Source organism: Apium graveolens, chromosome 7, assembly GCF_009905375.1.
Source record: "Apium graveolens cultivar Ventura chromosome 7, ASM990537v1, whole genome shotgun sequence".
Taxonomy (NCBI): Eukaryota; Viridiplantae; Streptophyta; class Magnoliopsida; order Apiales; family Apiaceae; genus Apium; species Apium graveolens.
This window is the reverse complement of record NC_133653.1, coordinates 263,170,060-263,240,461: the sequence shown is the minus strand read 5'-3', so window position 1 is coordinate 263,240,461 and position 70,402 is coordinate 263,170,060. Positions and strand designations below refer to the sequence as shown.

The 70,402-nt window shown below is 34.8% G+C and overlaps 10 protein-coding genes across 11 annotated transcripts; 4 read left to right on the top strand and 6 right to left on the bottom strand.

Moving 5' to 3' along the window:
• Positions 1-13,237: 13,237 nt before the first annotated feature.
• LOC141675089 (citrate-binding protein-like) lies at positions 13,238-14,401 on the bottom strand. The gene is made up of 2 exons (XM_074481812.1): positions 14,121-14,401; positions 13,238-13,775 (listed from the first exon to the last, which is right to left on the bottom strand). Exons 1-2 carry the CDS (start codon positions 14,385-14,387, stop codon positions 13,386-13,388), a joined length of 657 nt encoding a protein of 218 aa, XP_074337913.1. The 5' UTR covers positions 14,388-14,401; the 3' UTR covers positions 13,238-13,385.
• Positions 14,402-15,243: 842 nt separating this feature from the next.
• LOC141672216 (citrate-binding protein-like) lies at positions 15,244-21,031 on the bottom strand. Of its 2 annotated transcripts, none has more exons than XM_074478756.1 (3): positions 20,541-21,031; positions 16,154-17,236; positions 15,244-15,830 (listed from the first exon to the last, which is right to left on the bottom strand). In XM_074478756.1, exons 2-3 carry the CDS (start codon positions 16,412-16,414, stop codon positions 15,444-15,446), a joined length of 648 nt encoding a protein of 215 aa, XP_074334857.1. In that variant the 5' UTR covers positions 16,415-17,236; positions 20,541-21,031; the 3' UTR covers positions 15,244-15,443. The 2 variants fall into 2 exon arrangements, with proteins under 2 accessions (XP_074334857.1, XP_074334858.1); XM_074478757.1 differs by lacking the exon at positions 20,541-21,031 and adding an exon at positions 17,953-18,028.
• Positions 21,032-22,064: 1,033 nt separating this feature from the next.
• On the bottom strand, positions 22,065-24,025 carry LOC141674851 (monooxygenase 2-like). Its single transcript, XM_074481555.1, has 6 exons — positions 23,738-24,025; positions 23,391-23,453; positions 23,086-23,128; positions 23,002-23,018; positions 22,763-22,940; positions 22,065-22,646 (listed from the first exon to the last, which is right to left on the bottom strand). The coding sequence occupies exons 1-6, from the start codon at positions 23,956-23,958 to the stop codon at positions 22,275-22,277; spliced, it is 894 nt and encodes a 297-aa protein (XP_074337656.1). The 5' UTR covers positions 23,959-24,025; the 3' UTR covers positions 22,065-22,274.
• Positions 24,026-24,233: 208 nt separating this feature from the next.
• LOC141674850 (monooxygenase 2-like) lies at positions 24,234-27,486 on the bottom strand. The gene is made up of 5 exons (XM_074481554.1): positions 27,457-27,486; positions 26,163-26,353; positions 25,937-25,999; positions 25,624-25,804; positions 24,234-25,202 (listed from the first exon to the last, which is right to left on the bottom strand). The coding sequence occupies exons 1-5, from the start codon at positions 27,484-27,486 to the stop codon at positions 24,402-24,404; spliced, it is 1,266 nt and encodes a 421-aa protein (XP_074337655.1). The 3' UTR covers positions 24,234-24,401.
• Positions 27,487-31,371: 3,885 nt separating this feature from the next.
• LOC141671202 (putative mediator of RNA polymerase II transcription subunit 26c) lies at positions 31,372-34,664 on the top strand. The gene is made up of 9 exons (XM_074477364.1): positions 31,372-32,335; positions 32,721-32,789; positions 32,929-33,011; positions 33,088-33,158; positions 33,252-33,307; positions 33,391-33,424; positions 33,511-33,641; positions 34,118-34,208; positions 34,307-34,664. The coding sequence occupies exons 1-9, from the start codon at positions 31,940-31,942 to the stop codon at positions 34,414-34,416; spliced, it is 1,041 nt and encodes a 346-aa protein (XP_074333465.1). The 5' UTR covers positions 31,372-31,939; the 3' UTR covers positions 34,417-34,664.
• A 1,245-nt stretch (positions 34,665-35,909) lies between these two features.
• Positions 35,910-41,091, bottom strand: LOC141672770 (uncharacterized). Its single transcript, XM_074479433.1, has 3 exons — positions 40,616-41,091; positions 38,429-39,941; positions 35,910-37,291 (listed from the first exon to the last, which is right to left on the bottom strand). The coding sequence occupies exons 1-3, from the start codon at positions 41,016-41,018 to the stop codon at positions 36,190-36,192; spliced, it is 3,018 nt and encodes a 1,005-aa protein (XP_074335534.1). The 5' UTR covers positions 41,019-41,091; the 3' UTR covers positions 35,910-36,189.
• A 942-nt stretch (positions 41,092-42,033) lies between these two features.
• On the top strand, positions 42,034-44,375 carry LOC141674849 (uncharacterized). Its single transcript, XM_074481552.1, has 2 exons — positions 42,034-42,157; positions 42,319-44,375. Exons 1-2 carry the CDS (start codon positions 42,034-42,036, stop codon positions 44,373-44,375), a joined length of 2,181 nt encoding a protein of 726 aa, XP_074337653.1.
• A 2-nt stretch (positions 44,376-44,377) lies between these two features.
• On the top strand, positions 44,378-44,815 carry LOC141674848 (putative mitochondrial protein AtMg00860). The gene has a single exon (XM_074481551.1). The coding sequence runs from the start codon at positions 44,378-44,380 to the stop codon at positions 44,813-44,815; it is 438 nt and encodes a 145-aa protein (XP_074337652.1).
• Positions 44,816-46,255: 1,440 nt separating this feature from the next.
• LOC141674846 (uncharacterized) lies at positions 46,256-46,735 on the top strand. The gene has a single exon (XM_074481549.1). It carries the CDS (start codon positions 46,256-46,258, stop codon positions 46,733-46,735), a length of 480 nt encoding a protein of 159 aa, XP_074337650.1.
• A 1,037-nt stretch (positions 46,736-47,772) lies between these two features.
• Positions 47,773-55,734, bottom strand: LOC141672034 (7-dehydrocholesterol reductase). The gene is made up of 13 exons (XM_074478517.1): positions 55,518-55,734; positions 54,430-54,652; positions 54,168-54,223; positions 52,995-53,097; positions 52,831-52,896; positions 52,011-52,124; positions 51,343-51,469; positions 50,866-50,966; positions 49,905-50,030; positions 49,699-49,763; positions 48,577-48,658; positions 48,401-48,483; positions 47,773-48,035 (listed from the first exon to the last, which is right to left on the bottom strand). The coding sequence occupies exons 1-13, from the start codon at positions 55,637-55,639 to the stop codon at positions 47,969-47,971; spliced, it is 1,335 nt and encodes a 444-aa protein (XP_074334618.1). The 5' UTR covers positions 55,640-55,734; the 3' UTR covers positions 47,773-47,968.
• Positions 55,735-70,402: the final 14,668 nt, after the last annotated feature.

Here is a 70,402-nt window from a genome sequence, read left to right as displayed (position 1 = left end):
TAAAGTGCTTTATCAAGCCTATAGACATGATTGGGAAATTTGGGATCTACAAAGCCTTTAGGTTGTTCAACATATACCTCTTCTTCCAATTCTCCATTAAAAAAAGCACTTTTCACATCCATTTGAAAGACTTTAAACTTCTTGTGAGCAGCATAATCCAAAAATACCCTTATGGCTTCCAATCTAGCAACTGGTGCAAATGTTTCATCATAATCAATTCCCTCATGTTGAGAGTATCATTTTACAACCAGCCTTGCTTTATTCCTTGTAATTATGCCATCACTGTCAGTTTTTTTCTGAACACCCACTTTGTACCAACAACAGACCTGTTCTTTGGTCTTGGCACTAGGGTCCAGACTTTATTTCTTTCAAATTCATTTAACTCTTCCTGCATTGCTTGCACCCAATCAGCATCTTGAAGAGCTTCTTCCACTTTCTTTGGTTCAGTCTGAGAAAGAAAAGAATAATAGAGACATTCATTTGATGTAGATGTTCTAGTTCTGACACCTGCATCAGGATTTCCAATAATTAAGTCGGGTGTATGTGATTTTGTCCACTTCCTTGCAGATGGAAGGTTATCTCTAGAACTGGATGCTCCCCCATGATCCATGCTGTCTCCATCAACATTTTCTGATGCTCCCCCTGAAATTATGCTCTCTGAATTGGATCCTTCAGAATTTGAGTTTCCAGAAATATCAGAACATGAGTTTCCAGAATTATCAGAACTTGACCCATCAGAACTTGAAGAGCCTGTTGTAGGTTCTGATGCTTCTTGAGATGTGGTTGTATCTTCAATATGCTCCCCCTGCACAGGTGTATTTTCCTTTGGCGTAGTCATCACAGTTTCAATAACATCAGAGTTTAATCCATCAGAGTTTGCAGTATCAGGAAATAGACTGTCAGGATTTAAAACTTCATTTTCGAATCTCAGTTGATCATGATCATTGAAATCTTCAAGTCCAGTAATCTTCTTATCATCAAAAGAGACATTGATAGATTCCATGACAATCCTTGTTCTTAAATTGTAGACTCTGAAGGCTTTTGTGGAAAGTGGATATCCAACAAAAATTTCTTCATCGGCTTTTAGATCAAATTTGGATAGTTGTTCAGGATGAGTCTTAAGAACAAAACACTTGCATCCAAATACATGAAAATACTTCATATTTGGCTTCTTTTTCTTCACCATCTCATATGGTGTTTTTCCATGCTTGTTGATAAGTGTTGCATTCTGAGTAAAACAAGCAGTCTGCACAGCTTCAGCCCAAAAGTAGGTCGGTAACTTTGCTTCATCAAGCACAGTTCGTGCAGCTTCAATAAGAGTTCTATTCTTTCTTTCAACAACTCCATTTTGCTGTGGAGTTCCAGGAGCAGAAAATTCCTGTTTTATTCCATGGTTTTTGCAGAACTCTTCCATAATCAAATTCTTGAACTCAATGTCATTATCACTCCTTATGATCTTCACAGAATCTTTGACCAATTTATCCAGTTTCTTGACATGATCAATCAAGATAGATGCAGTTTCACTTTTGTGTGCAAGAAATACACCCATGTGTATCTGGTGAACTCATCCACTATGACCATAGCATATTTCTTCTTTATAATAGACATGACATTCACTGGACCAAATAGATCAACATGTAGTAGGTGATAAGGCTCAAGAATTGATGATTCAGTCTTGCTCTTGAATGAAGATTTTCTTTGTTTTGCCTTCTGACGTGAATCACAAAGGCCATCAGGAGCAAATACTGATTTTGGCAGTCTTCTCAGTCCAAGTCCTGATAATCTCTCTTTCCTTTTCTAACTCAGTTTTTAGAGATTCATTCATTTTTAGCACTTCATCCCTAACATAAAAGGCATCATCTCTATCTTTCTGAGTTTGATGGAACATGACTAACTCTTTTTCTAAATAACCATTCCTTTTTTTATAAGCAAGATTTTTAGAAGTTAATCTTTCACACGTTAAAGTTTGATCTTTATAACTAATGAACATGATTTTAAGATATCTTCTTAACTTAGTAATATCATCAGTATGAAAGGCATAAGTAGTTTGAGGTACCTTTATGTCAGCAGTATCAGAACTGCTATCAGCATTTGCCATCAAGGTATAGTTTTCCTCATCCTCAGAATCTGAAGCATCTGACCAGCTTTTCTTCTTTGTGACAAGAGCCTTGCCTTTGTCACTTTTTCCTTTTCTGTAATCAGGAGATATGTGGCCTTTCTCACCACAGTTGTAGCATTTAACATTTGAGTAAACTCCTCTGTCAGACTTTCCTTCTTTGCCTTCAGATTTTCTGAAACCTTTCTTATCAGAACTTGCACCTTTCCTGGAAAACTTCTTTCCTCTCCTGAATTTCCTGTATGCAATCTTTGTGATTCCTTTCACCATAAGAGCACACAGCTTCATCATCTCCTCATCAGGGTCCATCTCAGGTAAACTTTCAGTTTCTTAGTCATCATCACTATCAGAACTTGATGACTCAGTATCAGACTTTGTGATTGAGCTTTTCCCTTTCCTTTCTTTGAGGCAGCAACTTTGGGACTTTCCTCCTCAGCCACAAAAGCAACTGTCCTTGACTTTCTTCCATTCCTTTTGCTTCTTTGTTCCATCTCAAGTTCATGAGTCTTGAGCATCCCATAAATTTCATCAAGAGTTGTTTCTTCCAGATTATAGTTGTCTCTTATTATTGTGGCCTTCAAATCCCATCTTTCAGGAAGAGCTAATAGGAATTTAAGATTTGAATCTTCAATATCATACTCTTTGTCAACTAGTGACAAATCATTCAAGAGTTTGACAAATCTGTCATATAAATCAGTTAATGACTCATCAGGCTTTGAGTCAAAGTGCTCATACTCTTGAGTGAGTATAGTCTTCCTGTTCTTCTTGATTGAATCAGTTCCCTGACACCTTGTTTCCAAAGCATCCCATATCTCTTTCGCAGTCTTGCATTGAATTACCATATTTGACATGACATTATCAATGGCACTATGCAGCAGCAAGTGTCTTACCTTTGCATCCTTTGCAATCGATGAGATATCTTCAGCAGTGTAATCACTTTTCTCCTTTGGTACAGACTTTGCTGGCTGACCTGCAACTTCCATAAAGAGTTTGGTTGGCATATGTGGTCCTTCATTAATCATGTCGAGATATTTTGGATCTGTAGCTTCTAGAAACATAGCCATCTTCACTTTCCATATGGAATACTCATAAGGTTTCAACATGAGAACTCTTATAGTCTCATATCGACTATGGGTTATGGTTTTTGGACGTTCTTCAGTTTTGGTGGGCTTGGTTGGAGTTTCTTCTTCAGACATGATTGTTTTTGGATCTTAAACTGTATGTGTGTTAACAGATTGCTCTGATACCACTTGTTAGGTCACACACACTGTAGAAGAGGGTTGAATACAGTATTTACTACAATCAAATCGAATATAAGAACTCAAGTAACAGAAAACAAATTTTATTTAACACAATAAACTTTGTTACAATATGGAACTGTCCTCTCTCAGTGATGAACAAATTATCACGAGAGCTGCTAGGGTTACAAAGAATAATAACTTCGATTACGATAACACATATAGTGTAAACCCTATGCCTGTGTTTATATACTACACAGTTACAAGATAAGTTCTAATTTATATGGAATATAATTCTGCTTTCTAAAATATATCAACTAGTTATCTTTTCTTCCAAGTATTCTATTCTTCATAGAATTCTTTCTTCATGCATATTTCTTCCTGTCTTAGTCTCGATCTTCTTTCCTTTAAATCAGCCGCCTGCCTTATCTGAAAGTCATCTTAAGTCCTAATATTATCTCCTGATAAATATCTTCTGATAACTTAAGTTCTGATAACTTAAATATCTTAAGTTATGTCTTCAGTATAAGTGCTGATTTCCAGTTAAGTACTGATTTGTCCTGTTAGTTAAGATCTGAAAACTAAACACAAATCATATTACACATGACATTATCAATATATCTAACAAATTCTGATCTCTTTTCAGCATAATTCTTTAAAAATCTTCTTTCTTCCTTTAACTGATGCCTGAAATGCACAAACACAAAAACACATCAAAAATACCAACAACTTGAGTCAAAAACACCAACTTAATCTTGTAATGAAGCGTTCCAAGTAGATATAAAATCCAATTATCAAACACCGTGGTAAGTTACTACTAAACTTATAAAAATGTTTGTTTACCATTGCATTTTAAATTGAAACCTTAAATTTAGACTGTTTAACCTTTAAAATAGTGAAGCAGTTCACATTCCCATTTCTAGTGCTTAACCTTGTAACCTGTTTATTTCCTATTGCATCTTTGACTGAAACCTTAAATTTAGATAGTTCTGTCAAACCTTTAACTAGAGAAGCACTTCAAATTTTAAGCTACTGATATATATTGAGGCCCATAACTGTTGTTGATATACAAGCTGAAATAAGGTTTAAACGTCACGCAGCCACCTCATTACAATCATTTAAGTTTACATGGACACGCCTAAATTCTTTCCGTTATGCTAATACTATATAAACCCTTGAGATCGATATGTTCTGAGTTCTGACAATCTTTTTCTATTTGCAAATGTTTGAGAGTCTTTCTGTATTGAATTTAAGTAGCACCACAGTTTATAAAGCTTTTATATGTTTCTAGTATATATATATATATATATATATATATATATATTTCCTGATGAAGTAAACAAGATCAATCATGCACCCCCTTTTATATTTTTTGAGCAGCCATGAGAGGCTTGTGGTAGAAGCTGGTGTAGATTTGTTTGTTGTGAACGATGAAAAATTTATGGACATGTTTGTTTTACCAGGATCTATCGACATTCTACATGATGTCAAATAATGTGTAGGTTTATAAAGAGTATATAAAACCTGAAATGTTACAAACTTTATGTAAAAAGACACCTTTGCTCATCCGATATATAACGTTTTTATGATAATATCATGTTAGGGGCTAAAAGGTATGAAAATACATACCTTGGGAGTCAATGGGTATGCTCGCAGAGTTCAGGGGTTTATGGGTATAAACACATATACTTCAGGGGTCAAAAGGGTTAATAAGCCTTACATATTTTATGTTATGGCATTTGGTTAATCTACTTGTTATATATTTTTGAGTAAATTGCACTTTGTGTATGTGTACTATGTGTGTCTAACCACTTATGGTACCATACTTTAAAAACTAACATTTTGTGTACATGAACTTTGAACGTTTTTGTTGTTAATGTACCTCCGTCAAATAAAGCTAACACCGTTACTTTTGCTGGGGTAGTTCTGTCATTGGCCATTTGTAACGGCTCTATTTAACCCCATTTCACACTGTCCTTACCCCAAACCTATGAAACCCTAATTGTCTAATTGAGCATCCACCCTATATAAAAATGGCAGAAAACATGGATATGTACGATGACATTCTCGATCTAGAATGTGATTGTAACCGAATAAGCGTGGTGAAGACCCGTTGGTATGTCGAAAATGCTAGAAGGAGGTTCAGAGAATGTGACTAACACAAGTGGGTAGACCCACCACTTGGAGCTTGAGTTGTAGCAGTGATTGAGAAGTTGTAAGAATGTATTGTTGAGCAGGTGCATAGGTCCGGGCGCAGGATGGACATGATTATCGAAAAGCATCAAGCTGAGATGAATAATGTGAAGAAGAAGAAAGAGTTCATTATCATTGTGGTGTTTGTGGTGTTTTAATGATGAACATGTTTCTTGATGCAGTTAGACAGGAAATCGTGGTTGAGGATGAAGGTTACTCTTCTGAATCTGATTAAGCATTGATTGGTTGTTGCTTGCAGATGGTTCTTGTTTGCAGATGAAGTTATGCCAAGTATGCGTTATTTAGTTGTATTTCATTGGTGTTCTTGTTTAGTCGTGTTTCACTAGTTGGTTTCTTTGAACAATGTAATGTTGCTTTTGTTTATGTAATATCATACTTTGATTGGAAATTATGCTTCGTAACTCTTTTTGTATCGTTAAGTTTTAAGCACTTATAATATTGTTTATAATCGTGTACGATTATACATAACTTGAATCATGTATATATCAAAAAAAAAGATGAAGCCCGCAAGGGCTGACTCAGCTAGTTAAAGAGGGGATAACTATCATCTTGGTCACAGGTTCGAATCCCACGGGAGGAGAATTTATGATTATGCCTCCTGAGTCAGAGCATGTCGCTTAAATGCGGTTTACCTTGGTTCACGTGATTTGCAGGCTATTGCGTGAGCCCGTAGGGTTTACCTAGTTCGCACTCAAAGGGTAGCGGCTGCGGGTTACCTACGATAAAAAAAACAAAGATGAATCGACAAAAACATAAACAACATAAGCAAAAGACTATATGATATTAAGCATTACCCAAATGGTGACAATACATTGTAACAATCGTACCAAAAGATTAACATTCTAATGTTAGTGACCTCCAAAATATAATTATCACCAGTACAAGTCATAAATTGGCCAAAACGGGTCATACAATATTTCACCAAACAACATACATCAAGTGGATAAAAGGTTATACAAACCACCATAATACCAAGTTCAAATAAACTATGATAATAATCAAATTTTCCAGACAAGGTGCTTGTTTAAATTAGCTTCCATTTGCCTCCTTCTTGCCTCAATATGTGCCCTAGTAGTTGTGGTTCCCTGACCTTGAATATTTATCTGATGTGCCTCTATATTAAGTGGAGTTCTTTGAATCTTTGCCCTTGTAGTCATGTTATGTAACACCCCAGCCTGAGTGCTTTCAACAATGGTATTCTCACTCACCCCACTAGGTGCACCATTTGTTGTCCCACCACTTATATTAACATTAGCTACAACACTTGTTGTCCCACCTCCACCAGTTTGATTGGAAGCATTCTGGCCTTCAGTATTCATTTGTGACTTCTTAAGGGTTTTAGTCCTAACTTTGACCACCTTTTTACATCCATTTGCTCTATCATGTTCCTGTGTAAGTGCATTGCTCCAAGTATTAATGTCTTAACAAATTAATCAGCAACAATATACAACATAATTAAGCTTACCCTGGCAGGACAAGTCCTTATATTATGATTGGCCTCGGTACAGTAGGTACACCTAATTTTGATATTATGTCTTTTAAGCTTTGTTCCAGATGGATCAACTATATCATTGACCTTGCTCCTCTTCTTCTTTGGCCTCCCAGGTTGAACCTTTTTTTCTGGGGGCAAGGGCCTTGGATATGGTGTTTCAGTCCATTCTGACTCTCCTACTATTGGCTCAACAATGTTTGAATAACATTCTAAAAACATGTTTTTGATGTATGACATGTGAATGAAGGGCTCATATGGTTTCTTACTCAATGCTATGCATGCACAAGCATGGTAACAAGGAATACCAAATAGGTCCCACTTCTTACAGGCATAAGTATGAGCCTCCAAATCTACTACCATCTCATAACCACCAGCAGACATTATCACCAAATACCTAGCACATCCACTCCATATCACATGACAACCTTTACTCTGATCTATTGCCCTACAATTAAGAATAAATCCTAGTTATCAACATCTCAGGTATGAATCCAAGGGTTAACAGTAGGAAGGTATTTCACTTACTTGTTTAGCCTCCTCATAGCATTAGGACACACTGGATTGAGGGCATAGCAGTTCAACTTCTTGTCTCTTCTCTTCTGAATCCTCACCATAACATCAGTGTGAATGGCCTTTAGCATAAAAATAATAGGTAGATCCATGTATTTCCTAATTGTGTTGTTAAAAACCTCACAGTGGTTATTAACAAACATGTCACTCCTGCAAAGATTCCTGAATGCACTTCTAGACCATTGACTTCTAGGTTTTTCACTGTCATTTAAAGCACTTCCTTGATAACTAAATGACATAAATTATAATATCAAGGTATATTAATGTGAAATCTAATTGCACTTTATAAGAAAAAGTATAAGATTTTAATAAACCTTTTTTATCTCTTTCATATATTTATTAAATGTATAGTCAGTGGTGGCCCTAGCAGCCAACCACAAGTACATCCTCACACCAATGCCTTTATGTTCCTCCCACATGTTCATGTATAGATGCATGACACAGAACCTGTGTTCAGCAATAGGGAATACAGCTTCCAAAGCATTTATGAGGCCCTGCCAAAATACCAACCAATCATTAAATAAAGTACATCTACTATTATATATAGAAGCATTATTATTCAACAATTGAGGGAATACAATTCTTTTACCTTTTGTCTGTCACTTATAAAAGTGAATGCACCATCATTCTCTATCCTCATGTCAGCCTTGAGGTTCTCTAGAAACCATTTCCAACTGTCATTATTCTCAGCTTCCACAACTGCCCGGGCAAGGGGATACATGAAAGGAATATGTCCTAAGTCCAATCATGTATGAGGATTTAGGAATAACTTTTTATATAATCTGTTTTGATTTCATTGATTTTAATAAAAGACTTGTTTTATTTTTATTACGGGCTCTATCTATTTAAGTGTTTAAATAAGATATACCATAGTTTAGAGTAAAGCTTGTTATGGATTATGATGAGATCATAATAGTGAGTCCTAAAAAGATGATAACTCTAAACTTAAATAGTTCTTGGTCGTAGGATTACTAACTGGTAATTAATAATCCGCAAAGATCGGTACATACTATGTTTGCTTCATTATGAAGGATGTCTGTTCTCATAGACATTTGTGTGGTGACACTATAGCTAGTATGTAGGTGCTTATTATAGAATAAGTTCACTGAACATGACTCGCCCAGCTGAACAACTGATGGAGTTCACTCACGTGTCAGCAGTTGTTCACATAGTGATAGTTGTACAAGTATCCTTAGACTTGAGGTCATCATAGTCATCTTGTGTACACTGAACTATGCTTTGGTTTAGTTTTTAGTCTCTAGGGACAATTATTAGGGCTCTTCTGGGTATAAGAATTTGTACACGAAGATAGTGTATGATCAATAAAGGATCTACCCCTTCCAGTGAAGGAAGCGAATGTTCAAGGCTGATCCACTTATGCTAGTTCAGGAATCTCTGGCCAGAGTGAATGAAATTAGAAAGGAGTTTCTAATTTGCATAGAACTACGCATAGTAAATGGTAAGCAAGTGATTAAATTAGATAGGCTTGACATGAGATCCATGCCTTGTATTTAATCGGGACATTGTAGGGTAGAAGGAGTTTATTGTACGGTAACTATTCACTGAATAGGTTCTTGATATTCTAAGCAGTAAATTCATATTATCCGGATAGTCGCGATATGCTGAGAAGTATCCCTCACGTGTAGAATAAATGTGATTAATTAATTAATCATATTTAATAAATTAGAGAATTTATATAAATAATGATAAAATAGTTTTATTATTATTTATTTCTACTACCGGCTTAATATTGAACCTACAGGGTCACACCATAAAAAGAGAATGATTTAATGGTGGAGGAATTAATTAATAATGGTTAATAATTATTTATTTGTGAAATAAATAATTAATTGGCAAATTTAATAATTTATTAAATGAGATTTAATTGATTATAAATTAATTAAGAAAAGTTCTTAATATTATTAATTAAGGATTTAATTTTTGGAAATTAAATCAAGAGAGAAAATTATTTCTAAAGTGTTTAGAAAAAGGATTAATAATTAAAAGGTGTTTTAATTATTAATGAGAGTAATAAATGGGATAATAATAATATTATTTATGGGAAAATTTCAGCTGAAAATTTTGCCTATAAATACACTATTATAGACCCTATTTTATTCTAACCAACAACCAACCCGAAAATCCAAAAAGTTTGGAAAACCCAATTCTCTCCACCTCCTTCCTCCTCCTTAACATCGTTTTCTTGGTGGATACCGGTGGAGTGCTTCACACTTGAGGAGCAACTGCTAAGGATCTCTGATCGTTGTCTCCGAATTATTTTAAAAGGTTAGATTCGATCCCTCGAATTTTTATTCACGATTTATATGCTTTTATTTGGATTTTGTATGTGTAAAAGTGTTTTACCATGACCCCGCTGCGTTAAAAATCCTTCAATACATTCCATCATTTGTATATGTTACCACAGTTGCAAGCAAGTGGCCACCATATGGGCCCTTCAGATGACATCCATCAAGTCCAAGCAACGGCCTACAACCATTTCTGAGTCCCATTTTTAGTGGACCAAGGAATATGTACATTCTTTTAAATCTCTTCCTACCACCTGCTATTACTTGATTTTTTGTCATAATTTGAACTGTTGACTGAGGCATCATCTTCAAAATCTGCTCTCTATAATCCCATATTCTCCCATATTGATCCACATGTTTACCATTTATGTTGTCCAAAGCTTTCTTCTTTGCCCTTAAAATTACATAGACACTAACATGATAATGACATTCATTAACAATCTGTTTCAAAAAAAGCAGCTAGTGGCCATGTTGGATTCATTCTGATGTCATCTTCATAATGCTCAGCAATTCACCTTAAGTTAATTTGTTTCTGATAAAAAGTAGTTGTGGAGGTATGTTTAGGGTTGTAGACCTTGATCTGATAGGTATCAGTTGAGTTCATCTTTGAAGCATAAATCTTCCATTCACATGGCTTCTCACATATAAACCTCACCCTGATGCCATAGTTTCTGCATATCTTAATAGGTCTTCTGTGCATAATTGTTTGCTTTCTCACTGCAGCTCTGAAGATTTTAGTAGTTGGAAACAACATACCAAGCTGGAATTGTGGGTCTTTCATGTCAGTGATGGGATTGAAGACTGGAAATGTAATTTCCTCTTCATCAGTTGAATTACATGTCATCGTCTCTTTATCACTTGATGCATAATTAGTGGAGGCATCATTGACATTTCCTCCTTCATCTTCACTATAACTTTTGTTATCTTCCAATTTGTCCTTCTTAGGAACTATTTCCTTATCTGCAGACTGCTCAGATATGTTCACGCTATCCTTTGCTTTCTTTTTCCCATTTCCCTTGGCCTTTTCTTGCCTTTTGTTATCCCTCAAATTCTTGTGATTACAAATCTCATCATTAGTAGAATCCATGTTCGAAGCATCAGAGTAAAAACTGCAATCACTTAGAACATCTCTATCTTCTACTAGGTTGTAGTCTTCATCAGATTCACCATCATTGAAAAATTCACCCATTACATTGTCTTCAACATCTCCTTCATGATCTTCCATCATCTCATCAATGTTTGCTTCCCCCTGCTCTGTGGTAAGATCAACATACTCAATATTTTTAACTTGTGAGGGGGCAAACTCCTGAGTAGGCACCCCATCACCATCAACCACAACAATAGGATCAGTTGTGATGACATACACATATATAACCTTTGATGGTGGAAGCAACTCACACATTTCTAAAATATCACAGTTTATGTCTAAGGTATGCAACCCTCTTATCATATCAGTCTTTGGCCACTTATAGAATAATGTGTATATACCTATTTCCCCTACACTTTTGAACATGTTAATCAACTCAAGTAAGCTCATTGTATTTGTCTCACACAAATCGAAATAGTCAAATGACCCTCCAACATATTGAATGCCTACATATGTCTCACTAAACTTACACCCATAATATAATTTAATAGTAAACATGTCTTCATAAGCTGCCACAAATAAATTGACCTTGTAAAACAACTTTATATCACACTGCAGAGCAATATAATACTTTATACATGCTATACTAAACAACGCATTTCAAGCAAACATAAAAAAATATTCCTTTTTTATCTCTATTTGAAATGAATATAAAATAAAGGACCACACCAATAATGCACATGGATCGACAACAACATACATTTATAAATATTCAATTTAACAAATACACTTTACAACCGTGCATATCAAAAAATCCTATTTACCAACAAACCCTATGAATAGATCATAAAAACTTAATTATAAACAAACCCTAAGTACAAAACCCAAATAAAAGCTCTAACCATTATAATCAGGACCTTCGTCTGGCTTGTAGATATTTTTATCACTAGGGTTTCTCCGAATCCACACCATTCTTGATCGATTGAGCAGCAACAACGGGGTATTGGGCAACAAGGAAAATTGGCGGGATTGTTTTCGCGAGATAAAATGAGGGGTATAGAAGATGAAGAGATTAAATGACAAGCGTAAAGTAATTTGGGGGTTTTAACTGTGTATGAAAATTGACAAAACTGCCCCAGCAAAACTAACGGTGTTAGTTTTACTTGACGGAAATACACTAATCACAAATATATTCAGAGTTCATGTACACAACATGTTAGTTTTTAAAATATAGTGTCTAAAATGATCTGAGACACATCATGCACATACACAAAATGCACTTTACTGTATATTGTTTGCCTTCCACGTATTATATGAACTTAAATTTGGTTTCCGCAGGAGATTGAGCTAAATAATAAAGTCTTTTTTTACTACTAACATGGCTTATATAGCCTCGATGAGGTAAAGAGAAAAAAGTCGAATACGAGAGGATACTCGTGACCATTTAAAATATTCATACTTGAGAAGACGCAGTTAGAAAAGTGCAATGATCGACTTCATACATTTCCGATTTATTTTAAACAGAAATCAATGATTCAATTTTTAATATCTGATTTATCACTATAAATTATTTTGAATAAATAAGATAAAAATGTTAAATATTACTCCCCCGTCTCATTCAATTCACTACATATTTTTTTAACACTCGACACACATTTTACGGTGAATATAAAGTAAATTTTCGTATTTTATTTTAAATTTTTGGTTATATTAAATTTTGAACATTAAATTTTATTTAAAAAAAATCAAAATAATTTATATAACTATATCTTAGAAAAATATTATAATGCTTACCAAACTCCTGGTTCCCCAATAGGGTGAACCTAATGGGACAAAGGGAAGGGAGTAGTAAACTACTAGTATTAAACTTTTATAAGACTTTTGTTTTGATTTATCATCCCTACGATACGGATTTGTTGATTGTTAATCGGTACGTAGATCAATTGGTCTCGATTTTTGAAATCTAATGTTTTAACATTAGATTTCATGCTTTAACAATCCTTGGAAAAAATCATTTCATGCTTTAACATATTCCTTTAGTTAAGTAGAGCCTCTCAATTAAACCGTAATTTTCTGGAAGAAGGGAGAACTAACAGTTAAGTGAAGACTTGCAGTTGACATACTCTTATTATGTTGATTTTGTTAGCAGAACTTTAAACTAACTGTGATGCATGAGGTTGTCATTGCATGCTCAGACACAATTGTTTAGCTCAACATACTTGCGAGTTGCGCCTATAACTTTTCTTACAATATTACAATGTGGTCGCTGACTAATTTGCCGGAAATTTATTGTATCGGAAAACATTAGTAAAAGTATTTCAGTGTAGGGTGGCTAGCTACAATTGTGTCAAAATGATCTAAACTAAGTAGATTGTCTTAAAACTTTGATATTCTTCCAACGTGACTCCATGCGAACTGAATCACGATCTTGAGCATAAACGCCACACTTGAATGCGTGAGAGGCTCCACCGCGGCCCTTCACCTTCAACTTGAGTTCTCCATCTATGTACACCATCACTTTATTGGCATCCACATCGTGTATAACATTTAGCCGAAACCATCTGTCGTAAATATCCGGAACCAAGACACTGAACTTGTAGTTCATGAGCGCACCATTGTAAACTCTAAGCATAAGAGTGGTAGCATAAGGTGCATTCGCTCCAAACACCTGCATTATGCACACTCCTGATGTCCCTTTCGGAACATACGCATCTCCTTGAAATTGCCACATTCCTGACGAGTACCCGTATCCCTGTAAAAATTCACATACACGTGTTTTTTAGTTAAATCAGAAGTCGAACCCTTGACCTCTTTTGCAGAAACCAAGACTTCGGCCAATTAATGCACCAGTACTTTGTTGGTGTTCACACATAGTTATTTTGTCGAATTTAAAAACATACGACCTATTGAGTACAATATACGAAAAAACTTACCCTGCTCCTACTTAACATACTTATTTTGTCAAAATCGAATCAAAAACATAATATAACCTACGCACGGTCTAATAATTAAGCAAATATTAGTACAATGTACGAAAAAAACTTGCCCTGCTCTGTAGCAGAGTGGAATAAACGCTACGAGTTTAGGAATTACGTACCTGTATAGCGATTTCAGTACGAGGCTTTGTTTTGCTGGTTCTGGTATGAGGTTTATCATTGGCAAAAACCCATAATTTGTGCACTCCATTCTTGAAGCTGTACCTTTGATCTACTCGCTTGTCGTATGGTTTCTGAATGTGGTAGAATGATGTGTTAAATGGCAAAGAAATGAATCCTTTTGTGGGATGAACATCATTAGCATTGGCTAAAAGCAGAAGAAGCTGAGATAGAGCAATGCAGATGATAGCTGAAGAAGTCATGTTCATATCTCGTTTGAATGGATAATTAGTGATTTACCAATAGCCCTATTTATAGAGAAACAAATAATGTATTTTTATCCACTTATGGCTAATGATCATTGAATTATAAAATCATTAGCTGGTGGTTAGAGCACCATCACAACAAACCTAATTTTTCTCGTGAAGAGTATTCTGTTCTTCATAGCCGTTTTAGATCGAATCTTTTGTCCTATTACTTGACTTTTAAGTGGAGGACCACAACAGTCGATTGTTGTTTTAGCCAGAATTAGTCGAGGTGTGCAAGATAGCATAAATATTTCTTTAGGAATGATATAACGGTGAGTTGTTGTTCTAGTCCACAATTAGTCGAGGTGCGTGCAAGCTGCCTGAAATATTTTATTATGAACGATAAACCATCACAAGACTCATTTACACTTGAACCAAACAACTTTGTGTATAATTTGTGTGGGTTGGCTCAAATGAAAATTATGATAATACTTTTAGCTTATAATATTGCATTTCCATTTATGCTAGTGAAGAAAATGTGAGTACTCCACACTGCAAAACTAAAGAGTAGACAGTGCCTAATCTGGAGTTGAAAGGGTTGTATGCATTCTTTAAGATTTGAAGACGGCATAATTTAGATGTAAACCAGCCTTAATATACATGATTCTGTAATTTTGAATGTCAAAACAGAGAATCTGATTCGATTATGCATATGACAACAATATGTGACAAGAAGAGAAGGAAACTTCATTTTGTCCCAGGCTGTCTTTTCTTGTAATTCTATCTTAAGATTATATTATTATTAAAAAAGTATTACTCAGTCCAAACAAAACTAGCAGGCTGCTCAAAATGGTAATTGGTGTTTCGTGATCAGGAATTGAAGTCCACTTTTAAGTTCTGAGTCATTATAGGGCATGTTGGCGGCCAACTTATATGCTACTTATGGTTTATAAGTCCGTAGAAGCTAGATGAAATTTAAGGTACAACATTTAAAGACAACAAAATCCATTACATAGTTGGCTATATACAAGTGAAGCATAACATCTTCAGTAATAATATGGTGTGATCAACAATCTCTCAAGCGTGCTTTAAAACTTTGATATTCTTCCACCGGGATTCCATGCGAGGTGAATCACCCGTTTGTGCATAAACACCGCATTTGAAGAAATGAGAAGCGCCACCACGACCATCTGCTGTCATCTTGAGCTGTCCATTTATGTACACCATTACTTTAGCAGCATCGACGTTGTGAATAACATTGACGTGGAACCATTGATTGTAGATGTTAGGAAGTAGGACAGTGTCGCGATAGTACATGAGATTGCCATTGTAAACTCTAAGCATTAGAGTTGAGGCATGAGGTGGAGTTGCCCCGAATACTTGCATAATGGTCACACCTGTTGTCCCTTTCGGAACATATGCATCTCCTGCAAATTCCCATATTCCTGATGAGTAACCGTATCCCTGTGATCAAATTTATTACAAACACGAAATTGTAATTAGCATATCGTCCTCTGAGTAGTATTACTAAAGATCACTTGCTAGTTACTAAATTAACGGTTAGAATATTAATATAAGATCCTAAAAAGGGTCTGTCTTTAGAGTGATTGGTTCTTTAACATTGTATCAGAGCTCAAACTGGCGATAGGACTCAGGTTCGACTGGGGAGTATTGAATATTAATATAAGATCTTGAAAAGGATATTTCTCTGACATCTTGAGGTTTTAGAGTGATTGATTCCTTGACAGTAACCACAACAAGATAGTATAAAATATAAAATCACTTACTAGGATAGCAATCTCAGTTCTTGGCTTTGTGTTGCTAGTTGTGGTATGAGGTTTATCATTGGCAAAAACCCATAATTTGTGAACTCCATTCTTGAAGCTGTACCGCTGATTTTCTTGCTTGTCGTATGGCTTTTGAATTTCATAAACAGATGCATTGAAGGGCAAAGAAATGAATCCTTTTGTGGGATCATATGCTTCCATGACATGAAACATCAAGAAAAGAGATAGTCCAAAGCAGAACATAGCTGTAAAAGAAGTCATTTCTTGTTTTTCTATAATGAGAAACAAGTCGAGCTCTGAACTGCACCCTACAAATCAGCTCATGCAGATTGCAGAATTTATAGAGATCAAGATCTGTTGTTAACAGATTTTCAGAAACAATTTACAGAAGAGTTCCATTTACCAGTACAACCATTCAACTTTTGTAGACGGAAGATAACTTCCGTATTTTCTTACTGATCATTCAGAATTGTAGTAATAAATTTACATTGCAATAGCAGTCAATGTGAAAAATTTTAAAAGTACTTTAGTCCGCCTGGAAGACGGCTCATATTAAGCAACAGATTCATATTCAATCTATCATAAGGTGTACACATTTTCATCCAAGAACAGAATTTTGTATTTTAAAACAGGTCATTATGTCGAAATATTAAAATAGAGATTCTAATTCTATATATAATCCAGAGATGCTATGCGACAAGAAAAAGGATCTATGTTGTTAAGAAGAAGAACATTATTCAACAGTGAGTTAAGTATTTATTCACAAAGTTTATACCAGAATCTAATTTTGTTTTTAAAACAGGTCATCAAATCCAAATTATAAAGTAGAGATTTTGATTCTATAATCCTAAGGATACTATGCGACTAGAAAAGAGCTCTGTGTTTTTCAGAAGAGCGCATTACAATAGTTTGCTGCATCAACAACAAACAGGTACCTCAAATCAGACTTGGTAAGCCTTTTTACAGCTCAATTGATGTCGTTCATGTCTATCAGCTCAATCTCTGAAGTTCTTTTCTGCTTTGCACAAAAGTCTAGCATCCCTTGTGTCCCGCCTAAATCACTTTCTCCAACAAGGGTTGGCCCTGAAAATACACAAAATTAGACATAGGAGATAAATATTACAAATAAAGCATAAGGAAAATAAAAGTTTTTATTGATCTCCGACAAATCTCTTATATAAGAACAGTTCTTGAGACTTAACATTTTTTTAACTGTGCTAAAACTTCTTCGTGCTACTTCTAATAAACGGCTGATAACCAGGGAGGAGGAGCTCTAGATTAAATCATGTTGATTCCTTTTGGGACAGGTCCAGTCCAGAATAGACTTGGACTTCGGAGAAAGATTGAAGTACCAAGAGAAGAGATTGAAATTCCCAATGGTAGCACAGGCACAAGCTGAGCGAAGAGAAAATGGGATGCCGGATGAAGCTTCTGTGGCATAGGCAGGGGACAACAGTTTTGATTACAATGGCATGATTTGATTTTTGAAGCGCATTTTGGTGCTGCACAAGTAGTTTTCAATTGTGCCATGTTTCAATTCAATTCTTTATCGGTAACAATCTATTGAGCCACTTCATTCATGTTAACTAGCTGCTTTCAAAGGTCTGTGATGTTTGTTTGTTAATTGTAAGCTCTCTGACTCTATGTAAAGCTTAAGTGGATCAAAAAACCTGTAACCTCTGAATTTAGAATTTTACTTGTAACAATGCATATGTAATTTAGAATTTTACTTGTTACACAGATTTTAACACATCATCCGACCATAAGGCCTTGCTTCCACAGTAGAATGGCAACTCTACCTATTAGGTTAACTTGCAAGCTTTGCAAAGACACTTCAAGGTGAAACTGGGACATTACACATCTGCAACATGAATTTCCCCGGAACTCGACATGAGATCTTTATGCTCTGGCTAAACATTTGCAATGACCATGGAATACTTACCACAACATAATCATTATCTTCAGGTACAAACCCAAAAGTTAAAGCGTCGCCAGGAATACGTGTAGGGCGAAGAGTTTTAATATTATATTTTCGAACAAGAGGATTCCACAAAATAATGGCGGGCTCAAACGCCGAAGACATGCAAATCAAACCATGCGATGATTGTGTATGCGGGTATGAATAATGGGGAGGATATTTAAATTTTCCGTATTTTTCACAGTGCACATCATCAACACATCCTGTCACTTCCGAGTTACAATAATCACCAAACCAAAGATATTTGAGATTGGGATTATAGGGGGTTGTTGGTTATAGGACCAATAAGGCCCATCGAACGAAGGCCCATTAAGCGGTTGTGCTACTGGGCCGAAGGACCTCCAGGCCTGCGTAACGAAGGCCCACGGAAGCTCAGGCCGAGACCCACTATTCGCGGACCGTTGGATAGAACAAGGGACATAATGCCCCCTTTTCCCTCTCTCCTTAATGATTTGTAACGGATCAGCATTCACTGCAGGATTGGGTATAAAAACCCTTGTGAAGTAAGACAAGACATACACATTCTCAACACTCTGCTTCTCTTGTATTACTACCATATTTTTCCAGCCAGATTCTGATTCTCACACCGGAGGTGAATCGGGGGTACAAACCCTCGCATTCTTTTCACTTTCAGGTACGGCCGAAATCATCTTCAATACAGCCGAAACTTGTTCACGCGACCGAAGGATCTGGGCGTAACATTTGGCGCCGTCTGTGGGAAATACGAGAGTTACCAGTTGGGAAGACTATGACAGAAATTCATGAGCATTCACCGCCACCTGGTTTCACCGAAAAGGGACAACCATCCTCCCTAGTTGACGAGGACGGGGTTATCACGCTAACCCCTGAAGAAGAGGCCTTACTCCTAAAGATTCGGGCAGAAAAGGCCGCGGAAAAGGGAAAAACCAAAGTTGATCAGATTGACAAAGAAGCAGAAGCGCGAGCCAAGAAAAGAGAAGCCGATGCGCTCCGGCTGAAAGCCCTGCAACTGCAGAGGGAGGAAATTGAATTGCAAGAACAAGTCTTGAGAGAAGCGATGCGGGCTGAAGAACCCGACGGAGCACATAAAGATAGAAGGGAACGTAAGGCGTATGACGAAGAAGATAAGTTTGACTCTGATTCGCATCCCCGAAGGAAGAGGGCTAAGCAACCCTACTCTTCCGATTCAGATGAAGAGCCTGATGGATCCCGCCTCAGGCTCAATCGCTTGGAGAAGGCCCTCTTCGGTGATAGGAGGCCCGATCGAGAACCTGTTGTAACACAAGAGATTGAACTGTACCGACCCCCTCCGGGCGAAAAGAGACAATTCCCCAAGATGAGCGAGTTCAATGGGAAAGGGGACCCCGAGGACCACTGTGAAAAGCATGAACTCCTGATGGTTGGGATGGGCCACAACGATATCATGCTGTGCAAAATGTTCAAGACTTATCTCAAAGGGTCTGCCTCGATGTGGTACAAATCCCTGAAGTCTCGATCCATCGGGTCTTACGAGCAGTTAAAGAGGAAATTTTTAAAGTACTACTCGCACCTGTGCCGAAAGGCGAAGGATACCGAAGCCTTGGTCCATTGTCGGCAGAGGGCGAATGAAGAGCTGGGGGATTATCTCGCTAGGTTCAAGGAAGAAGCGGGGATGGTCACCAATCTGGACAAAATTAAAGCAATGGGCTTCCTTAGGCTTGATACTGTTTTAGGAAAAAGACTCTAGTCTGTTCCTTTGCATTTTTACAGACTTTAACTGTTACAAGTACAAAATGCAGATTAAGATAACAATACAACTTACTTAGGGTTACCCCAAACTTAAGTAGATTACTGAAAATAACTGTTCATTAATCTTCTACTCAGATCAGATGTCCATTTGATTTAATTCATATTATGATCAGAGATGCTAATGATATTATTAACTTCAGTAATCTTTGACATCATCTATTATATATTACAAGAAACACCAGAACTGACAACAACACTATCTCGTTGATTCTCCTCTTGAAGTATCATTGCATAAGCATGACTTAAGTTAGGTTAAGGACTCATAAGTAAGATCTGACCTCTAGTAGCTGTAAAATGATCATTCAATCCCATTAAGAAATGACTCAATTTGATACGTTGCTCATAACTGTCCAGTTTTGCCTTATTATGACGCGCACAGTTATTGTTTTGACAGATACATCGCGGAATTTGATCTAGATTATCCAATTCATCGATCAATCCACGAAATTTGGTAAAGTATGCAGTGACCGATTTTGATCCTTGAGTAAGTGATGACAATTCTTTACGTAAATTGAACAATCGAGGTACATTGTTTTGAGAGTATCTACTAGCAAGATCTTCCCAAATCTGTTTCGCAGTTTGCATATATACAATACTTTTACGAATATCAGCAGAAACAGAGTTCAATAGCCAGGACATTACCAGATCATTGCTTCGCATCCACAGAGAAAGCAGCGGTGATGTTGCAGCAGGTTGCAATTGAGTTCCATCGATAAACCCTAGCTTGAGCTTTGCAGACAACGCAATTTTCACAGATCGACTCCAATGATTGTAGTTCTGATCATTCAGTACTTCACTGACAAGAGATAGACCTGGATGATCGGATGAGCTAAGATAGTACGGATGGTTGATATCGATTACAGGATTGGACGCCATTGATGTACTTCCAACAGTAGCTGCGTATGATCGCATTACATTGAATCTGTATTTGTATATGTATCTATATTGTATCTATTTTATCTAATGTGTATATAGATTTTAGTGTGATGGCTTTGATACCATGACAATTTCAGAGAAACATATTGCAGAGCGGAAGAAGATAATGAAATGAGAAATGTAATTGTATTAACTAACTTGATTGATACAGAGATAAGTTCTTATATATATACTACATCAATGACAGCATATTCTAGATCTAATTATGTTACACAATGACACCTGTTATACAGCTGTAGTATCTGTATTCATAACAGTTGGTAATGTTCAAACTGAAATTGCTAAAACTATTGGGATTAAGGAGACGTTAAGCTGGATCGATAGACACTCTTGGTCTAATGTAGTCATGAAAACTGATAGTCTGGTTTGTGTTCAAGCTATCAACAGCAATGTGTTCATGCCGTCACTGTGTGGTTTGCTAATCCAGGACTGTCAAAATAGCTTAATTTCTAGACATGCTAAGTAGTACATCTTAATCTTCGCAACTAATTTATAGTACACATTTTAAGGTCTCTCATCTTACATCTTACTTCTCCTAGATACACTTACATAAGTAGTACTAGTAGTTAGTAAGATTGTGTGACAATCTAAAAATTAGGATTAACATGGTCAAATGTCCAACTGAAGAAACCATTTCTGTAACAAAGAAAGTACAACCTTTTACACTAAACTGAGACAATACAAAACTACATGCAACTCAGAAAAGCTATGTTCAAAACTACAGGCAACTCAGAAAAAACTCTGCTCAACCTTTTAACTATCCAAACCAATAATTTCAAAAATGAAAAAGGCAGAATATAATGAACCATAATATTTGACTATGAAATGATTGCCCTGATCAATCTTCAATCTTGTTTTGAGTTTGATTGAGCTGAAGAAGATATCCTTGGTAAGCTTCCACAATCATAATTTATGACCTTGGAAACATATTGAGGAAAAAACCTGTAAAATATAGCATATCTAACGAATCTCTTCAACCAAGAAGAACCATCTTGTACCCAACCTGATATAAATGAGGCTGTTACCACTCCAGCCACACGCCATCTTCGAGCCTTGACATAATCATTGATGGCATCAGATACCTCAGACAACACAAGTTGTTGTCCGTTTTTTAGATATGTGTTGCCAATACATCGGCCTAGGATGACAGCGTCTTCAAGGGCACAGCAACCACCTTGGCCTAAGTCAGGTGTCATTGGGTGCATGGCATCACCTGCCACAGTGATTGTTCCCTGGCATAATTTCCCAAATATAACGTTCCATGGCAGTCTTAACTTGAGTGGCGCCCATGTCAATGTAGACTCATCTACGTGATTAACTATGTCTAAGTACACGGGTGGAAAGTCTTTGGAATAATGTTCAATGACATCTTAGCATCAATTCTGGAGGTGTTGCAGCTGTAATGTCTTGGTCCTCTGAAAAAAGTCAACTAATTCATCTTTAACGTTTGGATTTCAAGAGATCATTGTGTATGGTGCATATGCAGAGAATCAAAATTAAGCGTGTTGAATAATGTAAAAAAATTACAAATTTAGTATGATTAATTGCCCCTGGACATAGTATATGTGTTCTGTTATCATTTACCTGGATCTGTTCCAGTGACCAGAAACCAATATATACCTCTGAGTAACTGATAGGAACAAAACCACCATTGAAGCTGGTATGAACAACTCGGGTGGCATGATGATCCAAACCATGGCCTTGAGGAAAAACCGATAAACCTCTTAGGCCAAATCGTCCTGAGTTCACGGGTTCTCCAAGTCCTAGCCAACGAGCTACACGTGAGTTCACCCCATCGCACCCTATCAATACCTGCAGTCTCCGTTTATTGAATATGTTATCTACTTAAAATGCATTATATTTCAGTGCACGTATGGGAAAGGTAATAAGAAAGATATATGAGAAAGTGTTACTTCCAAAGTACATACTTTCGTTTTGATGACAGTTCCATCTTCAGTTTGGAGAACTGCAATGGAGGAACCTTCAATTACTTCGGTTGATATAGAAGTTATTTTGCAAGAGAAATGGATATTTTTCTTGGGTAGTTCTTCAGCAAGAACCTCCAGTAAGGCCTTACGGTGCACTGTTTTAGGTCCAACTGGTCCCCTGCATCAGGCTCGGCAAGATACTAATAGGTAGTGTAGATCTAAAAACCCGAGTTAAAGACAGAAAGTGTATCCAGTCCTATGATGGTAAGTTTTCCATACACCTGATTCCCCAACCCCAGTTCTGCTTCTGAGCCAGACTATACCTCCGGAGAGTCTCTGACTTTAGACCGTGTTTTCAAGTGAGAACTGATAGAGTGTTTAGATGTTAATATGGATTAAGGAATGAGCTACCTAGTTAACATGAACCAGATTCTTGTTCCAACCAGTTAAAGTCTTCATCCCAACTCTAACCAAAAACTAAATACATGAGATTCAGATTATCTCATGAATAATACAGCCTCAGATTATGTTAATTTCCTCTTCTATATATGTAAAGAGTACAGAGTTTGATGATTAATTGTTTAAGAGAAATAAGAGCAACAGAGAGTTTGTTTAAACATATACTCACCTTTCATTTTGTGGTAAAGAGATCTGTTGGACTGTACCATTGCTAAGATTGGTTATGACATACCTGTAGTAAAGTTAAGATTGTTAATTTACCAATTCATAATTCCAAGTTATTGTAAGGAGACTTTATTTAATATTCTCTCTAACTCGCACTTGAATGTATATGAGACCCTTCCTTAGAATGAGCTCTGATACCATATTAAGTAAACAACTCTTTCAAAACGTTAAGGTTGTTATAAGTAGAACTTAATTGGATCATACACTATATTCATGAAGAGAAGAAAGGTCATAGAACGATCAATTCAAACGAGTTGATTAGAGTACATGACAGAAAGAACGAAGTATTACTTGGTCAAAGGAGAATAAAGAGGGTGGAGCTTCTGAGAAACACCAAGAGCATCAAGAGCAATCCATGCATTAGAAGCTAGAGTTAAAGCAGCACCAGTGGCTCGAAGACTCTCAGCTCTCTCCAGCACCACTGCCTCTATTCCATATCTCTTAAGCGCCACTGCTGTAGCCATTCCACATATCCCTCTCCCTACTATCACTACTTCCTCCACTCCTTCCATATATTACTCGTAGATTTCGTGGACTCACTCTCTACCTGCTTAGTCTCTTCAATGATTAAGAGCTAAACATATGAACTGCATAATGAAGTGAAATTACTAAGATTCAGAAATAATTACTACACTTAAATTTTAAATTGGAGTTTGAACAAAATTATAGTAGTTTATCATAATCTATAGTTAAAATTTAAGACTAGTCCCCCTTATTATGCAGGAAACTTACCTGCAGAGTTGCTATCATAAGTGCAAAAAAAAAAATTGAACAAGAAATTCTCAAGTTACTTATAAAACTTGCTAGCTCCAATTATTATAGCAAAATAGAGTACAAACAGTCAAGTCAATGAACACAAATTTAATTATCTGTACAGAAAATAGCAATAAAGTACATTTATCTATTGAAACATTATACAAATGCAACTCAGAAGACTATGACATGAATGCCCTGATTAATCTTGTTTTGAGTTTGATTCAGCTGAGGATGATCTCCTTGGTAAGCTTCCACAATCATAATTTATGACACTGGATGCATATTGAGCGAAAAACCTATAAAATATAGCATCTCTAACAAATCTCTTCAACCATGTAGAACCATCTTGCACCCAACCTGATATAAACGAGGCTGTTATCACTCCTGCCACGCGCCATCTTCGTTCCTTGACATAATCATCTATGGCTTTAGATACCTCCGACGACATAAGTTTTTGTCCGTTGTTGAGATACGTGTTGCCAATGCAGCGGCCTAGGACGACAGCATCTTCAAGGGCACAACAGCCACCTTGGCCTAAGTCAGGTGTCATGGGGTGCATGGCATCACCGGCCACAGTGATTGTTCCTTGGCTTAATTTACCAAATGTAACATTCCAGGGGGGTCGTAACTTGAGTGCTGCCCATGTCAATGTCGACAAATCCAAGTGATTGACTACGTCCAAGTACTCGGGTGGAAAGTCTTTGCAATAATGTTCAATGACATATTTTTGTATCAATTCTGGAGGTGTTTCAGCTGTAATGTCATTACCTGCATCTGCAGAATTGACAATAACAAAATACCAGTAAAGCTCTGTCTTAGTGATAGGAACAAAACCACCATTGAAGCCCGCGTGAGTGAATCGGAATACATGATGATCAAATCCATGGCCTTGAGGAAAGACTGATAAACCTCTTAGGCCAGATCGTCCTGAGTTCACTGGTTCCCCAAGTCCTAGAAAGCGAGCTACACGTGAGTGCACCCCGTCACACCCTATCAATACCTGCAGTATAATATAGTAACTGATTGTGTTATATATTTTCAATGCACAAGATTTTAAGTATGAGAGAAGAAAAGTGAGGATTCAAACTCATGACTTTTGGTCATTATAGAAGGGGGAATGAGTCTTGTCACTAGGCTATCAACGAATCATGAGTATATACCTTCTTGTCACTAGGCTATCAACGAATCCTGAGTATATAACCTCAACACCACTAAATAAGCTAGATATTTAAGGTCCCTTCTTTTCGAACATTACAAAAAGGCAGAATATAACTTAATTTACACACATCAGGGTAGGGGGTGTTGAATCTTCACAAAATTGTTCATTGACAGGCTGAATTTCGTGAACTAGTATTGGTGCATACTAGTCGAAATAATAAGAAACAAATTTGAGAAAAATTACACCCCCAAAGTACACACACCTTAGTTTTGATGGTACTTCCATCTTCCATTTGGAGAACTGCAATGGAGGAACCTTGAGTATCCAACTCAGTTGATATAGAAGTTATTTTACAAGAGAAACAGATATTTTTCTCAGGTAGTTCTTCAGCAAGAGCCTCCAGTAAGGCCTTACGGTGCACCGTTTTAGGTCCAACTTGTCCCCTACATTAAGCACAACATATAAATCAGTACTACATCAAGTGCTAAACCAGAAGTAAATTGTATTACAAATTAGTCTTGCTGGATGATAAATTTCCAAAGGGCGAGGTAGCTAGGTGTTTACCATATACTCACCTTTGAGTTGGGGGAAAAGGGACATGTTGGACAGCACCAGTGCCTAAATTAGTTACAACACTCCTGCAAAATCAAAAGAAAGGTCAAATCACTGAACATATTCAAATGTACATCCTGTAACGAGGTTACGAGAGGAGATACCGCTACACCAGTAGGTGTTGGGTGACATATTCAGATGTTAACAAAATGAAACTTAATTTGAGCAAGACAAAGTGCAAATGAATACTTGGTTAAAGCAGAATAAAGAGGATTGAGCTTGTGAGAAACACCAAGAGCATCAAGAGCTAGCCATGCATTAGAAGCTAGAGTCAAAGCAGCACCAGTGGTTCTAAGACTCTCTGCTCTCTCCAGCACCACTGCCTCTATTCCATATCTCTTAAGCGCCACCGCTGTTGCCACTCCGCATATTCCCCCCCCCTACTATCACCACTTCTTCCACTACTTCCATTCTCATCGCAATATTTACGAGAACTGGTAACTTAACACGTGTACGTACTCTCTAATTCTAATCAGTCTGATCTATAATTTCGAAGCTTTGTTCAAGTGTGCGTGTGTAATAAATTAGTTGCATGCGTAATTGCATTATTTATAGCAATACGTCAACTGGAAAGTTCGTAAGATACTGGTGAGACTTTCGTAGTCAACTTGGCCACCAATTAGCCGAGTTCAATTTATACAAGTAAATTGACCAGAACAAAAAAAATCACAAATCGAAATACAAGTTTGACTGAAATTTTGAAAATTCTCCTCAAAAAAGTTGAGTTGTGGTTGTAAACGAAAACTATTTAGCACGCGTCCTCATTAAACATTTTCAATGTTTTATCGTGATAATAACATTAAGCTTGTAACGAAGTACCCATGAACTTTCAAATTTGAATTAATTTTTTATTGAAATTTTTTGAAGAAATACGATTTTTAAAAATAATTTTTGTAAAAATATGTTTGAAGCAACCAGATGAAAATTAAAATTTAACCCCATGTAACCTCGAATGCAACCAAAAAAAATTATTCTCTCTGTCCCACTCATTGTGTCCCAGTTCGATTCATTGTGTCCCCGTTCGATTTATAAAAGTAAAATTCATTATAGTTTGACCATAAATTAGAAATTCTCTATTTAAATTTTGACAAAATGAAAAATTAATTTTGATGCTATATCTCATAAATTTTTTTATGATATTTTAAATGCTTAATAATATATATTAAATATTAGTGAAAGTTCGATCTGTTTGATTTTGAAAATTCAAAATAAAAACAGAATGAGTGGGACAGAGGAAATAGTTATTTTAAGAAAATATAGAATAAGTTCCTTGTCTGGTTATTTTTAGTTGTTTTTGCAAATATTTTCAAAAAATAGTAAAACCACAGGTAAGCTTAAAAAGATTTTTTTGTTAATTTTCCTATTTTAGTTCCAATTTTAATATTTTGAAATAACGCCTTATTATTGATCGGATTTGGAAAAGAAAACATCTACTTGGTGATGATTAAAGCCCAAAACCAATTCTGGATTGCCGGAGCCATACAGGGCCCAATCCATAACTATGCAAGCCCATTTCTCCAAACTTTCTTTCTGAAATTATTGTTTTTCTTGACCATTGATTTTTCTAATGACGTCTATGTCTTTTGTAAGTTGACATAATTTTCAAATTATATTGACACATTTTCGGAATGTAGTTAATTATATTTTTTTTATCACTAACTAAAAGTTATTGTTGTTTATTAGCAACAAACATTTCATAATTTATCTCATGGCATACTTCACATGTTTGGCCTTATATCACAATGAGATCATTGAATGAATAATCAAATGAACTGCAACTCTCAAATATTACCAAAAAAAGTATCTTTAAATTTCATTTCATTCTCATTATTATAATGAATTCATATTTATTTTGGGTCCCCATTAATCTTCAATAATCAATAAATAAACGAGTATAAAACGATCATATTAAATTTTAACGTGGTTGTGGAGTCATGAACGAAATCTAGTAAAAAGTACGGGCAGATCAGTATTTTCCCGAAAGTAAAACTTGTTTTGATGCAGGGTCATTTTCACTTGCAGTCAAAATTGGAGACATACTTTTAATTCACTTGGCTAAAAATAAAACAAACCATGCTGCGATGCTCTTGGTTGTTTTGTGGTCTCCAAAACCAATTTAAATACATTTAACCAAACAAAACAAAGCATCAAAAGATGCCTACTTTTCCTTTAAAAACGACACATTCTATATTCATGTCTTTTTTTAATTGTAACTGTATTTTACATTACTAGCTTTGACTTTATCTCAATTGTCACACTTTAATTCTGTCCCGAATATACCATTTCTTATCTCTTTATTAAAATTTACTGTTTCACTTTTTTCTACATAAATAGAATTTTTAACTAGCTACTAGCCTCTAATCCATTACAAAATGAACTGAAAGATAGACACCATTTAATGTGTCCCCCCACCCATGTCACTGTCCCTTGTATTGTGCTAGATTTTGATGAGGTTATTCTTTAATTTGAAAACATTCACATAATTCTCATTAATTCTTTAATTTTCACATTCATTTTCACATTCACTGTTTTCATAATTTTTATTATAACAATTTTTACACTATGCAAATTGTTTTTGTCTTGTCTTTACTTCTCATTAATTTTTTTTATTCCATCCCCAATACAACGTTTAGGTTTTTAGATTAACTAGTACTCCCTTCGTGTTATTGTAAGTTTCCTATTTAACTTCTGACACTGTTTATGTTAAGCGATTGACTATTAATTTACGTATAATTTATAAAATCAAATATAGTTATGAGTGATCTTGTTAAATTTGTATTTATGAGTATTTTAATATAATAAAATTTTTATATTTAATACTAATATGAAATTAAAGATATTAACAATAAAAAATGTGTATCAGCAAACGTGTCTAATACTAATAGGAAACGTTTTTATGGACGAAGGGAGTAAGGTGAAAAATATAGAATTATAAGTAGATTCACTCAACTAACATTACGTTCGAATTTAACTTAAAACTAAATAAATAGCGAAAATCAAATTTAATATCCAACAAGTACAATTATAATATGAAAATTTGAATAAATATTTGTATAAATGAAAAATCCTTTTCGAAAAAACAACTAGACTGTATATCTATCCTCTAGTAATGTGGGGCCAAATGGACCCATCACTGTGGCGGAATTAAAAACACAGTCATCTTACTTCTTTCCCCAGTTGAACGTGAAAGATAAAGACGCTTGGATTTCTCTCTGTATTTACGAATGTAGATGTTGCCACGTCAGACGCACCCGCGTTGTTGTGGGTGGTCTATATTGGCGTGTTCGGGTCAAAACGTTGAAATCTTGTCAATTATTGGTACTTTGTACCCTTATTACCATGAGTTACTATTCCAAATTTTTATGAAATTTCTTTATTTGGTACTAACTCAAATCTATGAATATTTAGTTTAGATTTTAAATATTCACTAAGTTTGTCAATATTTAATAATATTAATAAAAAATCCATTAAAATTCATATGTATCCAATCTTGATGTAAAAATATTATAATTTTGTGATTAAAACCACAACTTCGTATACAATAAGAAAATGATACGGAAATTACTGGTTTTTTTGCTTTTTTCACTACACAAACATGAAAATTTATGAATACATATTATACATTAATTTAGTATCGATTTTGGTTTACCATCGAATACATAATACGAAACGAAATTAAATAGAATAAATAAATATATAAATTTTAAAAAGAGATATACAAAATAAATTCTCATTTAAATTTAAAAACCACATTGATATTAATTGACTTACTGACCTAAAACTCGACTAGTAAAAATATAACATTTAAATATGTATTTATTTACTTATTTACTTAATTTTAATTTTAATTTAAAATTACATAAAGTACGACATGAAAGGATACACAAAACGAAGTGTATCTTTAACGGGTCAGATTTGGGCTACCATTTATTACGCGAAACATGATAATACACGGAAGTATATAAAACTTTCGAAGTGTCATCTCAATTTATGATATTTAATTTGAATTGAAAAATATTTATTAACATCTCATGTTATTATTCAATAGTTCATGATTTTTTTAATAATTTGGTGTTTTTTTAAATTGTCTATCTAAAATACACGAGACTTTGAACCATATATAAAAAACTACGTGAAATTAACAAAATTCTGCAAAAAAATTATAATCTCTATTAATATTCGTGTAAAATTAAAATTAACAACAAATTCATAAATTAATATCAATCTTTTCAAGTATCAGTTAATACACCTCGCAGCCAGATTTTACTTCTCGAGTCGAGTCTTATTTTTTAACGGCGAAAATTTAACAAGAGTTGACGGTTATTATTTTTTTGAAACACAAGAAAAAAAATGTCATTATTTTGAAATTTTGATTTCTATTTCAAAAATTATTTTAAAATAGGATCATCATTATATAATTTACTCTTTCATCTAGTTCACCACATTTCATTTTATTTTAATTTTTGTAAATGCCTTAGAACTCTTTATTAATAAAATAAATATCACTGAAAAAATAACTTTAATAATCAAACAAATAAAATAACCTAACACTTGATACATACATCATGCATGTGTACTTTTTTTAATTCAAAACCAAATATCACATGTGTAACACTTTTCCGAATTTAAAAGATGAAAATATAAATTATATGTAAAAAGTTAAAATATTCATCATTTGGGTTAGTGTTAAAATATTGTTTTATACATAAATTTTTTTAAAAAAATTATAAAAAATATGTATACCTGATATGCGTATTTTAATATTATAATACAGTGATACATATTTTTAACATACATATTTTTATAATGTAGATATTGAATACATATATCAAAAATACATATTTTTTTATAAAATTTTTAAAATTGAATACACACATAATTTGTGGATATGTTGGACAATTTATTCTGAACACTTGAAACACGAAACGATATATTTTATGTATTTTTCCGATCAGGAACCAAGTATCCATATGGCTATTACTGATATCATAATAAAATTAATAAAAAAATATCCGCACCAACTATTCAGCTAATCAAACCCTAGATAGACACCTTCCCTCAAACTATTGATGCTTCACAGCTATCAATACATTACCTATACACACAATTTCAATTCTCAACACATTCACACATCATCATACATTATATCATACTCCAAATCCCGTTACTTTTCAGCACGTTTTCAATGTCTATTTAAAATATAATTTCACAATATTTTTTTAATTTTTTTTCCTGAATAAAAATTTCATGTTTAAACTTTTATTTAAAAAAAAAATTGAAAAAAACATTACGGAATCATATTTTATAAAGGTCTCGAAATGCGTGCAAATAGTAACGTATAGAAATTAACGGAACGGAGGGAGTACATTATAAAACAAAATAAATAAAAAAGTCTGCTCAGTCAGAAAAATAATACTAACAGATTGAAAATTCCATCATCCTCCTTTTCTGTACCTGTCAAATCCTTCTTAACCTCCATTAATGGAACCTCTTCCTCTTTTCATCACCTAATTATTACTCCCCCATACACATAGATCTATCATCCTTATCGTCGTTTCAATCATCCTTATCGTCGTTTCAATCATCCTTATCGTCGTTTCATCCCCTTCCGCTCTTGCGTTAGATCATCTTCACATAGCTTAAACAACTCTCTCTCTCTCCCGCCCTCTCTCTATCTCTCTCTCTCTCTCCCGCCCTCTCTCTATCTCTCTCTCTCCCGCCCTCTCTCTCTCTCTCTCTCTCTCTCCCTCTTCCTTCCTTACTTCTCTCTCTCCCGCACCTTTCTCTCTCTCCCCCCCCCTCTTATATATAGTTATCTAGCTAAAAACAAGTGTATAAGTATTATACATGTATGTATATGAAGTTTCTGAGATAATTAACAGTGAAATGAATTTGGATTATACTGAACAGATCCTCGTATTGTAGTTGAAATCATCGAGAAATTACAATTTGTTTAGATAATAACAATGGATTCAGATGAGTTTCGAAGAATATTATCGAACTCAGCTGTGGATATATGGAGTTTTATAGATACAGCAATATCAGTAGCGTCATCGGATTACGGACACGAGCTGAAGGATCGGAGAGATGAGATTGTGCAGAGATTATACGCTTGTAGGAATTGCGGTGACGAAGTTGTTGATCATAGGAGGATAGTGCAGCCGGTGATGAAAGTGGAGAATCATCAAGCTAAGCTTAAACACTCTCCGTATACTCCGCAGTCTGTTCATAGAGAGGATGATGTTGAGGTTGATGTTGTGAATGATGATGAGGAAGAGGAGGATCCGTATGCTGGTTTGTTTGATGATGATGAGGAGACAAGGATACTTAGAATTAAGGATCAGATTGAAGACCCCGAGCAGGTCTGTTTCTGAAGAGAGTTAGTTTTAGAATGAGGATTGAGAGGTGATTTGTATAGCTGACACTAGTAATTTGGATGCAAATCATCACCGAAATCGATGATTTGCAACCAAATTATACTATACAAATCATCGGCTCTCAGTTTAGTAGTCTTTAATTTGTTTCGGGTGAGAGTTAGTTTTAGAATGAGGATTGAGAAGTAATTTGTATAAGCTAAAATTAGTAATTTGGATGCAAAACATCACCGGTGCTCGTGATGATTTGCATCCAAGTTACGCTATACAAGTCATCAATTCTTAAATTAGCACGCACAAGCATATGCATAACTATATATTTGTAGGTATATTTTGTGTTTGAGTTGTTTAAATTTGATGATCGTTGTTTCAGACTGAGGATTCTTTAGTTGAATTGCTTCAAGGACTTGCTGATATGGATATCACATTTAAAGGTCTAAAGGTGAGTGTTGTGTACATTACTAGTTAATTTTTTTGAGCTGATTGGTAATTGTATATAGTGTGGTTGTTATGAAGTGTGCAATGGTTTTGACAATTGGTGTTTTGGTTTATTTTAGCTAAAGTTTGTTGTATTTGATTAGGAAACTGATATAGGGAGGCATGTGAATCGGTTGAGGAAGCATGATTCGAATGAAGTAAGGAGACTGGTGAAGCAACTAGTGAGGTTTGGATAATTCAATACTGAAAACTTCTGCGGGATTGAATGTAGTTAGAGGTTAATCTGATTTTATGTTTTACAGAAAGTGGAAAGATTTGGTTGATGAATGGGTGAAGTTGAACCCACCAGAAATTCCATCTTCTACTATTCTTGGTAATTTAACTGCGCGAAACTCCTTTTCTTAGGCTATATAGTACTACAACTTTGTTTTTGTCTAAAAATAAAGTTCCTTAATGGTGGAGGCAGCTGATGGAGAATCCCCTCCAATGAACATGCGAAGGAATCTCCCAAATGGTCACCAGGTGAAAATGATGAACAACACCCTCTGCTAAAATGGTTTTTGTTGTGAATCTAACTTTACTGAGAATTAAACTTTTCTTTTTAGGTCCCTGATTTTGCATATTCCCCAAATCCAAACAGTAAGTATGGAACCGTATTCAAAGATGATCTTTTTTGTTATCTGCTTATCCTCATTCTTTTCTTTCTTTAATACTAATTGGTGTAGATGGGAGCTCTGGCTCAGAAAGGAATAACTCAGAGCCAGAACAAAAGCCAAAATCTGTTCCTAGAAGAGAAGTAGTACCTAAGCCTTCTTACCGACCAACTGCAGGATCTGCTTCTGCCCCTCCTCTCAATGTACATTTTTATGCTCACGCACTCAATAAGCTACTTTATTTTGTTATCTTTTCATTCTGTCATTTTTGTGGAGGACTGGAGGTGGTTCATCTTTCCGGCATGACATTACTAGTGCCCCATAGTTCATGAAATATTTCATCTGACAATAGTAGTACTCCAGAGTTCACGCATTTTTTCAATCTGACATTATTATTGCTTCATTGTTCATACATTTTGTCGGGCTGAGTTATGTTTTCTGCACTTCATAGTACATACACTGTCGCATCAAGATTGGAACTTGAATTCCAATTCATCTGTTTTCTGGAGTGTGCAACTTCTTGGTTCTATTTAGAAATATATAAAAAAATTCAATTGAATATTGTTGAATATTATTAAATATTCAAAGTTGGTGTCTGTGTTGTTTACTTTCTGGCTGCCAAATGGAGTAAGATATTCGTGTTCCAAGTTTTTCTGAATACTATATTGGCTTTTTGCAGAGACCACCTCACAAGGAAACAGCCATTGATCCGGATAGACTGGCATCAGCAAGAAGGAGGCTTCATGAGAACTATCAAGAAGCTCAAAATGGTACATACATTTTCCGCTAATAATTCGTGCATCCTTTGAACAACTCATTCATGCTTTATCATCATTGACTTGTATTATTGTCTTTTGTTTTTTTGAAGCTAAAAAACAAAGGACAATACAAGTGATGGATATACATGAGATACCAAAGCCAAAGAATGGTTACATAGCCAAGAATAAAGGTGGCTTTCATGGAAGGAACCATAGGTGACGGTGTGCCTAAATGTGACAAAACACCAGCAGTCGGTTGGTTACATGAACTATGCGTGCACGAACTTATACGCAGTTTTCTTTGCTTATTTGGGGTTACCAGAAACCTGTTTATCCCCTTTCTGTTATTAACCCGGAAAAATAACAACTATGCTCCTTAATTTGGTCGGGTCGTATTTATCAATCATAATTCATATGTGATATCCTACTTAAACTGAGGTTTAGTTTATCCAAAAAAAATTGCAAGTATGATATCTCTGTTTTTTTAACCGTACAGAATATTCTTCCGGCTGTTTTGACATTTCTTATTTCAACCGAAGAAATCGTGATCATACTTTTTATAAATTATATATAGTAAAAAAATTTTGTCTGCACAAATAGTTTCAGAATACACCCTATATTATTTCAACCTAAGAAATGTGATCATATTTTGTCTGCCAAAAAAATTAATGCAACTATATGTTCTTTATCAGAATTTTTTTTTGCACTTGTTTAGTGATTAAGTTGTAAGAAAGAGATGCAGGAGTTTAGTACTTTTCTTAGATAGAAAGAGCCAAAGAGGAAGTATGTTTGTTTTCTCGATTTAGTTCTTTTAGCAGTTGTGAACTTGTGATTGGAATCATCATTCATGGTACATAAAAAGAAAAGAGTATCTTTGTAAAAGAGTTTACAAGTCTGAGAAAGGACATAGAACACTTGGTCAGGGGCTTTTTATACAATTGATAGGCAAAAGTATGAGGGTATCTGGGGACAGTATTTATCTTTGGCTAATACGTAGGAAAAAAATATCCCTAAATATGTGTTGAGTTGTAATTGTTTAGTCAAATATTCTCGTGTATAAACATTAGAAATTATTTGTGTGTTGAGTTGTAATTGACTAGTCAAATTTTCTCGTATATTAACGTTAGAAATTCTTTGTATTGTATTGTGTTGAAATATTTTTTGACAACCATAATTAGTCGTGAAATTTGTTGATACAACTTGACTTGACTTGGTTGCGGACATTGAGCATTCCGAAGTTCATGCACCAGGTTTAAATAAAAAAACACCTGATTAATCCTATTCATAAAGCACCGAGTTATGAATATCTTCCGAATCCTAAGAGCATCTCTATTGGTGTTGGTTATAATTGGTTGACTAAATCGGATTTATAATACAATATGTAAAATTTGTTGAATCTGTAAGACATTGTACTTCGATGGTATTGGCTATATTGATTAGTTATATTTTAAAAATAATATGTTATTAAAATTTTATGTTGTTATAAATAGAATATATTACTTGAATATGATAATAAATGATTAGAAATTTTTTTTACAGATTTCTTACGGTTTGTAGTGATTTAACAAATATAGCCAACATCAAGAACTTGACTATATTTATAGACGAGGGGAATGTTTGAAGATTGGATTTTTTTACATAATCTCTATATTTTTTATTTAAATTATGTATTAATGATTTTTAGCTAAAGGTTTTACTTGGAGATGCTCTAACTCTTATCGAAGGCACGGCATATTAACATTTCCAGATGTTTATTTACGAAACTGTTAAAGCAGCATAACATCACTGCTGCAAATCCTAGCATCTTGGAATATTTAACGACCAATTTGGTCGAGCGCTTCAACGTCTGTCCAATAAGGATCTATACATTTAACTCGTTAATACGTAGTGGCTAATAGATCTTATATAAGTTCAAAAAATTAAATAAAATGCCTGCATCTCCATCTATCTTCGCAGCTGCATCATTCATCACTACCTTCTGGAAATTAATATTTCAAGTTGGAACCCTTGGTACGGCTGACCTTTCGCCCGACTTCTTCGAGCCACTCATTCCGTGATCAGTGACAAATGAATAACTCTTGCCAGACTCTTGGTTTCGTCCATAGTTACTCCCGGAAGCTAGGTTTTGGATTACAGGGCCACATGAAGATGGCAATGATCCTTTCCTAGAATTATCGACCATCCCATTCACATTCGTCGGTGAAGATCTAGCATTGTTATCTTCTTTGCCATTATGCCACGTATCAAGAATTCGCAACAGTGAACTATCTTTCACTATCTTTTTAGCCTCCTCTTGCTGTTTTAACCCTTCCGCGTATATTTTTTCTGCCTGTGAATGAGAAAACTCATCATCTGATAAAGTTTCGTAATCTTGAACCGGCTCGAAAACTGCTTCTTTCTTCATCCGACTTGACCTTTCAATCTCATTTCTCTTTGAACTATCATGGCAAAGTGGCCCAAGCTCCTCCCATGGGTATTCAAGATTTCGACTTCTTACTGACTTGTTTAAGGGAGCACTGGGATTTGTACTTTTATGGTCAAAATTATTCACGACTTTGCTCAACGGAATTTCCGGTTTTATGTAACTAGCATCAATTTTCATCCCACCCATTATCTGTAATAAGCTTCCTATGTTGGTATAACCCAATCTATTCACCTCCAGGGAATAGCCATACCTCTCCAAGAACAGGTTCTTAAAGCTTCTTATATTGTAACCTTCCGGATATTTTTTCACAATGTAGTTCACAAGCTTCTGGCAGTCCTGCAAAATCTGATCTCTGGGCTTAACTGATTTCTCGTAAACTGCAGGAGAAGGAACTCCAGTGCGAGAAACATTATTATTCTCCTCATGTGCTGGTAACTTCTGTGATTCAGGCTGCAGCTGAGTATCCAGAAAGGTTGTTTTCAGCCCATTTGACTTACAAAACTCACTTTCAAATGGCAGATTGAGTTTAAAAGGATACTTCTGGGAGGGGTTTTCTTCCACCCATTTTTTATCCGAGATTAACGAGTCTACCAAGCGTAGACAATCATAATCAATTATATATCTGAGAGAAGTAGGTCCCTGATTTTGCAGATTCCTCGCCATTTCTTTTCTGTTAAATTCCAGAGTAGATATTTGTCAGACAGAGAATAACAAAAAATAACAGGTTTAACAGCCCACCAATTTTTCCATGTATTGTCTGCAATGGTGAATAAGAGTCCATTTATAGATAATATGGTAAATGCATAGGATAAAAATTCAATGTCTTACATCACCATCATAGCATTAGAAATAACAGCAATATTAATCAATAATTTATTTATTTTGTCCGCTTTAATTTGCAGGCAGTACGCAGCAAGAAAGAATATGTCATCTGAATTTTGAAATAGCACAAGACACTCAATTAACAGATTATTCACATACTAGAACACATCAAACTAATAAAGTTCTCACATATACAGTGAAGTTGGCTACCAGCAAACTGTATGAGGTCTTCATCGAGACACGGATTTCTAAGTTGATTTTTTAGAGAATTGACGGAATTTAGCCCCCTGCTAAGAATCTCAAAACTGTTGCACAGCATATTTCAACATATTCTCAGAATCAACAGAATGAACTGATATTCGCCTTTCAGTTCACTCCGATTCAACAGGGGTACATTTTCACTTATTTCAACTTAACAGAAATTTTTCAAGTGCAGCTTCCCATAATACAATGCTATAACAGGGGTAAATCAATGATAAACATATCAACTGATACTGATGAAAGTTGAGACATACTATAAAACAGAGTGTCAACTACAAAACAGACATGTCAATCCTGCGTAGCATTCAAAATTTCAAATTCAGATATTAACTTTGTCATACACCAGTTCAGAACTGTCACATTCAGCACATAATTTAGTAATTGAAGAAACTAAAATATTATAAACCTTAAAGAAACAAACATGATTACAAGTCTGATAAGCACATTCCATTCTCACTATTAATGCTGATACCAAGCTAACCTGAAGCTAAATTAATTGCGTAATATACTAAACATGGAATGTAAACCGTGCTTAGGATATTAATTCAAATTTAAGAAAATAAAATCCATTCCCGTATGACCTAGAACATATATATGGGGAAAGAATACAGAGTATCAAACGAGGGACTTGTTTAGGAACAATAGAACAAGCATGCGAAAGATAACTATAAGTAACATAAAGGTACACATAAAAGAAGTTACAATGAATGAAGAAAGAACATACCTGGACTTTGAACGCATCACCAGATCTGCACCGCTAGATGTATGCAAGAAAGCAACCATATCATTCCAAAAAGAGTTTGTGAAGACACCCTGCTCTTTGTTATCACCCTCGGTAGTGGTCATGTTATCAGTACTTAATTCACTAGAATTATCTGATTGCGGGCCCCTCCACCACAGAATCATTTTACTATAAAAACTTGAGCCTCTGGCAGCTTTGCAGACTGTATCACCATCTTTGTGGGTGGGTTCGCAGCTTGTAGTACCATTTTCTCCTACAACTGTTTTATTTGTGGGTGAAACCTTTGAAGCTCTCTGTAATGCATCTGGACATTGACTGGTCGACTCCACAAACTTTTTCTTAACATCTTCTGTCTTCTGATTGTCCTCATTCAGAGTAGTATTATCATCTGATTCCATATTGTTATTCGTAGAAGCACTACTTTCACCGCCAAACCACTCTCCCCATTTTTTTCCGAAAAATCCAACTTCAGAATTAGGATTCTGTTCCTCCAAATTGTTCATGGATATTTTAGCACATTTTTCCTTTTCAGCAACTATAGGGGGATTTGGCACTACCTTTTGTGGTTCTTCCACCTTCTCTAATTCCTTTGACTTTGTTAAGCTTTCTTTTACGATTTCACTAACATTTTCCTTCTCAAAAAGGGGAGAGCTATTTTGAACTTGCTTTACCGATTCTTTCACCTGTTTTGGTGACTCCTGTAAGTCTCTAATAGACTCTTTGAGATTGGATTTTGATGACATTGGAAATGATGTCTTTTCTTTCAGGCCTGAACAAGAGCTTTCTCTATAATTTTTCTTCCCCTGAATGTCTTGCTTTAGGTCCCCGTCATTGGTAACATTTCCTGTAGCTGTGCCTGGACTTGCTTCGACAGTGGGTGCAATACTTCGAATAGAGAGCTGGCTCTCACCCCAGGACTGAATCTTGAAAAGGTGAGAATTTGACAGTATAAAACACGAGAATTTTCTATATCCATACCAATCCTTATCCAAACTCACGTTATTCTTTCCTAACTCTGTGTGAAGATCTGTGATTGAGATTCCTTCAGGGAATGAGTTCACTACATCACGAATTTGCTTCACGACTGTCTTTGGAACTGCACGTAGCTTGGGTTCTAAACCAGCGTCCAATAAATTATCAGCACGTGGAGCAGGTTGTGCAGTACCAGCAAGCGGGTCGTCAAGCGGTAACTTGTAGTGGCCATACCAAGAACCATAAGGACCATCAGGTGGCTGGTTAAAATGCTTTCCACCAAGATCTTCTCCTCTAAGCAAAGACTGCCAGTGCCACATGATACTTGCAGCACTATAGAGAACCACAGGAGCATTATCTGAAGTAGAAAGCAATATATTGTAATTGCTTAATCTTAAGCGATGTAGAATATTGGCGAAATCTCCGTCGGTAGAAATTAAAAATAGATGTGCGGGTGGGGGATTCTGTGAAACCCAGTACATAAGGTCCACAAGTAAAGACCTATCAGCGCTGCTCTTTCCACCTGCATTGCAGAAAACATTTTAGATAGGTTATTTTAAAACAGGGGAATTTTTTAAATCTTATACCTTGACAAATTAAATAAGTCCACATCAATTTTGTGATTCTGTATTTAGATCAATCATTTAAAAATAACATGTAATTTTATCAAACAAAATATGTACCATTTAATTACTAGTTACACCAAACAAATAAATTTTTACAATTGCACTTCTTTCTATATTTATAAGTTAGCATGTTCCTACCGGAGTTGTCAAACATCAAAACCAAACCAAAAAAATGCAGTACATTTTCCCGTAGAACACACTTTGGGGAGAATAAAATGGCATCAAAACCTTAACCATGGTATTTTCATGAAAAACATCGAATTTGACTGTACAATAACATTAATAAACAACAGGCATAATCACAACATATAAAAGGCATCACACTAAATAACTCCGAAATCATCAAAATCAAATCTTTCGATGCATACGAACAATAACACACACACACACACACACACACATCCTATACACAAATAACAATAATCCAACACAACATATTAAAGGCATCACATGAAATAACTCCACATTCATCCAAATCAAATCTTTCGACGGATACAAACAATAAAACAAACACCCTACACACAAAATCAACACTAATTCAACAAAAATAAACAAAGATCAAAACCCAAACCCCTTGGAACATGAGTAAGATTGATCCCAGTCGACGACAACGCCTCCTGATTCGATCTCGACAGCTGCAAAACATCCCCGAAAGCCGTAATTTGCACAGGCCCTTTAATCCCATTTTTCCTAACAGCATTTGTAACATTCTGAGCAACCTTAAAAACATTAGTACCACTAGGCAATGTGCAATTCTCGAAGTCCCACCATACCGAAACCCGTAAAAGGCGACTCTCCTCTTCGTGTCGTCGAGACGGGTAGTGTGAATTAGAATGGGAATGAGAGTGAAATTGGGGAGAAGGGGAGGTTGAAAATTGAGAGATTTGATGAAAAAGCTTTGTGGGTATTCTTGGATTGGTTAAAAGATTGATGGGTGAGAAGCAAAAAAGTGATCTTGAGTGTAAAGGTTTCATCTTTATGAGGGGTTCTTGAGGTCTAGGGTTTATGAAATGTGGAGATTCATTTTCAAGAATTTAGAAGCTTAAACCCTTGTAAAACCCTTTGGCAGGTGCAGATCATGTGACTATCTTTTTATGATTTTTTTTTGCACTTTTTTAAAATTAAAAGTTACTTATATTATTGTAATGTTAAAAGAAAGTTATTTGAAGTACATATTTTTTGTGAAATTCTAGATTACAATGCGTTCTGTAATTAAAATATTGCATAAAATATTAAAAAATATTATTTTGTTAATCATCTTATATACAAATTAGTATTCGAATGAAAACTCGCAAATCTCGTATATTTATGAGTAGAAGATCTATGTTTCGCAACGTAAAGTTGCATGTTCTCTAAATTAAATATATTGTATAGAACAATATATTTTACAATTTTATACTCATAAATTGTACTTGTTTTGCATCATTTTCATTAAAACGGTGATATTTATGCAAGTTGATTCATAAAATAATATGTTCTACAATATTTTTACGTAATATTGTAATTACGAAACGCATATGAATTCCAGAATTTCACAAAAAATAGAATTTCATAAAAATTAACTCTATTTTTTAATTGATTTATAAATAATATGTGATCTGGACGGACGAATTTTATTTTTCAGGTTTATGCTATAAACCGAGGTGAGCCACCTATACTGTTCACATATGTGAGAAGACCCAAGAGTAATAAAGCCCACGCTATTGAAGCCCAAATGGACTGAAGACTTGTTATTTTTAAAGAAGGGCAGAATAGTTTTTTGTTAGGAGAAAGTAGGGAGGATAAAAGGAAGTAGGGTTTACAATTATAGGCTGGTTGATTATTGTGGGAGTTAACTGTGGGAGAGGCTACATCTCGAATTGTAGCAAATCTATCTTGTAACCAGTATTTATATTATTCAGTACAATTTCTTCCTTATCCTTATCTCTGTCTCGTAAATCGTAGTGAATCCATAGCAAATTGGTATCAGAGCAGTAGATCCAAGGAGAAATGGTTGCGTCGCCATCTAATCAAGCTCGTATTGAGCAGCTTGAGAAGGGGATCGAAGAGCTACGGACAACCCTCGGGGAACAAGTAGCAACAACTGTTAATAATGCGACCAGAAGCCTACAAAGTTCCCTTATAGAGCATCTATTTGTCACGTTGGACCTGGCTATGCAGCGGGTTGAGATGAGAATCAACAGATCTAAGGAGGAACAGGAGCAATTCCAAGAAGAGATGAGATCGACGGTGTTGTCCATGAAGGTGATGAGGTGACTCAATTAAATGGGTCAGGGAAGGGTGTCGAAGGGAGTGGAGCGGGTCGAAATGAGGGTTTTGGTTATGGATCGGGTCTCGGGTCAGGGACTGGGTCGGGCCGTGGATTCGGGTTTGGATCGGGTCGGTTTGGGGACCCAGTGGGAGGAAATTGGAAGGTGAAAAAACTGGATTTACCGGTGTTCGATGGAATGAACCCAGATGGCTGGATTTTGAGAGCAGAGCGTTACTTTCATTTCTACCGATTGGGAGAAGAGGAATCTTTGGAAGCGGCGGTGGTATCATTAGATGGGGATGCGTTACTATGGTTTCAATGGGAAGACAGACGTCGTCCCATCCGGAATTGGACAGAGTTGAAGTCCATGTTGCTGCGGCAGTTCCGACCATCATCTATAGGTAGCTTACAAGAACAGTGGCTCCACCACCAACAGCAAACAGATGTAGTGGAATATAGAAGGCGTTTCATTGAATTGATGGCCCCTCTAACAGGAGTTCCGGAAGAGATTGCACTGGCCCAATTTATCAACGGTTTAAAGGATGAGATTAAAACAGAAGTGCGTGTGTTAGGCCCGATTAATTTGGACCATGCTATGGAATTGGCCGTAAAAGTAGAAGAGAAGTTGAGATGTAATGGGAACTGTAAAGCGAGTGGTGTGAGCACAAATCCATTCAAATCAGGTACGTGGTATTCAACCTCATCTAAATCTCAGTCCAGTTTTCCCAGTTCAAGTAGTCGTTCAGTGTCAGTTTATTCCCAGTCATCCTCTTCACCCTCTAGTCCATCTGGAAGGAGTATGAGTAATTTACCAGTAGCCAAACCGATGGGGGAGTTTCGGAGATTAACTGAGAAGGAATTACAGACGAAACGGGAAAAAGGGGAATGCTTCAGATGTGAGGAAAAGTGGTCGACAGGTCATCGTTGTAAGAAACGTGAGTTGAGTGTTATCTTAATGCAGGGTGAGGTTGGGGAGACTGAGCAAGGGGGAAATGATGAGTTGGGGGAGGAGGGTCTAGTTGTATTACCGAGTGAAGATGAAGAGATCCCACCTGAAATTTCCTTAAATTCGGTTGTGGGAATCACTAATCCAAAAACTCTGAAGTTGCGAGGCGAGGTTCTGGGCAAAGATGTGGTGGTAATGGTGGATCCTGGGGCAACCCACAATTTTATATCCACCAATACGGTTAAAAAACTAGGGTTATCAGTGGTTAAAACAGGGAAGTTTGGCGTGTCGTTAGGAAATGGGGAAATGGCAGGTGGAGAAGGCGAATGCAAGGGGGTAATGGTGCACTTACCTACTATAACCGTAGTGGAGGATTTTCTGCCGTTGGATTTGGGTAATTCCGACGTGATCTTGGGTGTAGCTTGGTTAGAGAAATTGGGTACGGTGATAACAAATTGGAAGACCCAAACATTGAAATTTATGGTGGGTGGAGAACAAGTGACAGTTCAAGGAGATCCAAGCTTGGGGCGTTCGTTAATATCTCTAAAAGCCATGCTCAAAACCTTAAAGAAAGAAGGAAAAGGTTTTCTGGTTGAGCTCAACGAGCTGTCTGCTAATAAACAGCCAGAAGCTGAAGAGAAAGGCAAACACGAAGTCCCTGTCTTTCTTAGCACTACACTGCAGAATTATGAGACTGTTTTTGAGATGCCTCCGGGATTGCCACCTTCGAGGGGACACGAGCATGGTATCACTCTCAAGGAAGGAACATACCCAGTGGGCGTGAGGCCTTATCGATACTCCCAGGCTCAAAAGAACGAAATTGAGGCTTTGGTGCGGGACATGCTGCACGCAGGAATTATCCAACCATCTAATAGCCCATTCTCCAGTCCAGTGATTTTAGTGAAGAAGAAAAATGGATCTTGGAGGTTTTGCGTGGATTACCGTGCTTTGAACAAGGTAACAGTGGCTGACAAGTTTCCAATACCAGTGATTGACGAGCTATTAGATGAGCTTCATGGAGCTAAAAATTTTTCTAAATTAGATCTCCAGTCGGGTTACCATCAAATTCGAGTAAAGGCAGGTGATGTAACAAAACGGCTTTCCGAACACATGAGGGGCATTACGAATTCTTAGTAATGCCTTTTGGGTTAAAGAATGCGCCTGCTACCTTTCAGGCCCTTATGAACACCGTCTTCAAGCCTTATCTCCGTCGTTTTGTCCTCGTATTTTTTGATGATATTCTGGTTTATAGTCCTGATGCAACACAACACCAACGACATTTGGCCACGGTGTTACAAATATTACAAGAGCACCAGCTGTATGCCAACAAAGATAAGTGTGAGTTTGGACAGACTCAGTTAGCATATTTGGGACACGTGATTTCAGATCAGGGGGTTGCAGTCGATGGAAGTAAGATAGAGGCAATGCTACAGTGGCCACAACCCAAAAATTTGAAACAGTTACGTTCTTTTTTAGGGTTAACGGGTTACTACCGAAAATTTATAGCTGGGTATGCAACAATAGCTCGTCCTTTTAACGGACCAGATGAAAAGGGATCACTTTGGGTGGACTGAAAATGCTACAGCTTTATTCGAGCTATTGAAACGATCTTTGGCGCAAGCTCCTATTCTGGCTATGCCCAACTTCAACTAGGCTTTTATTGTGGAAACTGACGCCTCTAGTATTGGGTTGGGAGCTGTTTTACTTCAGGAAGGACACCCCATTGCATATTACAGCAAGGTCCTAGGAACAAGATCCCGACTTAAATCCATATACGAAAAGGAACTAATGGCGATTGTGATAGCCATACTCAAATGGAAACACTACCTGCTCGGGCAACATTTCATTATGAGAACCGACCAACAAAACCTGAAATTTTTGATGGAACAACGAGAAGTAGGCCCGGAATACCAGAAGTGGGTCAGCAAATTAATGGGCTTTGACTTTGAAATTCATTACAAGTCTGGGGCCTCGAATCGTGTGGCAGATGCCCTCTCTCGGCAGTCTGGGCCTGTTGGGGAACTTAGTACTCTAATCACTACTGGGGGCACACCTTGGGAGGAGGTACAAGCAATTATCAAAGAAGATCCCTTTATTAAGAAACTCAAAGCAGATTTGGAAAAAGGACAAGTGGTGGCCAAGGGATACACATTGGAGCATGGGATTTTAAGGTTTAATGGAAGAATTGTATTACCGTCAAGGTGTTCTCTCATTGCCAAATTATTGCACACGTATCATGATACGCCCATAGGGGGCCATTCAGGCGAATTCAAGACATATCAGCGTCTTGCATCCACTTGGTTCTGGGTGGGCATGAGGAAGGCAGTGACCCAATATGTGCAGGCATGTAAGGTGTGCCAACAAATCAAGTCATCTGCACTCAAACCAGCGGGCCTCCTTAACCCACTACCAATACCGTCAACTGTTTGGGGTGAGTTGTCGATGGATGTCATCGAGGGGCTACCAAAATTGCAAGGTTGGGATTCGGTACTGGTGGTAGTCGACCGTCTCACGAAATATGCACACTTTCTGCCCTTAAAACACCCATTCACAGCTCAAGGAGTTGCCTCGATTTTTATTCGGGAAGTGGTACGCCTCCATGGTTTCCCCACCAATATTATATCAGATCGTGATAAGGTGTTTCTCAGAGTCTTTTGGAAAAAAAAATTTAGGCTACAGGGTACAATGTTGCATCACAGTACCGCATACCACCCACAAACCGACGGTCAAACAGAGGTGGTTAACAAATGTGTGGAAAACTATCTGAGGAGCTTTATTAATGGCAAACCAATAACTTGGGCAAATTGGTTATCTTGGGCGGAGTATTGGTATAATACTTCGTACCATGTGTCTACGGGTTTCACTCCCTTTAAGGCCTTGTATGGTAGAGATCCCCCACCATTAATCAAATTCATTCCTGAAAGCACAGGGCTCTCTGCCATTGAAGATCAGTTACAGGTTGGAGATGTTATTATTGATAGTTGAAGGTACAATTATTACGGGCTCAACAACGTATGAAAAACCAAGAGGACAAGTCTCGTAGAGAATTGGAGTTCCAGGTAGGAGACCTCGTCTACCTCAAACTGCAACCGTACAGGCAACAGTCAGTAGCCACGCGAGCTTGTGCCAAGCTGGCACCTCGTTATTATGGCCCATTCGATGTGATCCAGCGTGTAGGTAAGGTGGCATACAAACTGCAGCTACCACCCACTTCGAGAATTCACCCAGTATTTCATGTTTCTCAATTAAAGAAAGCAGTGGGTCAATCCAATGCTACATCAATCCTACCTCCCAATATAAGTGCCACACTAGTCTGGGAAGGCACTCCTGAGAAGGTACTAGGGGTGCGAAAAAACACAGCAACTCCCTCTGCGGCTGTGGAAGTGCTAATTCAATGGGAGGGGTTACTGGAGTATGAAGCTACCTGGGAGCAGTTTGTAGAGTTGGACAGTAGATTCCCTTCTTTCCACCTTGAGGACAAGGTGGCTGTATGAGCCGCGGGTAATACTATAAACCCAGGCCAGCCACCTATACTGTTCACATATGTGAGAAGACCCAAGAGTAATAAAACCCACGCTATTGAACCCCAAATGGACTGAAGACTTGTTATTTTTAAAGAAGGGCAGAATAGTCTTTTGTTAGGAGAAAATGGGGAGGATGAAAGGAAGTAGGGTTTACAATTATAGGCAGGTTGATTATTGTGGGAGTTAAGTGTGGGAGAGGCTACATCTCGAATTGTAGCAAATCTATCTTGTAACCAGTATTTATATTATTCAGTACAATTTCTTTCTTATACTTATCTCTGTCTCGTAAATCATAGTGAATCCATAGCAGTTTATCTCTTTATTTGTTTTTGGTTTCTGAACATTTAATTTAATTTAATTACTAATATTAAAAATCCAACAAGATCTTTTTAAAAGTAGCTGTTTCACTAATTTTTTTGGTTGCCACTACTCTACTAGTCCTTTCCGGTCATTTTTTTTACTTTTACTTGTTTAACTATTACGCTAATTTGGGAGTTACTGTTACTCTATCTTGAGTTGGTGTTGATCTTTCTTTATCACCTTTGTTCTCATTTATTTTCAAAATCTCTCTTGTATCTTCCCCCTTTAATTTGTTCCCAATTCTGGATCTCCTGTTCTACGTTTCTCCGGTTTTTCTCTTGTTTGCTTTGAGGTGTCGAGTGAGGAATTGTTCTATCTCTTAGGCCTTGGTTCATTACAATCGATCAACGTTTCACTTGTTTAATTGATTCGGATCGATCAACGATTCACTTGTTTAATTCATTCGCACGAGACGGCAAACCTCACACTTACATAAAAGCATTTTTTTTCCTGAGTGTTGTCTAATACATTTCCAAAAGAAGTTTATAATGATCCTGGTAAGAGGGGTGCATGCATGATATGAGCCATGCGGACAGTTTGTCGAGCGCACTTTCAGCTGCTGCATTTTTATGGCGAATGTATGCATGCCAATGAGCACACTACTGCATTGAATATTAAGAGAGTATGATTCAGTTTGAGTCTTCAACTAATAACAATTAGAGCTAGATACTAAAACACTTTATAGCACTATCATGTTCAAAATCTTACAAGACCTGAGACATTCATAGGTACAGGCTTTATAAATATAAAGCATACAAAAACAAATGATCCTGCAGATGGGATCATAGTCGATCACCGTCGACTGTTACACAAGCTTATATTCGGAATGTATATGATAAATGCTCAATACACTCCAGGTATAATCCTGTATGGAACCTTTTGGCAATATAACTTCCAGTATTTTCCATACCTGCAAAATGATTTAATAAAAATATCATTTCATATTTACCAATACAGAGCTCAGTTCGATATACTTAAAACTCTTGGAACTTAATAATTTGCAAAATGATGCCCAAGGATGAAACAGTGGCAGCTTTACCACATTTCTTTCCAGTCTTCTGATGTTTGTTCAAATGAGCGATCAGATGTCATACATTGGTGAATAACAAAGCCAATTATTTTTCAAATTGGTACAACTTATATCATTATATGAGAAGAATCTTACTATAAGATTGGTGTTTAAATAAAATGATAAAGAAACATAGTTCCAATTTATTTTAGCTAATTAAGTCAAAGATAGTGTCAAGACTAAAGTTAATACAAGAAATTGCTTACTTCGAACGACATCTATCATCATCTCTTTTGGCTCGGTCAAAAAGAAGGATGGTCAGGAAGACAACGTAAAAGTATGGAAGAAACTGCAAAAACGTATTGTTACAATAAACAAACATTAGCAGTATTCCTGAATTAAAAGGAACTTCTTCATTCTGAAAAATACTAGTGATGCTTACATGGCTAAAAAGAGCCGGTACTGTCCAAAAGAAGGCAGCCATTATTTCTGGCAAATAATGAAAATGACGAGATATGCCCCACCTTCAAGGGAAAAACACAGGATGTGTGTTAGACATGGAGAAACTCGTATTTTAATAAAAATTTCTAATCATCTCATATACATTAAATGGTGAACTTCAATTTCAATTAACAAATATCAGGCTAGATACATTAACATCGAACTAGGCCAATATAAGAACTGCTATTAAAGACTATGAAAGACTTGACTCTTAAAAGTGAGGTTATTTTAGCTAATAATCGTAAACCTGAGCAGTTGCTAGAAAAACAGTGAAACTAACTCAAGTACATAAACCTGTCTACTTGGAAGGAAAATTCTTAATGACACCATGTTAATAAAATCTTGAGCATTGTTTGCATCTATCGGAGATCCCTTAAAAAGTGCAAACTCCCTACTACCATTATATGTACTTCATAGATGTAGTGTCTACGACAGGTTCTTTAGGGTAGCAATTTTGTTTGTACATCACAATACGATATCTATATTTCGTCCAGTACAGATTTTTGCGTTAGCCTAATAACCTATGTTACTCGGACTCTTCATTTTACCTTCGAGTACCCGTGTCGGACACTCGACACTTGAACATGGACATTCAGACTTGTACACTTATTTTAGTCCAAAAACATGTATATTTTTCATTATGTTGCCGAGTCCGATACTTGGACACGTGTCCCTATCGGACACTTCTAGCCGAGTCCGAGTAACATAGCTAATAACTACATTAGCATCTATTAGTTCGAGATAAGAGAATCCAAGATCTCTTACCAACAACTAGGTAGATGTTTTTTGTCTTTAAACTATTTGATATCCCTTTTCATATGCAAATATCCTCTGACTTCTTTGTTTACATGTTTAAGATATATAAATATTAAATCAAGAAGATTTATCTAACCTAAAGAACAATTACAGAGAGATTGTATCAAGCTCGTAACTCACACCTATATTACTGTATATCACACAGAACTCCTATTCAGATTACATAATAAAACTATTCTTGAATAGAACAAATTACTTCGATTATCCATAATCATATGTGATAATTAAGATGTGCGTATATACATACCATCCTGAAGTCAGGAGAAGACTTGTTTTTGTCTCACCAGAACTGGTAGTATATGAAGCAGTAATCTGTGTAAAACACAAAACAGAATTACCCCTAGCAAGAGTGATTAATCAAAATTTATAGTGAAAGAAACTGAAAAATTTACAGTAAAGGAAAACTAATTGATCTTGCGTTGCGTGAGTCAGGTTGTCCTCCATATATGTTACCTTTGATGGTGCTTTTCCCCAAACCAAAGACTTTCCATTTGTTCTACGGAACTCTTGCCTTTGCCGGTCGCAATCATAATTGACATATATGCATAATATGCCTGCTAGAAGAATATACAGAGAAAGCTGTAGAAAGAACGAAGATTTTGTTAGCCTCTCTTTGCCCCCAGGTCACATAGGTAGTTTATAAATTCTCAGTCCTATCAGGTAAAGTAGGTTCATCAGATTAGTTCCCTCGCCCTGGTCGATTTACATGTGTCGAACTCATGTTAAAAGTTTGATACACATTTAAAAGGGAATAGGACAATCTGATATAATAAGATGAGAGGAACAGCTAAAAAAAATATTTTTTTGGGACTGGGACAACTAATTTTTTTATTTTGCTCTGAGGAACAGTTTTGCAGTCAAAATATTTCTCAGTATTTCCAACATTCCGAAATAGAAGCCTCATCTCCTTGAGGAAGTCAAATTTCCACCCAGTATTCAAATTCAAAATTGATGGCATCAAAATGAAAAATTTCAAGTACATTGTTTTCTAGGAAATTTTGATCATTTATAGACAGGTACAATTCGCGTGAATACTTGTAATTTGAAGAAAAACATTTACTTTCAAAGACTTAAATGGGTAGCCTATTATCTTATTATCAATTATATCTTCAGTTTTTGGGTTGTCCGACATGTAATTAATGCATAAGTGTTCCAACTAAAAAGAACTTGGGCATAGCCATTAGGCAGCTATTTAGTTGAAATATTCTTAACTGCCACCATTTTGTCATCCTTAATCAAATTAATCCAGCAATGATAAAGGACAACTGACCAAGTGCAATTTTCAACAATCAAGTGGTGTGCAAGAACAAAATTAAAAAAAGAAATTTAAATAGTTGCTGAAAATCGTAGAACCATATCAACCGTGCCAGATAGATAGATTAGAAATTTTAGAACCATATCAAGAGTCACATACTTGGATTCCAAGATTCACAGGATGATTAACAAGATACATTCCAGGAGAAGTGTAGATAGATGGAACCCACACTAAGCATCCCCAGCATATATAAAAACCAGCTGTCCAAAAAGAAAAAAAGATTAAAAAACAAACGGAAGAACAGACAAGACCAAGTTTGCTTCCAAAAGAAAGGACTGGGACAAGACAGGTTATGCAAGAATAGGACACCGGTTATCTTGCGTAATAATTTTAAATATTGCTTTAGACAATCTCTTGTACTTTCATCTTTTGAGAGGAAATATTTTGGACACCGATTATCACCAGTCACCCATTTGGTGCAAATTAATAACAAACCAAGGTAAACAAAAGAAATTAAAAGAATGCAGTGCTCAAGAAGTAGAACTGGTCCTACTCCAGCTTTACTTCTAGAAACAAACATAATCGCTAATACCGCTACTAGACACTAGACAAAAAGATTAAAGTATATAAATATACCTCGATCATGTGCAATATCCATGGTATTCCAGTATCCAGCTTCCCACCAGAAAAACTTTGTAATGTAAATTAGCATTAATGCAGTGTTTACCAACATTGAATCAGACGCTTTTCCATATGTTTCATACTGTCACATAAGAAACACAAAACTTAGTACTAGGCTTACCTCCGCCTGACCTCACCCTAAAGAAAAATTAAAAGGATATAGAAAATCAGGAGGAAGGGTAGAATAGACATTTTACAGAGAGAGAAATGCATCAAATGCCTTATTTATGTATCCTTTGCTCATAGATCAGGTGAAAACACAGACAAGACCATTCACAAGCTGGTGCTTCTCTGGAAAGAAATCTAACTCAATCTTCTTACTAACTCAAAAAGATCTACTAGCTACTAGAATATTCAGAGACTAACTATAGACAGTTATGCCCTTTCCTGAGATTAATGACAAAAAAACTAGGAGCTTATACGAGTATATATACACTCACAAGAATTGTAACCTCTGTAGGACGGTAACTGTCAGGTTTATCATGTGAGTAAAGATAGTAAGATGCTTAGGTGGTGCACAACTAATCGTATGCATATAGATTTAACATGCTTTTGCATGTATGGTCTCATATACACTTTGCTACAGATATTTTTAGAAGTTGGAATCGCCTTCTAGAACACACCTGTTTTATGCAATACGTCAAAGCAAGAACCGCCCAAGACATCATCCCAAATCTGCAGTTGGTAAAAACTTTAATATCAAAGTTTTTGCCAATGCGAGGATACAGCTCCATGCCCTGTCACGAGAAACAGACCATTATGCATCTTAATGAATATTAACTGTTGTAAGAAAAATCAAGAAGTATGCAACACGTACTGATGCATGTCATACTTGCAAGAGAACTTCATATCTCCATGATCTTTAGTATTCAGATATCATTTTTAATTGTAGATGGAAAAAATATGTTGATTTTTATGCTTTACCGACTTTGTGAAAGTTAGATACTGTGTGCTAGAAATCACTTTAATGAGTATAAAAAAAGGGGATGGCAACTGAAAATATGGTTCATCATATTATATGTAACACTTAAATATTAGGGACCACAACCCATGTCGAGAATCCTAATTTACAATGGAGAAAGCATCAAAATCTATGATGTAGAACGTATAAGATGTTATAAGATTTTCTCGTGTATAAGGGCTCACAGGAAGCATGACAAGACATTTTACAATTGCATGTTTCATCACTGGTATGGAAGACATGCATAAAGGCTTAGAGATCATATAAATAGCTCTCAGGACATAAGAGGTTTTCGTTTTATTTTCTTGACAAAAAAATAATTGTTGATCCTCATAAACAGAATTTCTCACTTGAACTTACCTATCGATTCATCAACAAATAGAACTTACAAACTGATTTAAGCAATAAATTTTTTCCTAGAATAAAAAGAGAGGAACAACCAGACAAACAATAAGAGATCATATACCATTAAGGATGCTTACCCAATAGAAATCGATTATTGCATTGCCTGATGAACCAGAATCATTTGAAGATGGTGCTAGATGACCCTTGTATCCAATGAGACACGAGTATTAGAAAGACTACTAATATTATATTTGTAAAATTTGTATTAAAAGTCCCCAAATCTGCTGCATCTTTATCTCACCTTTAGGTATAGCAATATACAAAAGATGAAGCTACCAAAAATAAGGGCTGAATATATTTCTCCGAGATGATCATAGACCATGGCAGGGTTAATTATCCCAAACCTGAAAACAAATGAGAGAGAACTCTTAAGAATTTACCATGTGTGACATTGTTGTTCATATATTGAAATCAGAAACCAGAACTTAACATGTTTTATGCAGATACAGATAATCTAGATTTGTTCCTCTCTCCAAAGGGTTGTTCACTGAATAATAATAGTTATTATTCTTTTAAGAAAAAACTCACTTTGCAAGTAACCTCAATATTCAATAAAAGCAGATAGAATTAAACTAGTAAAGCCTCGCACTAAACAAAGACCAAAGAGGAAAAACAACTTCCTACAACCTTCTAATCGCGATCAGCCCTACTAAAGCTTCATTTGTTCAATATTTTGGATACATAAATGATTTACATGATCCTACATTTCTGCTAAAAGTTAACTAGCATGATGTGATATACATGCAATTTCCTTTTTTATTTACTGAAAACAAGCTAGTATAAGGTACCTTATTTCTATGGTGTTCATGAAAAATAACCGAAACACTACAGCGTAAATATGTAACAATCACAAATCCCGGGTAACATGTTAGAATCCTAGTTGCAACTGTCTAAAGACTCTAAACCACAAAATATCATGTGCTTTATCACTTGTCCCTTCTTATGTGAAGCTCAGAGACCCCTCACCCATCCAAAAATAAAATAAAATTCTATGCCAAATTAATGATATTGTTAAATCTTGCACCAGAACAAGTTGGCAAATGGTTGCTAGAAGATGAAGAAATAAGCTTATGCTTTGTTACTTCTGTAGAATATGATGACAATACCACAGCCCTCTCACATGAATACAAATATATAGAAGTTGTAGACAAAAAAACAATGGCAACTTTCTCCTACAAGTTCAAGAAGATGCATAACAGTACACAACTTTTTCCATGCTGGGTTCCAAGGGTTTGTATATAATGTTAAACCAGCCAATAGTGATCTATATCATCCCCGGAGACACTAAAACAGTATACCGCAAACCAGGTAATTAAATAATTATATAGAAAAAAGTTTTCAACTTGAGACCTTCTATATACAAATCCTTGTTTTCTTAATCATCCTAATACACGATCAAGTGAAGAGCTCTTACCACCAAAGACTAAGGTAAGTAATTAATGTCACTGCATATGCTGCCATGCCATTCGCCTACAATAAGCAAAAGATATCAAAACACCTCAATTAAATAAAATCAAATCTGGTTAGCAATATAGTATAATTGTCTAATCCATTTCAGCAGAAAATGCAAAAAAAAATGGTATATACAGAATTACAAGTTTAGATGCATGGCACGGCTACTAGTAACTAATGCATCAGAAATGAAGTCAATTACATTATGTATGCCGTTCATTTACCTTGTAGACAGGCCTATTTCCAGCAGGGGAAATTGGTCCTTCGACTCTCTTTCCAGGTAGCCACAACTGTAGTGCAGCCTCAAAAGCTCCATAACACGCAATAATTTTCCACGCAGTCATGGTGGGTTTTGGCCAGATATCAAAAAATGCCTGAAGCCCATTCTGCCTGAACAAGTCAAATGTCTGATATATAGACCCATCAGCATGCACCATGGTATACCATCTGTACATGTAGTAACAAATTAAAATTAGATTACCTTATTTCAACGCACTGTAACCACTAAAATACACTGAACTTCATGTGATCGGGATGCCTGAACTGTTCTAAAATACATATCCGCAAAATATAGTCTTTTGGGACTCTTCTAATCATTGATCATTAGCTGAACCTCTAAAACCATGAAGCACTAAAATCAGTGCCCCATATAGGTGTAACACATCCTTGAATACAATAATAAGCAGGATTATTAAAGACAATATTAAATTATGATAATTAGATGCGAGTTACCTTTATTCAAACAATTTATTCAAAAGTAAAGCAAATGATCCAAAAGGCTTATAAAATTACTTCATCTCTTACACACAAGATTCCTTCTTCATTTTCCTTTCATTTTATTATATAAAATGGATATCTAGAAAAACACATTTATTTCATTCTGCATCACATAATAATTCATTATTCTCTAAAAAATTAATTCTTTCCAGGAAATTGGTAAATTCAGATTCATTCTTCAATCAAAAACCAAAACTTGAAGAACTTAACATGCAATGACTGATTCAAATCAAGATCCATCCTTTTGAAAGAATCACAACCCATTTCTATTCTCAACATAACTTGCCTCCATATCATTTCAGTTATTGACCAAATCAAACACACACACACACACACAATTTAACATAAAGATACAAACTTTATACAAAAAGATACAATCTTTAACCAAAAACATACAATCTTTAACAAGATTCAAGGCCAACATTGATCTAAAACCAAACAAGAATATAAAACAAGACAAACCCACAAAAAAGATCAAAACTTTAAGACATATACACACATATATGCAAATACAAAGATCAAAATTGAGACTTACAGTAAAATAACAAAAGGGGGGCATAAAGAAAGAAGGGAAAGCATGGAAAAGTAGGTGAGAATGGGAGAGTGAACCATCTGGGCCTTCTTCTCCTTCACCACCATCTTTGTCTTGTCCACCATCCTGGTGTTCTTAGACTTACACGAGACTTTGTGATTGTAAGTAACTGTGTATTGAGTGAAATATAGAAGTGTAGTATGTGGTGGGGTGACTTGTGATGCTCCACGTTTGGTTGAAAAGTATTAAGATCTGAATGAAAAATTGACAAAAATACCTCTTTTTTTAGAGTTTGTGATAAAAATACATCTTTTTAAAATTTTGGCCAAAAATACCCGTTTAATACGCATTTTTCAGTTGGGTATACTAATACGCATTTTTAAAATGGGTAATTCGTATTAAAAAAAATTGAAAAAAAAAATAAAAATAAAAATAAGATACACATTCACAAAATGCGTATCACCCATTTGATTCTGGTGATACGCATTTGTGACATGCGTATCACATGTTCTTCTTTTTTTTTTAATTTTTTTTTTAATTTTTTTTTAATTTTTTTATGTAATACCCATTTTTCAGATGCGTAATAGATTTACCCATTTCTAAAATGCGTATTAGAAGGGTATTTTTGACCATAAACTCCAAAAAGTGGTATTCTTGTTACAACTTCTAAAAAAAGGTATTTTTGGCTATCACCCGATCTGATTTACAGTTTTTTAGAGATTTATTTAGCTTTTTTTTTGTTTTCAGAGAAAAAAATACAAAAAGACTAATTTATTCTTAAAATCATATTTTTCGGGTTTTGATTGTGAATGCATGGAGGCCGGTTTTGTGTTTTCCCTCTAATTTTATTCTTAAAATAAAGAAATAACTCTAAAAATTATATTTCTCTTTATTTATGGCATATTTATATTTTTAATATTTTTAAAATAATAATTTTTAAAAGAGTGTTGTGGACAAAGGCCAAAAATACCCGAATTCCAACAAAATATGAGAGAAAAATCTTATTTCTAAATAGATGGCCTATCCTACCAGCTTGATACGCATACAGAGAGTGGGTAATGTGTAATATGCATTTTGTAAAACAGTAACATATCTTAATAATATCTTAATAAGCATCTCTCCCATCTTGATACGCATCTGGGAGACGTATATCGAGATACCCTCTTTCAAAATTCGTATCCTTATCCTTTATTCGTCAACAAAATTCATAGATGGTGTTTTTTCATAATCCCAAGTCAAAAAAAGTTAAAGATGATGAGCCTAAATATGTCCAATATATGCGCGATATGTATGTATATATTTTTCGATTCAAATTGAGAAGATTTGGTTTCAAGAGTGCAAAAGTGTGTATATACTCATTATATTATATCCTATATATAATTGGATTGAGGGTGTTTAGGTGGGTTAAGATGGGTATGGTCGTCAAGATTAGTAAATTCCTAATACTTGTCAACTGAAAAAAATAAACAAACAAACACCAAAAACTATATATATACTAGATTTACAAAAAAATCCTAATACTTATCAACCTAAAAAAAAGAAATACATAAATCACAATAAACAATAAGTTGTAAAAAAAATTAAAAAAGTCACACCAAAATTTACCCAAAATTTTTTTATTAAAATAATTTTAATATAAAAAGTAGACAAACTAAATTAAAATTTACAATAATCACCATCTGAAAATTATAGAGTCAACAATATAAAATTTTAGTAAATTTAACTAAAAAAACATAAATTTCATGAGTAAAGTAAGTAAAGTAACTAAATCCAAATTAATACTAATGAAAATAATGTTATCAATGCATTTATGATAATTTATAAATTCTCATATTTTCTATTATTATCTTAATATTGTATTATATCCTATATATAATTGGCGTAAAGTACAAAAATAAAAATTTGTTTGTATATGGTATAATAAATTTATTAAGTGAATATGCATAAATTTAATAATATTAAAATTAGAAAATATGAAATTTTAAGCAAAAAAATACAACTAAAATAAAAATAAAATAAAATAAATTTTAGCAACTACATAGAGTTAGAGGTGTCATTTTATATTTTTTCCAAAAAAATAAATTAATTTAATTCAATATTAAAAGTTCATATAAAATATTTATAATATATCCCGTGCATTACAAACAGATTTCAAAAAGTTAAAAAAACAAACAAACAAATAAAAAGAACAAATACATAAAAAAAAACTTTAAAATGTACAAATAAATTATATTAATTAATTAATACACCAAATATTACAACAAACAAACATTACATTAAAAAATAACTAAAAAGTAAAAAACAAATCAAAAAACATATTAGGTGTGAAAATAGTATAAACAAAATTTTAAATGTTTTATATACACATGCGTCATTAAAATGAAAAATTAATAAAAAAGACAATTTATATAATTAAAGTAGTAGACATACTCTATAAAGTAAGAATTTGGAAGTCACATAAAAATTCACCCAAAATTTTTTTATTAAAAAGTTTTTAATATAAAAAATTAGACAAACTAAACTAAAATTTACAATATTCACCATCTGAAAATTATAGTCAAAACTATAAAATTTTAATAAATTACAAATTACAAAAAACATAAATGTTATGAGTAAATCAAGTAAATTAAATAATTCCAAAATTAATACTAATAAAAATAATATTATCAACTTATTTATGATAATTATAAATTCTCATATTTTCTATCATTATCTTAATATTGTATTATATCATATACATAATTGGCATAAAGTACAAAAATAAAAATTTAATTGTATATGGTATATAAATTTATAGGTGAATATGTATAAATTTAATAATTTTAAAATTAGAAAGATATAAAATTTAAATAAAAAGCAATACGACAACTAATTTTTTTTTTTAATATTAATAGAATAAGTTTTAGCAACTAAATAGAGTCAGAGATTTCATTTTATAATTTTTTCAAAAAAATAAATTAATTTAATTTAATATTAAAAGTTCATATATAATATTTATAAGATATTTCGTGAATTGCATGGGGATAAAGTTAGTAGAGATAGTCGGCAGTGGAAAGTGGAAACACAGAAAAAGGGATGTAAGTTAGGTTTATTGGGTTGATTCACATATTGATTAAGTTGAGTTATTATGCATTCTCACAATGGGTAATAGGTTGCTAGAATTGGCCATAGAGTTGCAAAAGAGGTATTCTTGTATATTATTTTTGAAATTATGGTATTATTGTCATTTTTTCAAGTGTGTTGTTTTCATTTGAAGCTTGTTTTTTATTTTATAAGGAAAATAAAATAAGTAGTTAAGAATGGGTTTAAATAAAAAGGGTACAAGTTGTAAATAAATTATAAAATTTTCAAACTATAATTTATTGTTCACTGTTTTTTTTACAAGAATTATTTTAGACCAAATGATTGATCCATACGGTATAAAAATAAAATAATATGGATAGAAAAATTATAAAAAAGTTGTCCAAACTGTCTATTTTTGCGCTAAACATGTCTAGAATACTTGATGGGCTGCATAACATAAATTACCAACTGAAAAAGCCATTTACAACAATGTATTCATGTATGAGTAAACAATCATTAATTCACCCATTCATACTAAAATTCCATCTTGTTCATGATGTTTACTTATATATTTACAATACTAACGTGAATGTAAAGTAGGTAATATAGTAATTGTTTTATTGAAATCTACAAGTATACGATTGCTGAAAACGATTCAACCAGTATGAGGCTCAAAATTGAAATAGTTTGTTGTCTTAACTTCTCTATCCCTTTTTATTTCACAGGCCTCACTTCTCGATAACTTTTAAAGGGTTACGTGTCAGGAATACGCTTTCTAACATGACGTATTTATGTTAGACGCCATGCACAGTGATATGGTTGGTTGAGCTGATCGATACGCCTTCTAATTAGTCAGTCATATAAATACGCCTTCAAGTGTGGCATATTTGATGGGTGGATGGGCATTATTGAGCGAGGGTAGGAAGTTTGAAAAGTATTGTATGAAATTTATGTATACAAGATAATCACCCCACTTACATTCTACTTTATGCATGAGTAAAGTGCACTATATGTACGCATATTTCATGTGTCAGACCAAGTGAGATACTATAATTTTAAAAATTCTCACTTTGTATATGTATAGTTCAAACTTTTTTACAAAGTGAGTCATTCCGTTAAATTGGCTTAAAACCGTTAGTGCTTTACATGAACACTTTTGTCTATATATGTCTACAAACAAATCTATAAATAATTATTTTGTTTGACGGATCAAATCGCGCCTGGGAGGAACAAAGGGGTCGAGAAATTGATGAACACGTCATCGGAAACATCAAAATCCAGATTCTGGCAAGCCTGGTTAGCATTCAAAATTACTCAGTGTGATTCGTTTTCAATTCGTTTCCGCTCTAAACATCCAACAAAACTCGCATCCAACGTTAAAATCAATAAACGAAGAAATCTGAAGAACTATAATTCAAATTTCACCAAAAACTCCATTAAACTGAGTAAAAATCATTACAAAGCCTGCCTAATCTATGGTTCCTAATTTATACCTTGTTGCCATATATACACACTGTTGGTGAGACTACGTAGCTGTATGAACAGTTACGTGATAACTCAACACGATAACAACACTAGAACATGACAGGTTAATAATACTACGTCTACACAAGAAATCAGGAAGAATGAAGACAAGACAAATACAAAGAATCAAAAGATTAGAAGAAAGCCTGAAGTCTGTCTACAGGTCACTGAAAGAAGTTCATTAATATGATTATGCCTCAGTGAAGAACAAAGGTTAAAGACTTTTAGGATTTCAGAAATGATGAAGATTCAGTATACAAGTGCTACCGGAAGATTTCAGTGTATTGGCATTGATTGAAGATAGACAGTGTTCGAAGCATAGGAATCTGAAGAATTGAAGAAAGGGTATCGACAGAGGTTAATGAAGACGTTATCTAAAGTACCAGAAAAGATTCCAGTGAAAGTACAGTTGTTTATTGACAGTTAGTGTTCGAAGCAATAAAGTTGAGGCAAGCTTAACAATTTAATCAAGGCCATAATACGAAGACCTGAATCGGGGTTAGTAATCTGTGAACCAGACTAGTTGCACTAGGCGTCAACAGCTCGTGAAAGGAATCTGGGTATTATTTACAGAAGAATTGTTAAGTTGAGGAACATACTTGGATTGAACGTTTATCTGTTAAAGTACGAGAATAGGTGCGTAGGTTATACAGCTAAACAACTCAGGGGACTGGCGAAACTCAAATTTTAATTGTTAAATTAAATAAATTATTTAATGGACTTTAATATAATTTATTTAATAAACTTAAATTGATTTATCTTATAAACTTTAAATAAGTTTATTTTATAAATCAAAATTAGTTTATTTATATAAGTTATATATAAGTTAATTTTATAAATTAATTTAATTACAGTTGAAACTTAAAAAGAAAAAGAAACAAAAAGAAAAACAAAAAACAAAACAAAACAAAAAAAAAGAGAAAAACTAAAACAAAAAAAGGAGAAAAAAAATACAAAAAGAAAAGAAATAGAAAAGGAAAAGGAAAAAAACAAAAGAAAAAGAAAATAAAAAAAATCAAAAAAATCAAATAAAGGAAAAAGTTAACCAAAGGTAGGATTCCCAGGTCGCCACAGAAGGTGACTTGTTTTTTAACTAAGTACATATTATGTACTTGCACAAACAAGTCACCACAGAGATTATCCTCCCCCATGTCGCCACACAATTATCCTGTATCCCCTGTCGCCACACAAATCAACTCGTGTATCTGTCGCCACAAAAGTCGTCTCTCCTCAGCCACACATTTTATTGTGTATAAAGTTTACACTTTGCATCAGAAGATAAAGAGCCATTCATTCTGAATTATTTACTGTTCATCATCTCTCCCAAAAGAGAAGTGAAAATGACAGCATTGATTTACAGAGAAGCTCAAGCTATTTGTATATCCGTTTAACTTCTCACCGGAGTAACGTTATAATACCCGATTTAATTCTTGTATATTCATAGGGGCAGTATAATCGTTACCCGGTAATTAAATCCCAGTACAAACAAAAGCTAGATTATTGTATAGGATTTGATTTGTAAATCTTTGTAGTAGTTAGGAATTTTGTTGTTCTTAGATTGTAGCCGATTAATTTATTTACTGGAGTGTAGCAACACCCTCAAGGATTTATATACGAATATATATTTCCCCGAATATCTTGTATTCCTCGTTTTTATCGTTCAAAACACTATTTCTCTCAAGAACACGAAACCCCTAACCGAGCACTAAATATTTTATCCGCTAAAAATTCGAAAGAATTTTTCGGGACCTAACAATTGGTACTAGAGCTGACTGATTGATACACAAATCAGGATCCTTAAATAAATTTATTTTATTAATTTTCATTTATATAAATTTATTTAGTAAATTTGATTTAAAAAATTTATTTTATAAATTTAATTTAAATAAATTTATTTATGAACTAAATTTAAATAAATTTATTTTATAAATTTAACTAAATTAATTTACTATTTAAGTAAATTAAAGTTTTTAATTTAAATTTATTTTGGGTTAATTTAGCTGCCAATTTTAGTATATTGGCAGCTTCAGTATTTTGGCAGCTCTAGTTTGATAAGTACGCACATGACAAAAAAAATAAGGAAACAAAGACTGCCTGCTTTATAGTCTCGCGCGAGGTGCTACACGCGCTGCAACAAGGACGCATGCGCAGAAAATGAGTAGTGCACGCGCCTTTTGCCTGTTGGTACAAGTTGTTGTGTTTTATACCTTAGTCGCCATTCAGTGTTTGTGGAAATAACCAAGGCAAGCTCTATTGGTTACTAGGTCGCCACGTAAGCTTTTAATAAGGGAGGGAAGTAAATTGTTTGTTGCGACCACAGCTAAGGTCGCCGCAGAGGAATTAATAATTTCTAAGGCAATTATGTACACCTCCTGTTAACCTGTAGTCGCCAGAGAAAAAATTCTTTTGTAATCCCATTAATTGATTATTTATGATTTATTTAATTTTCCATAAAATTTAAAATTCTTAAATTTAAATTTTTCTTAAATAATAATTTACATTTTATTTAATTTTTAAGAAAATTCGAAATTCTTGAAAATTAAATTTTACGTAAATATTTATTTTTGAATAATTTATTTTCTAAGAAAAATAAAAATATTGGAAATTTAATTTTTCTTAAATATTAAATTAAGGGTACTCAAGGCTTGGTAGACTCAGGAATACTCCAGATTTTTAAAATGGATTTTAATCTTTTGAAGAAAATGAAGACCATGTGCTATTCAGGCGGAAAATTCCCGAATACGGAAATTGAAGATAATGGTTTTCTTACTCCGATGAAACTGATTTCAAGACCTACAGACCAGAATTGTGGAACTTCCTCAAAGGCTTACTCCACAGGATACCACTGGGTTTTCAGACGCAGAAATTGAATGAAATTTCTACGGGTACAATTTTTTTCGGAGATTTGAAGAAAACTCTATGATTCCAGATTATACAGCAAAACAGTGGTTTGTACCAATGTTACATTTATCAGGGAATCAATGAGATCAAATAGGTAGGAATTGTGGAGGTCAGAGAGAATAGTGGGGACATACAGATATCTCAGTTACATGCAGTAGAATTGAATCCTCAGGACAAAATGTAGGAGTTACTGATAGCTGAATCAGAAGAAGCTCAGGTAGAAGTACTTGAGGGACTGGACGTCAGGGCAGTGTTTCACATGTCAGGGAAGTTTGGTCGTATCATATTCACAAGGAATACATAAGCTATATCCAAGGATCAAGCCTATCTATTCTGAAGCAGAGATTCTTACACATTCAGTTCAAGAGGTGGTTACAGACTGAGGTTGGGACATAAACATGATTTGATAGCTACAGTGTGACAAGACATATGTGTCAAGTAACTATCAGGGATTTTGCTACAACAGAACAAGAAGCTTGACAAATATGGATGAGTAGGGATTCAGTTGAAGAATTGAGATAAAGGTGGAATATTTTCTTAGGGAAACAGCCAGTCAAAACTTATAGTGCACGGGAAAGAGTTGGGATGGATCAGATGACGAGAATCATGAATACCTTGCTTTCATAGCAATTTCTGAAGATGGTCCAACTCACATATCTCAGGTTTCAAATTCTTGAACCACTACAATACTTTGCTCTCAATATTCAATGCATGATAAGATCATAATGTTTAAATGTCTAACACTCGCACAAGCATGATAGCATCACACATAGATAATGCTGAACTAGTTCACTAGGTTATTATTCTGGTAACTAGGATTGATGTTTAACTTATGCATGTTACTTTAAAGGATCTTAATATGTGTTTGAATATTTGTTGAACATAATTAATTGCTTTAAGGAGGTATATATTTTTCCAGCATATAAGACCTTTGTTTATGTTTATCTTCCGTATCCTATTACAATGTGAATTATTTATTTGATCTGGATTGTTTGTTAAGAAGTATTAATTTATAATTGGATTGAGACAGCTAAATAGGATTCACCAACAGGATTGGACTAGATAGAATTAGTGATTTATTTGTTAATTCTGTTTGTTCCATATCATGCATGTCTTGTTTAATTCTTATGTGTAATGTTTCTGAATGAATGCATGTATTCTTGATACAATGCTTGCTTAATAATAGTAAAGCATGTTTAGAATTACAATAGGGAAAAGACTGCTAGTCCTCCTTATGTAAGGTTGGAACCATTTTTTCCCTAGTCTAGAGACAGATTTGTCAAGGGTATCAAAATGGAGAAAATGTTCGGTCAAAGATAAGAATTAGCATGATAAGGTTGCAAATGTTGTTATCTCTGTTTATAATAATATCTCTAATCCAACTGGACCCAAACTAATAAGTTGGGTACCAAGAACTGTTAATCCATTTGTGAGTGCAGGACATAACAGGTTAATTGATTCATATGTATTCTTGGTAATTCATACTCAAGGCATATGATCAAAGAAAGAGCCTCGCAATCAAATGTGATTGACAAAAGCTATTCCATCAATAATCTTTGGAGATGACAACCAAGGTTTTCATCACGGGACAAGCAATACAGAAAAAGGAATGTCATCATGGATTCAACAATTGCTATCACTGATAACAACTAATTATTGGAGTTATTGATACAATTGAAGCAACTTCCTTGCTGGAGAATCAAGGCACAAATCCTCTTATCAGATAGTTCTGCATCAAAGGACAAGAATGTCAATTTAATGAAGGATTAGTGTCTCATCTGAAGCAGGAAGATTGAGAAGCTTGCTCTGATTAAGAGTAAGTTAGAAGCTCTCACCCTTGAATATTAACACAAGGAACTCTTTTGTGAAAAGGGGTTAGTGAGAGGACTGTCTCATCTGGAATTCAGAAGATGATAAATGTGAGGCATGTCAAAAAGGGAAGTCAAAGACAATATCACATCAAAGTAAAGATATACCTCAGTGATGGTGGTTGACTACTCTTATCAAACAAAGTTGTTGTTCGTGCATTCTCAAGACAAGACATCACATATGGTGATTGATCATATCAGGAGATCAAATTGGAAGCAACTGTAGAGACATATTCAGCACTGGAAGCTCCGTGTCAGAATGGAGTGGTATAAAGGAAAAACTAGAACTTGATTAAAGCTACAAGGGAAATATCAAGCTAATCAAGACTTTCTAAATACCAAAGGGCTGGAGCAGTCAAAACAATTTGCAACAAGTAAGATCAAACCTTGATCGAGATGTATACATGAAGATCACTAATGAGTTAATGGTCAACAGAAGCAAACACTAGATAACCTCAAAGTGTTTGGAGAGAATGTTCTATAATTAGGATATTTTCCATGGCTACTCAGTGGAGTCTAAAACCTATAGGGCATTTGTGGTTGATCAATAGAAGATGATTGACAGTCTAAGTGCACAGTTCAACAACTCCATGCTCCAAGCTGTTAAAGGAGAAATTAATGATACTGATGATTCATATCCAAGCAGTGGAATGACAGTGTATCTACACATCTCATTACTTCAATGAAGCCATTCAGCAAGGGTAAGGATTTTCAGAAAATCCCAGCAACAGCTTAGGGGGAGCAAAAGAAGGATCAACTAGTCAGACACAACACCACATTGAAAATTCAGAGGACACAACAAGAACATATTTGCTGAGACAAAGGGTTTGATGTCAAGTCTATTCCCAGAGTCTAGTTCTTAAGTGATCCAGATGGTGGAGTAATGATTAGTAGGGCTATTGAGTAAGAATGATTATTTCTCTAGTTTTCTATCTGAAAAAGAAGCCGAGAAAGTTACAGAAGCTCTGATAGATCCAGATTGATTGGATGATTACAAAGCAAGATGAACTCAATCAGTCAGCAAGCAGATTGTAGGGAATCTGGTATCCAAACCAAATGATAGTATTGTAATTGGTACATGGATAACCAGAAGTCAAACTGGATGACAATGACATTGTTACGAGGGACAAGACCAAACTGGATGCTAGGTTATTATCAAGAAGCAATATCTAACAGACAGCACCAGTGACGAGACTTGAGGATATTACGACATATCAGGCACCTGATGCACATTACACTTGGAATTAGACTCTAGTAGATGTGTACAAGTGCACTCTTGGTTGGTGAGTCAAAAGAGAAAGTCAATGCACAACAGTTCATGGACTTTGCAGTTGCAGACCTATTGGACTACGTATATCTCTTCTTCACAAGCTCACTTCAGGTTGGTATGAACTAGTATACTACTCAAGCAATCGTCAAGGACATGGTATGACACTCTAACTGAAGTTACAGTTTAATATGAACTAGTAGAGTCGTCATATTAATAACTCTCTTATCACTAGGCACAAACATAATGTTATACATGTGCTCTGATTTAATGATAATGTTATATGTTGGTCTACTAACAAAAAATTATGCAAGATTATTTGCTAAGTAATTGCAGAGTAGGTATGGAGGAACATGTTGGAAAGTTGCAATTCTTTTTGGGATTACTTTAAGCAGGCCATTAGAATAATTCTTTTAGGAGTTCAAGCAAGCCAAAAGAACAATTCTTTTAGGAGCACAAGTAAACCAAAAGAATGATGGCAATACAAGTAAGTTAAGGATCTTTTGAAGATGCAAAATTTGGAAGATTCTGAACATGCCAAGACTACTTACCAACGGAAACCACAAAAGCTTGATCAGTGCAACTCAGGTATAATGATAAGCTATAGAGGTATGACAAGCTCACTCTTTTACTCAAATGCTAATGGACAATATGTAATGTTTTCAAGATGCCAAAGTGCAAGGTTCTAAGTAGATCCTAGAGAATCCAATCTTATAGCTATTAACAAGATTATTAGATGTCTTAAGGGACTACCAACTCTTGGAGTAAAGTACCCTAAAGATATTGTGCTTAACATGTTTGGCTATATAGATATAGATTACACAGGTTGAAAGAAAGACAGGAGAGGCATCTCTGAAGCTGTCAACTTAAGTGACAGGAGAAGCATCTCAGGAAGCTGTCAACTTCGTGGAAGAAGATTGATTTCTTGTTATGATGAGAAACAACCACAAATCCAACAACTCTGTGAACACTCTATGACAAGGCACCTTCACACCAGGTATCATTTAATTCGAGAGCATGTCTTTTAGTTAAAGAGTTACTGACAAAAACATTTATTAAATCACTTCATAAAGTTAATTTTTCAAGACTGATTTGTAAGTGTGGGATATCATTCATTGCATATTAGTTGGAAATCCCATTTGTAAGGAATTCTTAATATAAGTTCACAAGTATTAAATCTTCAATATTTAAAGGACTTGTGAATTTATCAATAATCCAGTACCTCGTACTTAGTGCTACTATCTTGATTATCATGATTACAATGTCATATACATTTGTGGTAGTTAAGTATTATAGCATTAAGTTTGAATATTATTTTAATTGATTTAAATTATGACTGTAGACAATTCCATTCTATATCAGTCTCATAACTTAAATTATATTAAAATAATAAGCATCATAATTATTTGTATCGTGTACGAATAATTATGATACTTTTAGTATTAGTGATATTATTTAGAATTTTTGTTCTAAGTAATCAATGCTTATTTCTAAAAATCACTGATATTGAAAGTTGAAGTATTTTCTAAGTGATGTGTATAAAACTCTCAATAGTTTATATACTTAGAAAGTATTTCTAAAATTACTAATTATCCAGAGAGTGATTGCCATGTATATCAATCATATATTCTTTTGGTGATTATTCAAGGATAATTATGAAAATATTTAAGTGATGGTATCTAACTCATAGATATTTAGTATTTATTTATCTAAGAATTTATTTTGGGTAGTTTGTATTATGGAAATTGAAGCAATTCAATAATTTTATTTGCTCCATAATTCAAACTAACTAAAAATAAATAAGCAGCATGATTGATTATAACTAAATTTGTCAACAATTGATATCTAGTATATTGATTGTAACTTGTGTGTTATAAGTTAATTATGAGATTTTGGTTTTAGTGAATTTAGTAATGTTTATATCTCAAGAATTCACTGAAATCAGAATCATAATTGTAGCATGAATAGTTGTGTGTAGTTTCTTGACTTATATCAGTTAATAATATTTAGTTAAGAGTTTAACTATGAACTAATTGTGGAGTATTAGTATTTGTGACATTACTTAGAACTCCTCTAAGTAATCAATGTTTATCTTCAGTCACTTATACTAATATAAAATGTGTAAAAATATCTCTTGAAGTACAATTATGGTCCATGAGGATTTTGTTTTATTAGTGTTAGGAATATATGTGCATTAGTTTGATGATATATTTAACAAAACACTTAAGTAGAAATCTAGTGTTTGTAGCCTCAACGGATAAGACCATTTTGGCTATCCGTTGATGGTGTAGCTTTACTTAGAAATAAGTCTAGTGTTGTAGCACATTTCAGTCTCTGATTTTGAGATATAATTCTTAAATGTTGAGGGAAATTATAAGTCATGTTGACTACTAGAGGATATGCAGATAGGAAGGCCAATTGTAAATATTTCATGCCTTGTAATTTTCTATAAATGAAATGGTGTCAACGGATAACTTAAAGACCTTCAACGGATGAGAAACAAAGCTTCAACGGATGTCTCTAAAGCTTCAACGGATAACATCCTTCAACGGATAAGTGCATCAATGGATAGAGCTTCAACTGCTAACACATCAACGGATAAAGCCATCAACGGATGAAGGCTTCAACGGATGTTCTGTTAAATAGCAGTTGACAAGTGGTAGTTGTACCTACAAACAGAAGCACATGGGTTGACAGAGACAACTGAGATGTGGTAGCCTATTTCAGGAACATCAGAAAAAGCAGCCGTTCTACTCTAGTATAAAGAGGCAATAGTCAACAATACACTGGAGTAAAATGGAGAAGAAACAAGTGGAGAACTTATTTTATTATTGTACTTTTTATCTTTGTCTTCACTTGTAAACTTGGTAATATATAAACCAAGTAGCAGCTAGTAATTAGAAAAGAATTTTTCCAGAACTGTTTAGAAAAATCTTGAGAGAAAAATTATCTAGTTTGTACTAGGATGCAGCTGTGATCAACTTCTTGAATCACAGATTTTCTGAAATACCATCTCTGGTGGAACAACAATCCACCAGAAAAGTTTTTAAGGTCTGTTGTGTTCTTTACATTAGTGTTTGAATATATATCTGTCTGTATTAGCTTAAAGCAATTCATACACTTGTTTATCTTAAACAGATAGCCTTTGAAACTGCTCAAAACTTGAAAAAGTTTTGAAATTTACATTCAACCCCCCTTCTGTAAATCTCATTGTTAGTTCATTAGGAATAACAATTGGTATCAGAGCAAGCTCTTGACACACAAAGAGTTTAAAGATCTTGGAAACTAACAAAGATGAGTAAGAAGGATATTGGAGTAAAAATCCCAGTTCTTGACAAAGACAGCTATCACCATTGGAAGGTGAAAATGCACCTTCATCTACTCTCCCAAGATGAAGGTTATGTAAACTGCATTGAGAATGGTCCTCACATTCCCCACAAAGTAGCCACAGTTGCTACAGCCACAATTGCTGTTGGTCAATCCATTCCAAAACCTAGAGCAGAATGGACAATGGAAGATACAGAAGAAGTCCACAAGGATAAGAAGGCTATGAACATTTTGTTTAATGGTCTTGACAAAGATATGTTTGATAATGTGATAAATTGCACAACTGCCAAAGAGGTTTGGGACACAGTTCAGCTACTGTGTGAAGGTACAGAACAAGTAAAAGAAAACAAAATGCAGCTTCTCATTCAACAGTATGAGTATTTTCATTTTGAAGAAAATGAATCTTTAAATGACACATTCAATAGATTCCAAAAGCTGTTGAATGGACTAAAGCTGTATGGTAGAGTGTACCAGGTGAAGAATTTAAATCTTAAATTTTTAAGATCCTTGCCAAAGGAATGGAAACCCATGACTGTCTCCTTGAGAAACTCTCAAGATTATAAGGACTTCACTCTTGAAAGATTATATGGAATCTTGAAGACTTATGAACTAGAGATGGAACAGGATGAGGTATTGGAGAAGGGAAGAAAGAAAGGAGGTTCAGTTGCCTTGGTAGCTGAAAATGAGAAAGAATGCAGACAAGAAACTGTGAGATCTACATTAAACTCCAAAGATGGCACAAGCAAATCAGAATCAAGCAAGGGTAAGGAGCAAGTTGCTGAGAATGAAGACAACTCCAGCCAAGATGACTCTGATGGTATTGATGAGCATCTTGCATTTCTGTCCAGAAGATTTGCAAAGATGAAATTTAGGAAAAACACTAGAGCCACTAAACCTCATAAGAACATGGTGGACAAATCAAAGTTCAAGTGTTTCAA

Excerpts from the sequence above, each read along its gene's own strand:
- LOC141674850 (XM_074481554.1), bottom strand. The coding sequence starts at position 27,486 with ATGGGCTTGCATAGTTATGGATTGGGCCCT. Across the intron at positions 26,000-26,162 it reads CTTTATTCTGCTTTAACCAA|GAGTGTTGTAACTAATTTAG; the intron begins GTATTCATTTGC and ends TTGATTTTGCAG. Across the intron at positions 25,203-25,623 it reads GAAGTACCATCAAAACTAAG|GTATTGATAGGGTGTGACGG; the intron begins GTGTGTGTACTT and ends ATTATACTGCAG.
- LOC141674846 (XM_074481549.1), top strand. The coding sequence starts at position 46,256 with ATGAAAAACCAAGAGGACAAGTCTCGTAGAGAATTGGAGTTCCAGGTA.
- LOC141672770 (XM_074479433.1), bottom strand. The coding sequence starts at position 41,018 with ATGAAACCTTTACACTCAAGATCACTTTTTTGCTTCTCACCCATCAAT. Across the intron at positions 39,942-40,615 it reads TCTTACTCATGTTCCAAGGG|GTGGAAAGAGCAGCGCTGAT; the intron begins GTTTGGGTTTTG and ends TCTGCAATGCAG. Across the intron at positions 37,292-38,428 it reads GTGATGCGTTCAAAGTCCAG|AAAAGAAATGGCGAGGAATC; the intron begins GTATGTTCTTTC and ends GGAATTTAACAG.
- LOC141671202 (XM_074477364.1), top strand. The coding sequence starts at position 31,940 with ATGGATTCAGATGAGTTTCGAAGAATATTATCGAACTCAGCTGTGGAT. Across the intron at positions 32,336-32,720 it reads AGATTGAAGACCCCGAGCAG|ACTGAGGATTCTTTAGTTGA; the intron begins GTCTGTTTCTGA and ends TCGTTGTTTCAG. Across the intron at positions 33,159-33,251 it reads TCCATCTTCTACTATTCTTG|CTGATGGAGAATCCCCTCCA; the intron begins GTAATTTAACTG and ends TGGTGGAGGCAG.
- LOC141674848 (XM_074481551.1), top strand. The coding sequence starts at position 44,378 with ATGCCTTTTGGGTTAAAGAATGCGCCTGCTACCTTTCAGGCCCTTATG.
- LOC141672216 (XM_074478756.1), bottom strand. The coding sequence starts at position 16,414 with ATGACTTCTTTTACAGCTATGTTCTGCTTTGGACTATCTCTTTTCTTG. Across the intron at positions 15,831-16,153 it reads GAACTGAGATTGCTATCCTA|GGATACGGTTACTCATCAGG; the intron begins GTAAGTGATTTT and ends ATTTGATCACAG.
- LOC141674851 (XM_074481555.1), bottom strand. The coding sequence starts at position 23,958 with ATGGAAGGAGTGGAGGAAGTAGTGATAGTAGGGAGAGGGATATGTGGA. Across the intron at positions 23,129-23,390 it reads TCTTTACCACAAAATGAAAG|TTCTCACTTGAAAACACGGT; the intron begins GTGAGTATATGT and ends ACACTCTATCAG. Across the intron at positions 22,647-22,762 it reads GAACTGTCATCAAAACGAAA|GTATTGATAGGGTGCGATGG; the intron begins GTATGTACTTTG and ends CGGAGACTGCAG.
- LOC141672034 (XM_074478517.1), bottom strand. The coding sequence starts at position 55,639 with ATGGTGGACAAGACAAAGATGGTGGTGAAGGAGAAGAAGGCCCAGATG. Across the intron at positions 53,098-54,167 it reads ACTTACCTTAGTCTTTGGTG|GTTTGGGATAATTAACCCTG; the intron begins GTAAGAGCTCTT and ends ATTTGTTTTCAG. Across the intron at positions 50,031-50,865 it reads CTGTGAATCTTGGAATCCAA|CTTTCTCTGTATATTCTTCT; the intron begins GTATGTGACTCT and ends TTCTTTCTACAG.
- LOC141674849 (XM_074481552.1), top strand. The coding sequence starts at position 42,034 with ATGGTTGCGTCGCCATCTAATCAAGCTCGTATTGAGCAGCTTGAGAAG. Across the intron at positions 42,158-42,318 it reads TGCGACCAGAAGCCTACAAA|GGAAGGGTGTCGAAGGGAGT; the intron begins GTTCCCTTATAG and ends TAAATGGGTCAG.
- LOC141675089 (XM_074481812.1), bottom strand. The coding sequence starts at position 14,387 with ATGAACATGACTTCTTCAGCTATCATCTGCATTGCTCTATCTCAGCTT. Across the intron at positions 13,776-14,120 it reads GTACTGAAATCGCTATACAG|GGATACGGGTACTCGTCAGG; the intron begins GTACGTAATTCC and ends GAATTTTTACAG.